The sequence below is a fragment of the Lutra lutra genome, chromosome 10 (assembly GCF_902655055.1).
Source record: "Lutra lutra chromosome 10, mLutLut1.2, whole genome shotgun sequence".
Classification (NCBI taxonomy): Eukaryota; Metazoa; Chordata; class Mammalia; order Carnivora; family Mustelidae; genus Lutra; species Lutra lutra.
Genome location: NC_062287.1, coordinates 3,801,734 through 3,873,822, shown reverse-complemented (window position 1 = coordinate 3,873,822; position 72,089 = coordinate 3,801,734).

Below are 72,089 nucleotides of genomic sequence, written 5' to 3'. Positions count from 1 at the left end.
AGAGGGTCTCTACCTCAAGAGGCCTCTCACTTGTTCAAGTGTCAAGTATGGCCACCTAGAGCCAAAAAAAAAAAAAAAAAAGGAGGAAAATGCCCAAGACTAATTTTACTATGTTAATAAAGCCTATATATCCTGAAAGGAAAGTTAAGAAGTTGACAGAAAGACAGAGAACAATGTAATGGATTAGACCTTAGCCTTCGGAGCAAAACCTGAGTTGGATTTGAATACTTGTTCTGTCTTAGATTAGATGTGGCTTAGACTAACTACTCTCAAGCTTTGTTGCCAGTGTACCAAAAACAAAGAGAAATATCTATTTGACTTGGTCATTGCATGGTCAAATTAAGACTGTTATGGAAACCAAGTCTAAAATATGGGGGACACATTAATCAGAATTAGAAGAAAAATCCCACTTTATTTTCCTCCTATGGTTGATAATTTCTATATAAACTCTCCCCTAGTTGTTTTGTGTAGTCAATCTCCTGGTCTAGGCTTCTCTCCACAAAGATGGATAGGTCCTATCAGAAACAAGGAGTTAATCCAAAACCAATTTTGCAGTATATACTCTTATAAAACTTTAATGGAAACATTTAGAGGAATTTAAGCACTGTCTCATAGATGTGTCTCACAGGTAGATCTAAAAAGAAAAACAGTAACTAGGAAAAAATACATAACTAGTGTTGGTTTGATCATCAAACTCAGGGAACAAATAACTATAAAGAAAAGTCAAACTGGAGAATATACCTGAAATGCTAGGATTTCATGCAGAAAAAGATGAGCTAGGATCAATTCTGTTTAGAGTATGATGCTATATAAAAACACACTTAAATGTTTTCAAATCTTTTTAAAAATTATTTTGAGAGAGAGTGAGAAGAGGGAGAGAAACGACTCCCATCTGAGTGTGGAGGTTGTCACAGGGCTCGGTCTCAAGACCCTGAGATTGTGACCTGAGCCAAAACCGAGAGTCAGTCGCTTAACCAACTGAACCACCCAGGTGTCCCTATTTTCAAATCTCTCAAGGCTCACATGAAAGTAAAAATCTGGGGAAGATGGTCCTCACAAGGACACGTTATATTTTTAGGCTGCTATTATCCAGCTATATAGCCCACCTAACTTGAGGCAACTTTGACCCATTAAAAAATTTTTTTTCCTAAAATATATCTAAAAACCTTAATGAGCACCTACAGGCTTGCACTGGCAATGATAAGGCTCAGATCTTTGCTCTTGCACTTGATTTTAAAATCCCAGTATTTAAAAATAATGAAGCCAGTGGAATTCATGGTCTAGGATAAAAGTCAAACTTCAGATCTGGAAGAATTCTATATTTAGTTTTTTTGAAGTAAAGATTTGAAGACTGTAGATCTCATGTGCTATCTTTGGTCTCCTTCCGGAATCTATTTCAACAAATCATTTAACATAAGTTATTATGTAACCTAGAACAGTAACCTTTTGTGGATTTGGACTAACTGGGCTGTCAATTAAATTCTGCTATGCAACTGATAGTCTAGCCATCAGTAGGGAGCTGGCTCTTTTTGACTACAAACACAAAACCCATTGACAAATATGACAGGTCACCTTTAAACAAACCTATCTTAAAATGTTTTAAAAGGTTGGGTTCTTTGTTTCTGTAAATGAGAGTATCTGATGTTTATTTTTTTTAAAGGATTTTATTTTTATTTATTTGTCAGAGAGAGAGAAGAGAGAGAGCAAGCACAGGCAGGCCGAGTGGCAGCAGAGGCAGAGAGAGAAGCAGGCTCCCTGCCGAGCAAGAAGCCCGATGTGGGACTTGATCCTAGGACACTGGGATCATGACCCGAGCTGAAGGCAGCCGCTTAACCAACTGAGCCACCCAGGCGTCCCTGATCTTTACTTTAGAAGCAGAGTTATGGAAAGAATAGGAAAGCCCATCCCTGGATGATTCAAATTTCGTCCATGAAACATGAGGTTAACTGGCAAACTGGCTTTGAGTAGGTCCCTTTGCTTGCTTACATTCTTCACGTTTCAGTGATGTGTCTATAAGAAAATATGAAATTCCATCTGGTTCCAAATTATATTATTATTTAAGATATTAAGAATCCTAACTATTTCATCTATCCATCTCTGAAGGATGTTTGCTTATCCATTCTTTAACAAACATGCTTACAGTTACTACATATCTAACAAACATTTGTTGAACCTAATATGCACTACGCACATAGTTACTACATATTTACCAATGCATGATCCAAAGTAAAAGTCTCTGCTGCCCTGAAACTGACATTCTTACTTGGCGGGGGGATAAAGTCAGAGTGTGTTAAGCAGAGAAATTCAAAACAAGGAAGCAAAAATAATGAGTTGAATTGAGTAAGGTGTGACAATTCAAACAGCAACCCTCACTAAAAAGGTGACATTTAACCAAATATATGAAGGCTATAAGGAAGAGAGACACGTGGATACTTGAAGGCAGAACACACTAAGGAAAGTCAACTGGAAGTGAAAACAACCTCAGACAAGAGCAAGTATGTTCGTGTTCCAGGAAAAGCTGGGAGCCGGTATGAGTGGGATGAGAGAAGACATGAGTAGAACATGAGGTTAGAGAGAAAAGGGGGAGATGAGCCATTAAAGCCTTGCAGGTCATTGTGCAGATGCCGTCTTTTGCTCTGAGATGGAAAACTACTGGGGTACTTTGGGCAGAAGATGTAAAATGATCTGCCTCTCCCTCTCTGCTGTGTTGAGATAGAGGGAAGATCAATTAGAGGAAGATTTCTAATAGTCCAAGGAGGAATAATGCTGGGACCAAAACTGTAGCAGTAGTCAGAGCTAAGCGATCAGATTCTGGATATATTATCAAAACACTGGCAACAAGATTTGCTATTGGATCGGAATTGGACATAGAAGAGAAATCCTTTTTATGGATGATGTCAAAACGTTTGGCTTCAGGAACTGGAAGGGTGCTCATGCACTGACCGGAATGAGGCTCTGCCGGCCCTGCCGCTCAGACACAAGGCAAGTCAATAGTTCTCTCCATTGTTTACTATAAGCTGGCGTAAGAATACTTACCTTATATGAAGTTTTTTATGATTATTAGTGCTAATATAAAGTTCTTCAAATATTACCCAACACAAAGGCCCAATGTAAATGTTTGCTACTGCTGTTGTCATTATATTGAGAAAACCCAAGGGGACCAGATCTGAGGAACGAAGTTCAAGATTTAGATCTGGGACGTGCTAAACTTGAGACAAGGTATTTATTAGCAATCCAAGTAGAGACGTTGAGGAGTCGGATTTATTATACCTTCACGTATGGATGAATCAAGAGATTCAGTCTCCATGTTATCAATGTATAGGAGGTGCTTAAAGCCCAGTACTAGAGGAGATCACCAAGAAAGGGTGGGGTTCTGAAGAGACAGCCCTAGAACATTCAACACAATGGGGAAGGAGCGGTAAGAAGGTCCTAGAAGCCAAATCAATTGTTTCAAGGATGAGGGAGCAAAGGACTCAATCAAATGCTTCTGGTTCATTAAGTACAAAAAAGACTGAGAATTTATTGCTGGATTCAGCCATGTGGAGGTCATCTAGAGCTTTTTGGTAAAGTGATAAGGGTGAAGACCTCAGAGGGGTCCCTGGGGAGAAAAAGAAAAACTGGAGACAATGAATAAAACCAAGTCTTCCCAAAGGTTTTGCTGTGAAAGGCAATGAAGAACTATGTCAGCAACTGAAACAAAATGAAATCAATAAACATTCTGTTAATGTGCAGGAAATAGCAGCACGTTTGTGTGCTGACAGGAATGACCCAACAGAGAGGTCAGAGGAAAAGTAATTATAGCCAGCCCAGCCCTGCAAGTGGGGAGCAGAGAAAGCTGATCCAAGAAAAGCTACAGTGTGATTTGGGACCCTCCACACTGGGAGTTCCCATGCCCCTGGAAATGCAAATTTGAGTGAGGATTTTCCCACCACCACAAGAACTCATTACTTCTGCCTTCTAAGTAATAGGAAAAATATCATAATTATCATTCATCTAGTGTATTATTCTCTGGGTTAGAACAAAAAATCCAACAGAGAATGGAGGTCTTGGCCCCCAGGACGTCTCACTCCAAAGTGTCCAAGCCCCTACCTCCCTTCTATAGGAATACCACCCCTTCTTTGGCAGAAATCAGGAACAGTCCCTACCAAGTGCCAGGGACTTTATAGGATTACTAATTCAACCCACAGAGTACTAATGAGAGAATTATAATTCTATTTTGGAGAAGAGGGAGAAGAGAATTATAATTCTATTTTGGAGAAGAATTCTACTCAGGAGATTTGAACTGAGATCTAATAGACCACTGAGCCTGAGCCTTTCCCACACAAACCCCCTGCTTTACCATCTATCCCATTCTGTTCCACAGCAGTCTTGCTGAAGGCCACACAGCAGGTATAGAAGGGGAACTGAATCAGAGACTCGCTCACTCCCCACCACTCCATCCCTAAAGTAAATGATGTGCACACAGAGTTCCTTGAATGAAAAGGGCGATCGCTAATATAGATTGATGTGTTTATGTAAAACTGGGGACCCAATTTTACTGTGTAATTAGTCAGCGAACACTAATAAATGTGAATTTCACAGCACCTTCAAAAAGCTATTTGCATGCCTTACTGGCATCACAGAAACTTCAGAGCCCAGTTGTAATGTGAAAGCCATCACTGCACCTTGGAGCTGTACAACATTTTGAAAGGAAAACTCACAAAGTGCAGATCTGGAGCTGGTGTCAAGTTTGACATCAGCCTGGGTGTATGAGAATCCAACAAGAAAGTCACATACTCGGAGAACATAGGAACCAGGGGCCTGGATTCTTTCTGACGGTAGCACTAGATCTCTCACTAGATTCCAGAGCTCTCCTTAAGAAGAACATACAGCTGCATCCATCAATTAACACCTATCTGATCCCCTACTATATGCCATGTGCTATTCTAGATGGGACACATCCATGTTCTGCCCTTTGTGTAAACTCAGTCAATAGTACCTATCAGATTTCAGTTTCTCTTTCTATAACATGAAGACCATAGGACTGGACTGAAAGGGTGTGAAAGAATGCCAGCATGGGCTGTCTGAGACTCCTTTTCTAATTCTCACATCAGTGAACAGAGGGTAAGCACACAGAAGTTCCTCCTTATTTACCACTTGCCATAGACCGCTGAGCCCTGGACACAGAAGAGTGACTCAGTAAATTATTTCCTCTCTCATCTACCATTTCCATGTGATGTTGGAATGATCATAATACCCACTTCTAAGCATTGGTGAGGCTTAAAACACATGAATAATGTAAACCACCCAGTTTAAAGTCTAGCATCTTCAATTAATTGTTCTTAAAGTGCTTTGAACTCTTCAAATTAAGGCTATGTTAAATATCTATTACTCTTAAATTCTCTATTTCCAGTTTCATAGTCCGCCATGTTCTAATGAAGCCAAGGGAAGCAGATTTCTCATTCACACCTAACCTCTTAGGAAATCCCAGAACCCATTCATCGGCCCCAGTAACAAAACAATGTGCATTAAGCCCTCAGTAACATTTTTTTCTTTCTTAAATGGGTTATCAGGGAGCTCAATACATTTATATTGTCCATTGTATCTCAAATGGTCTAATTCAGATTTGTCATGCAAAAAAGTCCTAGAACATAATGCAAAAAGAAAAAACAAAATATTAAACACTTTCTCAGCTTTGATTGTCTCACCATAAGGCAAAGTTTGAATTTTAAGAAATAGATCTGCTCAACCTATGTGTCCTTATACTGTGAGTTTTAAGAGATATATATTCTCAATCTATGCGTTCTTATACTTTATTTTGAGGGAGGTTGAGTTCTGTCAAGACAATATCAGTTCTTTAAATGGCAGATTTCAGGGTATTTACCTGTTTCATCTTTCAAGAAGGGCAAAATACTATCATCTCTATTTTTGCTACTATGTAAACTGAAATTCAAGGAAATGACGCAACCTGCTCACAGCCACAAAACCAGTTTATTGCTGAGTCGAGATTCAAACCTGAATAAGTCTAACGCTCACTAGTCTTCTCACTACACCTAGTCAATGACTTCTGAAGACTTTTGAAGATCTCATCACCTCAGTCACCATGTCCATGGTAGGTCTTACCTAGCAGCATTACTTTTTAAATGATTTCATTAAGCATTGCTCCTCTCTTATTAGGCAGGATACTAGGACTGCACAATGTCCACCAATGGACATCACTGCAGAAATGCATTTGCACTTAGAATTGGGACGAGTGTTTTGAAGAACTCCATGATGCTGTGGAAACACAATGAGGATGTTTCATCTAGTCAGGGCAGTGAGGCCAGAAATGCTTCCAGAAGGAGTGACAATGAAGCTGAAATTTGAAAAGTAAGTGGCAATGACCCAGGCAAAAGGAAAGTCTTCCCAGCAGAGGAAAGAACACAGGACAGTGGAAGCAGCATAGAAGAGTGTGTCACAAAGAATTTCAAGGGAAAACAGAAACAAAAAATAGGGAAGCCAGAACGGAACCAAGATGGGGACGGTATAGCGTGAGACGAGACAGCCCACAATACGCATTTTCAGCACCGTCCTAGGAAAGTACATTTACCTTCTTCTCCTGCTATAACACGTGTTGACAGAGCACTCGTCGTCTACCAGGCACGATATAGTAAGTGCCGGGGGAGCCCGGGAACAGATAATGGTCTCTCCATGAGGGGACTTCAAGTCTCCACCAGAACACAACAGGCAGGTAATCAAGACTCAGTTCTGTGACAGAGAAATGCAGGTTGCTAGAGGCAGGCCTAGAAAGGACACCTGACCCAAACTGGGAGATCAGGAGTGCACCCGCCAGGACCTGGAAGTGGAGGAGTGTCAGCCAGGTGAAGGGGGCGCGGGTGCATTAGAAGTCAAGGTAACAGATTAGGAGAAGATCCAAAGTAGAAAGCGAGGATGATTGAACTACAGAGTGGAAGAGAAGTTTCGAGAGGAGGCTGGGGATTTCTGCAGGAGTGTAGACCTTGTAAGCCATGTCAGAGAATGCGTGATTTGCCCTAAGTCACGGGACGTTTTAGCAAAGAAGGAATCAGATTGCCTTAAGTGCTGTAAAGTTCTCTCTGGCTGCAGAAATGAAAATGGACAGAATGGGACAGCACAGAAGGTAGGCGCTTACCTGAGCAAGTTACTGCTCTCATCTAAACAAGAAATGATGGTTATTTCAACGATAGCAGTGATGATGGGGACCGAGAGTCACTGATGGCTGGGCACTCTGTCTGCAAGGGAGGTTCAACAGGGTGTGGTTTACATCAACTGCCCTTTTCTCAGCACATTTCCTGCCATCCTCAGCCCCTTCCCACAGAAATAATTTCTCTCGTAGCCTCTGCCGAAGAGACCATCCTATTCTGTTCTCCGTGATCCCACCACCAGCAGGCCCAGGTGACTGGAGAAGAGGCATCTTAGGAGATGGCAATGGAGTATGTGGCCCAAGGCTGGAATAAAGTCTGCCTTTAAGAAATTCATGTTGCAGAGGCGCCTGGATGGCTCAGAGGGTTAAAGCCTCTGCCTTCAGCTCAGGTCATGATCCCAGGGTCCTGGGATTGAGGCCCGCATCGGGCTGTCTGCTCAGCAGGGAGCCGGCTTCCCCTTCTCTCTCTCTGCCTGCCTCTCTGCCTACTTGTGTCTGTCAAATAAATAAATAAAACTTTAAAAAAAAAAAAGAAATTCATGTTGATGCTCATCGAATAAAAGTTAAGAAATACAAAGGCTATATGGTAAGTAGCAAAGTAAAATGTAAGATGATGAGGAAGCCAAGACACATTGTGTGGATGTGACATTAAGTTGGAGTCTTGGAATAAAAAGCCATGTATCCCTTAAGCCCCCTGGGACCCAGAACGACCCTCAGACTCCTGTTCTTCTCAGTCTGTCTGGCTCTTTCTCAACTCCCATGCCTGTATATTCGTATACAGTAATAACCTGAGTTAGTCTCAATCCTTAAAACTCAATGAATCTTAACCAGTACCATCTACCTTCAATCTTTTAAGATGTATCATATATCAAACATCCTCAAGAGTACTGAGAATCGTGTTTTTATTTCAAAAATCATTCCCAGAGTGTGAGCTCTGTTTAACTGATAGTTATCTTCAAGCACACACAGTAAGATGAAATTTAAGGACAGTGACAGGGTATGCTGTATTTTCAATGATAAATACAGAAGGTTAAAGGCATGTAGACCAAATTTACTTTAAAATAATGTTTTTGTTTGTTTTTACACACTGAAAATACTACAGAAGAAGCCTTCTCTGGATGAAAAAGACAGCAAGTCATTTTAGAGAAGAACTTTTTTCAAATTGAAGTTCAATGTACACATCCCCAAGGCTCCCTGTACCACGATGGTTGCACTAACAGCAACCAAGAACCAGGTCATCAGCTCTGCAGGACCCAGAGTCCCAGGGAGCCATTTGGCAAACATGGGCAGGCTGCAGATCTTACTGCATATTGTGGGAGGGACAGTCATGAAAAACCTCAAGATCAGCATTTAGGTTCAGAATACTTCCACTGAAGTCTCTACTCCACCCATTGTAAATTTCCACGTTAGTATCTGTGAAGGGGAAATACTAATCCTCAGAATATCTGTATGAAGTATTTCTAACAGTTACCATGCAGAAAAGCATCATGTGAATTGGACATCCCTACATGTTCTTAATATTTGTGATAAGAAGAGTTTTCTTACAGAATAAGGAGAACTAGTGGCAAAATTCATTTAGGAGTTAAGAATGCCGACTTGGGGATCCTAGAGACCTAACTTTGAGACGGCCCTTTTTAATCACTCACCATTTAATATTGAACAAGTTACTACCAAGCTTCAGTCCTAGTAGCTCTAAAAGGGGGTAAAAGAGCACTTAAGCTCATAAGTTGATGTGATTTTCAGTTACATCGCACAAGATCATGAGTATAAAGCATTGAGCTCCAGGATTCACACTTCTTATATGCCCCCAATGTAATAGTAGCGGACACTGCTGTAAGTGGTATTTCCAATAGTATTTAGAAAAAGAGCATCATCCCAGATCCAGAAATATCTGGAATTACCTATTCCTAAGAAGTAACTGAGCATGGGAAACCTTGACTATGAAATCAGTTTTAACGTCAACTAGCAAGTGGTTTCATTCAGGTAGCTCAAGAGTTTTTTCTGCTAACTTATCATGCTAATAGCAAAAGGAAATTAAATGTAGCCAGCTTCTCCAGCCACAAATACAGAGTTGTCCTTTAAGGACAATGGAGGACTTGCAGACCACAATGACAAAATCCATGTTCTTAACACCAATGTTCATTTTGTTGTCTCAAGTCTTCAAGTTTAGCCTACAGAGAAGGCAGGTATCTGGCAGGAAGAAAACAGGTTGTCATAAATGACCACTTCTGTCCTCTGGAGTTGTCATTTTGACTCCTAGTTAAAGTATCCTTTCCTTTATCTAGTCATTTAACCAATATTTACTGACCTAGGATTAAACATGAGGTATTTAACAGTAAGCAAGGTACCTCTGGGCCCTATCTTTGATAGCTCACAGCCCACTGAATGCCCAGATGAGATAAACAGCAATTATAATCTCGCATAATAGTTATCATAGGAAAAATAGGCTTTGCAAGTACCTAGAAAAGAAGTCCTCCCAGATTCACAAGGAAGCATTTCTATGATATCAGTACACTGAACTGGTCTCTTCTCCCCTATTAAATTTTAATTCTTAGGGGCGCCTGGGTGGCTCAGTGGGTTAAGCCGCTGCCTTCGGCTCAGGTCATGATCCCAGGTCCTGGGTTCAAGCCCCACATCGGGCTTTCTGCTCAGCAGGGAGCCTGCTTCCTCCTCTCTCTCTGCCTGCCTCTCTGCCTACTTGTGATTTCTCTCTGTCAAATAAATAAATAAAAAATCTTTAGAAAAAAAAATTTTAATTCTTAATTAAAGAATCAGGATTACTCGTCTCTGCATTCTCCATACCTATTACTTTACACAGGTGCTTGCCTGGCGTGTGTCCAGAGGACTGGGTCACTCGACATCTAGTCCAACCTCCTTGTACTATCCTTCAAGGCTGGAAAGCTTAAACAACATTCCCCAGATTCACTTGTCTGCCTGGATATGGATATGATTTTTTTTTTTTTTTTTTTTTTTTTTTGCTTGTTACTGGCACAGCCTAAGAGTTGTTTTAGAAATGAGTTAAAGGGAGGCAGCTGCAGGCCGTGAACCATCCCTTAGTGCTGTGAATTTTAGCGGGCGCGTGGGGCTGGCGCCACCAACTCCAGCAGCGACTGGCTGGATTATGGCCGAGGAGGAAGAACCTGGGGCCAGCAGTTTGCAAAGCAGCTTCCTGATCTCCCGGTGTGGGAGCTGTGACAGGACCTGAGGCAATTCTGGTGGGACAGCTCCGCAACCTCACTCCCATTCTGGAAGTTCTTCCCAGAGGCTCAGCGGAAGGGCTGCTCCTCCAGTATTCCGAGCAACGTTACCCCTAACTAATGCCCTGTATGAAGTCCCTTCCTGCTCAAACTGGCTGGGACCGTTTCTGTTATCTCTAACCAAACCTTACTGCCATTTTCGAACCAAATGGAGTTTGTCAGAAAGAGAGACCAGACTCCACAGTCAATCAAGCACTAGAAAGTAAGAGGAAGACAGACACCACGTGTACCGATATTAAGAATGAGCGCCCTGTGGCCAGACTGGACGGCTTAAATCACGCTGCTTCCGATGGTGGGGGAACACAGCATTTGTCAGTCATCCGGAGACACTCAAGGCCCATCATGTGGTTCTGTTGCATGCTTAGAGGTAGCCTTCGACAAAGCAGACAATCGAGCCTAACACATTTAAGAATGTGTTGTGGTCACCACAAAGGTCTCGAAAAAAGGAAGTCAAGGAGAAGGCCCAGGTCAATGCGTCTTTGACACAGGAGAGAAGATGGGAATCTGACTAGCAGACAAGACCAGCTTCCTTCAAAAAAGCACGACTGTGGAGTACTGAACACGGACACTCACCAAGTAGGTGCCCTACCTAATTCCTCAGGCTCTGCTCACAGAGTCTTTGAGTTTTAGAAGACCTAGCCGGGTGCTGGCCATGCGGTGATCACTTTGCACACACACATTCATGCTCTTCTCTGACCCTCCTTCTAAATCCATTTTATAGACAAAAGGCTACAGCTCATGAAGGTAATGACAGACCCTGTGTCTTGTAGCCAGTGGTTTGCAAAGCCAGGATTCTCCGGCTCTGTAACTCTGTGTACAAATTCCTGAAAGACAAGGCTCATTCCGCCGCCTGCTACGAAGTTCCTTCCAGGGTGAGAACGCACTGGCCAACTGCCATTATTATTCAGGTCCTCCGGCCAGTCACAGTTTCTGTAAAATAATTCTATCAGGTTATAAAAAGCCTTGCGAGTGGAGATAACCTGATTTTTCAGGCCCCATCTACTCCCTCAAATCCAACTCATCAGTCAGGTAAACTGAAGGAACTGACCACCTCAAGCCCAGCTCAGAAAGCGGCCATCCCTGCAGTCCCAGCCCGGACAGCGCCCCTCTATATCCCTTCTATTGGAAGGCTGCAGCCCCCTTTCTCATTCTCCTCCCTCTGTCCTCAGGAGGCTGCTGTGGTGAATGCAGAAGGCTCTTGGGGTTCACTGTGACACAGATTTCTAAGCTATTTTGGTTAGAGGCTTGTCCCGTGTTGTCCTCGCACGAAAGATTTTTCCGAAGGTTGCATAATTCCACAGCTCAGTCTTATCCTGACTAGCCCCTAAAGTGCAGGTTGCAGCAACAGAGAGGAAGCTTAGCAGCTGTTGTGACAGAATTCCAGGGTCAACAAGAAGGCATCTCTGACTCTCATAACAGTAGGTCTCCATCCCTTAATGAGGTCTCAACATTCACAGATTTGTTCCTTTAAGCTGTGGCTTCCTGCATTTCCCGCATGTCAAATACCCCTAGGAATCCAGTCTATCAAGCTTTGTCCGTCATTTACACCCTGCTGGGTCTGCACTTATCATGTCCTCCACCTGCAGTAAGTTTTTAAAAAGTCAGACCACGGGGAGGGGAGGAAGGGGGGTGGGGGGATGGTCTCTGCCTTTCTGAAACCCAGCTTTGGGAGAGGGAAGGTCAAATGCAAGGTTTACAGTCACTCCCTCCAGGGTGTCCCCACCTCCCACCCTCAGTTCTGTAGGCCATCTGAATAATCTTTTTGTTTTTTGGTAAACTAAAGACTTCACATGGAGCTTGTATTGCCTGCTCAGTACTAGACAACAATGTAGAAATTCAACTTCGTGAAATCCCAATGCCAGCTCTACCTCTTACTAGCTTTGTCAACTGATATTCCTACATCACTTAGTTCTCCATCATCTTGCACCTGCCATCACCCTCTGCATTGTCGCTCAGCGATAAGCTCCCTAAGGGAAGGGATCGTACTCACCACTGTGTCCCAAGCCCCTGCAACTGGGACTGCCAGAGTCTGTGCTCAATGAGCATTTGTTGGAAAAAATATATATATATTTTTAAAGCAACAATGACCTTCCAGTTCTTTTCCAGTTACCCTCATTCCCATTCTTGGAACCCTCTCTCCCTTGATACTGCCGTTCCCAGGCCTTTCTGGTGAGGTGGGGGTGACGGGACAGTGGCGGTACACGGATCAGGAGTTGAGACTCCAGAGTCAAACCGTGCTCTGACTCGAGGTCTTTTACTAGTTGTGAGATCCAGACACAAGCTGAACTCCCTGGTCGGATTTCTTCGTGAAAAGTATGTGGTTCTGACGGTATGTCCTCACCAGACTAGGAAGACTGTGTGAAATAATCACGGTCAAAGCACCTGGTGACTTAACCGGTTAAGCACTTGACTCCCCGGTTTAGCTCAGATCATGGTCTCGGGGTCACGGAGGGAGCCCCGGCTCGGCTCCGTGCTCAGCGCACAGTGTGCCCGAGATTACTCCCTCCCCTGCACGTGCGCTCTGGAACACACGAGTTCTTAAAATCAGGTAATGCTGCACAGCATCATATACTTGATACACAATACATAATTACGTGTTAACACTGTTTGGTTTCTACTTCTGTTCCTCCTTGTCTACCAGTCACTTAAATATTTACTGAGAAAACTCCGTACTCCTCAGAGTTCCCTGTCTTGTTCTTAATTCTACTCTCTGTAAATTCCCATCTACTTTGTAGCCCCAATCAACCATTCTAGCTGATTTGATGCTGGAGCTTACACCCCTGGTCCACGTCTCATTTCTGAATCCTAAACCCCTAACGGCACGGGCGGCTGTGAGACCACCCGCAGACTCGTGCACGCACTGCCAGGCTTCCTCTCCCGTCCTCCCTTGTAGTTCTGCACAGCAAGGGCGGTGAACTCGGTCAATGAAACAGAGCACAGGTGGACTCAAGGCACCCAGAGGACTGGCCCATCAGATGCTTTCCATGGGTGCTTCCATTCCTTCTCTCCTCCCACGGCTGGCCGAGGCAGACCCTCTAGGAACGAATATGGTAACGGGACTGAAGAAGCCAGGAAGGCAGCCCAGCAGCCAGGGATATCTGCACTGGTCTCTGCATAAGCAAGAAAGCAACTTTTCATGGGTTGAGAGATCCAGTTTTGGGGAGATTTTTTATTAGAGCACCCAGCGTTCCTAACCCCGAAGAACATACGCTTTACCTACTTGCCTGGTACACGTGGTCATTAAGCTGCTCCCCCTGCAGTTTGCACGTGGCACAGGTAAAAGGCCAGTCATACCTGCTGAAAGGCTGACAACACCTCCCTGGACAAATGATCCCAGTGGGAGGGTCTTCCCGGGCCGCCCACACTCGCCGCACCGAACAGCACAGCATGGCTGGGTCCACCACAGTGCCGGGTCCGCCTTCGTAGCTCAACAACAACTGCCAGCGTCCCAAGAGGGACTAAGTTTCTCACGAGCAATGTCCCATTAGACCAGACTGCAAGGCAAATTAACGATTTATAAAGTGCGGGAAGAACTGCCAAGTCAACGGCTATTTGAAACTCCCTCACCAGCACTCGCTGTTAGGAATACTACACGTAACTCAGAAATACCCCAAGATACATCTTGAATTAAAGCAACAGGAATTTCTTTAGGGATTTGGGAAGGTGGCTAATGCTGACCTCTGGTAGTCTGATTTACATCATCTAGTAACGTTAATATAGATTTTCCCTCCCTCATTCTCCCCTGTATCCCACCAATACTTTATTCTTTGTTGAAGCTCTTACCTTCCGTCCTTTTCCCAATGCTAACAATATCCTAAACCAGACCCTCCCCATCCAATCCTCCAACCTAACAACTTCACGTCCCTACCTACACTTTTACTCCATTTTAAATCAATGCTCTACCAATCTAATACTCACTGCTGTTAAAATGCATGTCAAACAGTCTCTCTAGTCTAAAATCCATCAATATTTTTCATTAGTATAAAATTCAAAGACCATATGTGACTTTTAAGCTCTTTCATGAACTGCCTCCTGCCTACCTCTCCAACCTCATTTACTGCCAATTTCCACATGCTGCAGCCACGCTAAAATCTTGGCAATTCTCCCTGAATGGGCCAGGCTCTTTCCTACTGTACAAGCAGTGTCCTTTCCACATAACAACGTTCTCCTCCTTTCTTCCTTCCGGACTCCTCCCCACACTGGCTTCGGTACCTCTTAAACATGCTTCCTGGAATCCTACAGGACCATCTGCTATTCACCGGTCACAGATCCTCGGTTGTTTATCAACAATCTCTTAGATCTAGCGTAGCTCCCAGCATACTCTAGTCTCTTGTTTACTGATTTCTCTTCCGCTAAATAGTGGGCTACTTTTCTATTTTCCATCGCGTCACTAACTTGGTGCACTAAGTAGCACCCAGCTGCCTGCTGAATATTTACAGAATGAATCAGTTAATAGGGAACCAAATGGGTCAATCACTTTTGATCAGTAACTCTTCTGGGTACTTCCAATATATTATATCACTATTTAATTTCTACAGCAAAGGTTTTTCTCCCAAAAAAATAGTTTATATTTTCCCCATTTTGTATTTGAAGAAATCATTTTGAGAGTTAATTTTCCCCAAGGTCCACAGCTAGTAAACTGAAAGCCCAGATCTGACTCTGGAAGTACCTTATCCGCTGGACCATTCTTTGTGCAACTGACTGTAGGTTCAAAGGGAGTTCAGAGGAGGGTCAGCTGGCCTGGAACCAGACAAAGCTTCGTGTAAAAAATGAGTTCTTAATTAGAATTGGAAAATGGAACAGGTTTAGATACATTCGTAGTTGAAGACGAAATCTTTCCAAGGAAGAAGGTCTACCCCAAGAAAACCGTCCCCAAATCAATCCACGCATTTGTGAGAGCACGATGTCTTCTTACTTTTTGTTGAAGAACAGGACTTAATCCCAGCCCTCCCTCTATGAAATTAATCTCTGGTTTTAAGTAGAATGTTTGCAATCCTGAAGTTAGAAAAACGATGTAACTGCGGTTGCAGAGAAAATTATAGTATTTTTTATTGCAAAGCAGTAACTTCTAAACTATTCATTTCTAGAGAAAGAGCAGAAAGACTCAAAGCTCACAACAAATCAGTTATTACATCAGCTTTCAGTGACTTTCCAGTTCCAGCCGAGGGAAGATTTTTACCAACATATCATCATATTCATCCATTGTGAGAATTTAAAGCACTAAATTACCCTAGGAAGCTTGGGGATAGAAATAATAAAATGTTTTACAATGTCAGAAACTTGGAATGGGGTTCAATTTTATTCTTAAGCAGTCTGGGGCTCTTACCGGTTTCTAGCGTATTTCTCCTCTATGTACATGGCACTGAACACAGGCCTGAAATAGCTCACTTTTCCCAGCTGCTCATTCCTAAATGCAAAGAGAATGCTGAAAAACAGAGCCACCCCTACCCCTGATTGAGGAGCAGATCCGCCATGGAAGAGTTGAAGGGACACAAGTAGAGGGAGGCCAAGCTCTATGAACATCTAACTGAGAACGTCTGCTTACTGGGATGGCCCTTTTCACAGGCAGCTCGCCCTAGTCTTAGTTAATAAACACGGCTGATGGAAGTAACATACCCAACAGCCCCCAGAGAAATTACTAAGTCAAGGCTAACACTTATTTTGTACTTTGTGCTAAACGTTCGGGGACACTTATCCACCCATCACTCCCTCCTTCCATTTCGATGTTAACTAAGAGCAGATACACTCAAGGAATCAAACAGGTGGGCCAAGGTGCATTTACAGGTATTGGCTGCTATAAAGGCTGAACTGAGCGCACATGGGGCCTCCCTGTCCCCTCCATAAAGCTGGCCTTTCAACGCACAGGACATACAAGTCTCCACCGAATGGCTAGAGGGGGGCCAGAGGAGAAAAGAGCTGACGGGTTAGAAAGGAGACCTGCTTCATCTGCCACCTCAAGGAGTAAGAATAACACACCGTTTTGAGAAAAGGCAGGACTGACGAAGCGAGGACAATGGCTCACCTTGCCCACATCATGAGAGAAGGGCCCTGCCTCCCACCTTGCATGACCTATAAGGTGCCAGTCATTCCTCCCAAGGGAAGGAACAAGTGGAAAGTGAAGTTACTGCTGCACCTCACAGGAGTGCAAGTTCACGAAAAAGAGCAGCAGGAGTCTCGACCACCCATAACCCTTCTCCAGGTGTTTGCTCACGCTCAATTTCCACGGCATGTTTTACGTCTGGCGTATTCCAAGTTCTGTGGAGTGCTGCAAGTGTGCATTGTAAGACTATTTCAGGTGTTAAAATCATGATCCGAAGTTGATCAAAGCAACACAGAAGCCCCATAGCATGGGGAGAGCAACCTCCAAGAACACTTTTTACTGTATTATGTGCACTCATTGTTTCTACATATATAAATTATATGTTTTTCACTATTATATATTGAACTTTCATTATTATAATATACATTCGTATTATATATTAGCTGTTATATTTAATTATATAACATATCCTACAATTACTTTTGAGAATTAAGTGTTTTTCCTCTCAAATATTACAAAAAGTAATTTCACCTTTGAGGTGGCCTTGATTTTTCAGGTGCTTTTCTGCCCAAGGAGATTAGAAACAGGTTTTTTTTATTTGTGCTCCATATAAATCAGCAAATCAGTGTTAAGACATTCACAAAATGTGCAACTGAACCAAACTACTGGAAGGTTAATATGCCTGTATTCTGACCATATAAGGGTTTTTTCAGCAGGTTCCACACCCAGTGCGGGGCTTGAACTCATGACCCTCAGATCGAAAGTCACATGCTTCACTGACTGAGCCAGCCGGGGCTCACTGATGTGTTTGTATTTTTGCTTTACCTACGCCCCCACCGTATCGAGCAGGGTATATGTAGGGGATGAATGAATGCTTGATAAAGAAACACAGAACCTAGAGAAAGATTGGCCTCTTCAGAAAGCCCATGTTGTGTCTTCAAGGATTTGTTGCCATTCTGAAAAATACCATTAAGTACTATGTACATGGAACCATCCCAGCTCATCCCTATTGTTTAGATTTTGTTCCTGAAGTCTCAACTCCTCTGGTCTACATCTTACTCTTTTTCCCCCAGATCCTCTAGCTACCTACCTTACAGATTTTTTTTTTTTTTTTACCATGTGTCCTCTCCTCTTCCAGCTTGACACACAGTACACTTTTTCTGAGAACTACACTTTTATTCATCTCCTTAGGTGGAGTCTTCAAAGGTACCCTCCAAAATAGCACACATATGAATTCTACCAGTTCCTTGGAATCACCTCCATCTCCCTGAGCTTCTCACCAAAAACAGTCTGACCAAGCTTTGTGCCCAGAATAGAAAACGGTCTTCTGTGTCAAAGAAACACTATCTAAAACACGTGTTAGTTCTCTCCTCGGCAAGAGCTACATAACCCAATGTTGGCCAGTTGGCCATTTTGCCAGGAAAGGTCACAGCTGCTTGCCTGTGTTAACTGTTAGGCATCCTGTAATCTTTCTGTACTTTTTAGATTTTTGTGTAATTTGGCTGTCAATGATAACCCATCTTATAATCGTTATCACAATAATCCAAATAAATAACCAGTGTAGACCTCTTAACATTTGCTTTCTTAAGCTGTGTGTGTATATATAGTTTTTGTGGTTGGTGCGGCTTTTCCTATTTTTTAAATAAGTAAGTTGGACTGCTTAAGGTTTAAGCTATTTGACCAAGGTCTGATTAAAATTTGCCTCAAATCCTCACTTCCATGGCTTTCAAAGTCCCAAGTCAATCCTGACAGTTTCTCAGAATTCCTGGGTGTCTCACACTCCCAAAGCCCTGGCAGTTCCTGCGGTCCTGCTCTCTTTTTTGATACGTCTCACGGTGCCCACTCTTCGACCTTACAAAACCAGTCACAGACCTGATCTCACCTTCCTTGATTAGAACAAGGAATGAAACTTGAGAGCTGGAGAAGACACACCTCAAAATGTCCGTTACATTCTTACAGAGCTGACTGGAGAAAGCATCTTTACACCTACAGCCAAACGCATTCACTAATTATCTCCTCTAGAATGCCACGGGTCCATCCACCCAGAAAAGCCACCATCTGTCCCTGACATTCTCTGTGAGTTTACTACATGAAGGAACTGAAAGAATGGGTTCTCAAGAAAACTAAGAAGAGCACCCACTTCTATCTCACCCAGCAGGAAGTCACTCTCCTGCTGCTGGAGAGAGGTGAAGTGTTATTCCGGTGGAAGTCCTTCTTCCTGGAGACATGACACAAGCAAAGTGAAGGTTCTCCCTAAAAGCCAGACATGAAGCTTGACCCATTCTTCAATTTTCATGGACATGAAGCTTGACCCATTCTTCAATTTTCATGGACATGAAGCTTGACCCATTCTTCAATTTTCATGGACATGAAGCTTGACCCATTCTTCAATTTTCATGCACTTAGGTTTTATGAAAATTTGGGTGGGGGGAGGTGGGCACCTGGGGAGCTCAGTTAAGTGCCTGCCTTCTGCTCAAGTCATGATCCCAGAGTCCCAGGATGGAGCCCCACATCGGGCCCCCTGCCCAGCAGACAGCCTGCTTCTCCTGCTTCCTCCAGCTGCTGTCTGCCTTCTTGTGCCCTCTCTCTGTCAAATAAATACAATCTTAAAACAAAACTTGGGGGTAAATAAAAACGGGGTTACATACAACAATACTGCAGCCTAATGTTATATTTTTAAACACTTGTCCTACAAATAAAAATTTAGATGCCGTGTGTGGTTTTAAAAATACAGCAATAAGGATTCCTGCTATATTCCCATCCAACCTTTATTTTCAAGAGTTGGGTGTTATGATGGGTTTAATTGAACAAACTTGCTTTCAGTAAGTTTTGAAGTAGACATAGTAAAATCCAAAGTTACTGCCTTGAACTAATGAGCAAGTGTACTTGGACACTTTACCAACTGGAGGTGAACCAGGTCAAACCCGATGATCCCACGTCATGAAACCCCATGGAAATAGTGGATAGAGCCACGGAAAAGGGGCAGAGGTAAGCCCCAAATCTATACTATACATGTCTGAATTCCTTCAGTTTTGACAAAATTCTTTTAATAGTTCAACATAATATTTGAGATTTTCATTTGGTTTGTTCAATATACAGAAAAAGGGACTTTGTTAAATTTTTATACTGTGGGATTTTCTCAGGCAAGAAAATGACTAGTGCTGTAGTCTGGGGGGAAAAATAATCTAGTGGATTGGTATCTTATCTCCAATGTCATTAATTCACGTATGTGCGTTAATTAAAAAGTTCTTTAAGAATTTTTGTGGCACATGAATCTTCCAACTACCTCTGAGAAGTGAGAGTTACTAATACTCTATCAGGCTTGTGGTCACAAATGTCCACGAAGGGCCTACTGGTGCGAAGAGAAGGAAAAAGGTCCTAAAATGAAAAGCAAAAGTATTATCAATATTCTGAGAGTACGTTTAGTAAGAGAAAATCAGGGACTCTTTGGTCAAAACTCTAGTCATAAATATGAAGTTTAAAAATACATATAGTTGTAAGAACCACAAAAATACTTTAATTGGTTATGGTGGGCCAATAATGAATGCCCTCTACTCCAGAAGAGGTTTACACCCTAATCTGCTGGATGCTTTGAACAGATGCTGCCGAAAGCAAAAAGTATATTCTACGTTCATCAAGGCTGGGTATTCTCCTAACCCGTCTAGGTGAGCCCAGTGCAATTACATGAGCTTTACAAGCACAGAACATGCTCTGGCTGGAGTCGGAGATGCTGTGGAAGGAGGCAGAACCCTGTGGTGGAAAGGGAACTTGGCCAGATCAGACAGAAGAGGAAGTCAGAGGAGAAATTCAAATTGTGAGAAGGACCCAGTCTGCCATAAGTAGTTTGAAGGACCAGGTAACACAGCAAAGGAACACAGGTAACCTCTAGAAACATAAAAGGACTCCCAACCAACAACCAGCAAGAACACGGGACTTCATTCCACCAACCACAACCAATTCATGTTCAGCCAATCATGAAGGTCTGCCAATAACCCAAAGCGGCGTGGAACCGGATCCTACCCAGAACCTCAGACACATGCTCAGTTCAGCACACACTTTGATTTGTTTTAGGAGACTTAAAGCAGAGAATGTAGTCATGTTTTGGGGAATTTAAAAAAAAATCAAATTAAGGAAATAGTGGACTCAATTTAGCTCAGCAGTTTCTTTGTAGTGGGTTTAATAATGTCCCCGCAAAATTCATGTCCACCTTTAACCTCAGAATAGGATATTATTTGGAAATAGGATCTTTGTAAATGTAATGGGAAGGATCCAGATGGAAGCATACTAAATTAGGGTAGTCCCTGAATCCAAGGACAGTGTCCTTCTAAAAGATAGTCAAGGACACACAGAGGCACAGGGTAGACAGCCACGTGACGACACCAGCGAAGACTGGAGTTAACCCACCAGGAACCATCACAAGCTCCAAGAGGCAAGGAAATGCTCAGCCCTAGAGCCTTCGCAGGGAGAATGGTCCTGCCAGCACCTGAATTTCAGACCTCTGACCACCAACAACAGTAAGAACCAATTCCTGATGTTTCAGATCCTCAAGCTTGAGGTCCTTACAACCTTAGGAAACTAACACACCCTTCAGCACAAAAAACTATCCTTACACCCTTTGCTGCCTTCCTTTCCTAGGGCTCTACCCTTCACCACCCAGATACCTGAATACTGGGTGCTGATTCTGCAGTTCTACCTCTCTGTTTCATGCCAATTGCACAAAGAACGAAATTAACACTTGAATCACTGCAATTGATTGTTTTTCCTCCTCTGCTCTTTTTTGCAAGTTGCTGAGAAGGACAGACTTCAGAGGAACTCTCCCTTGTCTTTAAGTGTTTATGGTCCCATGGGGAGTGGTGTTCAGATTCTGTGGGGTTTTCCACTTCACTAATCTGGCAAACCCAGCTGGAGTGGTCCCTGAAAACCCATCCAGATTACAAGGAAGGGGGGCTAGAATTTGTAGGGGGCAGAGTGGCGAGAACAAGGGTTGCTCTGGTCTTGGGACATAGGAGAGGCTCTATCTCCAGATCTTGTCTGACAGCTTCTCATCATTTCTAGGGCTTTATAAAACTTTGTTTTTAAGTTTTTTTCCTCATATGGTTGAATTACCTTTCTGGATTTTCCTGCAGCCTATGGAGTTTCAATACAAACGGCTTTTTTTTTTTTTAATTCATTTTTAAATTTCTTTTCGGTGTTCCAGAATTCATTGTTTTGTGGGCCACACCCAGTGCTCCATGCAGTACGTGCCCTCCATAATATCCACCACCAGGCTCACCCAACCTCCCACCCTCTCCCCTCCCAAACCCTCAGTTTGTTTCTCAGAGTCCACAGACTCTCAGGGTTCATCTTCCCCTCCAATTTCCCCCAACTCTCTTCTCTTTTCCATCTCCCAGTGTCCCCCGTGTTATTCCTTATGCTCCACAAGTAAGTGAAACCATGTGATAGTTGACTTTCTCTGCTTGGCTTATTTCACTCAGCATCATCTCTCCCAGTCCCGTCCATGTTGCTACAAAAGTTGGGGATTCATCCTTTCTGATGGAGGCATAATACTCCATAGTACATATGGACCACATCATCCTTATCCATTTGTCTGTTGAACGGCATTTTGGTTCTTTCCACAGTTTGGCAGCTGTGGCCATTTCTGCTAAGAACATTGGGGTACATATGGCCCTTCTTTTCTCTACATCTGTGTCTTTGAGGTAAATACCCAGCAGTGCAATTATATTTTTTGGGAGTATTATGGTCTCGTGTCTCACATTTAGGTATTTAATCCATTTTGAGTTTATTTTGCAGTATGGTATAAAAAGTAGTCCAGTTTCATTCTTTTGCATATAGCTTTCCAGTTTTCCAAAAAACCATTTGTGGAAAAAATTGTCTCTTCCCTTTGTGTGTTCTTCCCTATTTTGTTGTACATTAATTGACCATATATATAGTTTTTTTTTTAATTTTATTTTTTATAAACATATATTTTTATCCCCAGGGGTACAGGTCTGTGAATCGCCAGGTTTACACACTTCACAGCACTCACCATAGCACATACCCTCCCCAATGTCCATAACCCCACGCCCCCTCTCCCAACCCCCCTTCCCCCATCAACCCTCAGTTTGTTTTGTGAGATTAAGAGTCACTTATGGTTTGTCTCCCTCCCAATCCCATCTTGTTTCATTTACTCTTCTCCTACCCCTTTAACCCCCCATGTTGCATCTCCTCTCCCTCATATCAGGGAGATCATATGATAGTTGTCTTTCTCCGATTGACTTATTTTGCTAAGCATGATACCCTCTAGTTCCATCCACGTCATCGCAAATGGCAAGATTTCATTTCTTTTGATGGCTGCATAGTATTCCATTGTGTATATATACCACATCTTCTTTATCCATTCGTCTGTTGATGGACATCTAGGTTCATTCCATAGTTTGGCTATTGTAGACATTGCTGCTATAAACATTCGGGTGCACGTGCCCCTTCGGATCACTACGTACAAACGGCTCTTTTGCTGAGGCCTGGGTGGCAGAGCACGTTGGGCCTCTGACTCTTGGTTTCCGCCAGGGTGGTAATCTCAGGGTCCTGGGATCAAGCCCCGTGTCAGGCTCTGTGCTCAGCAGGGAGTCTGCTGGAGAGGTTCACTCCCTCCCTCTGCTCCTCCCTGCCCAGCACACATGCACCTCTCTCAAATAGATCAGCCTTTAAAAAAAAAAAAAAAAAAGCTGTTTTCAATTCTTCATTGGGTAAGTCCCTAATCTCCATGTCCTTGGGTTCAGTTGCTGACTATGAGGGTCACCTTTTGGTGATGTGTTAATCCTTTCACCATTTATGCTCCTCCGAGTTCTGTTGGCATCTTTGCATTTTAAGCACTCCCCTCCTTCAGTATTTACTAACTGCTTTTGGGAGAGAGAGACTTTGTCGGCCTTACCAGGACCCTGAGGCTATCTGAAACCTCCTAGGCGTATCAAGCACTTCCCGGTCCTCCCCGGGCAGAATTCTTAAGCTTGTGTGCCTTTGCTGAACGATAAAATGCACCAATCCATATGCTGACAGATCTGCTCTTCTGTTTTCCAGAAAAACAGTCTGAAGCCCAAGGTGTTTGTGTTCTTGCCCTGGTCAGGACTCAGACCGGCTGAGTGCCCAGCCTGCATACCAAGCCCACTCCCACCACTGCTTTCCGGGTTGTGCACAGGGACAGTCACAGAACGGGGAGGATCACTGGCAGGTTCTGGATGGAGTCTGGTACGCAGCTGGTAGGATGTGAATCCCTTTAATGCCTTCTGAGGATCCCATGTGCCCCTCTCCCAGTCCCCTCCTTCCCCCAGTCACATAGCTCATGATGTAGTACTCTGGATGGAAGGCAAGAGAAAGGAGCCTTTTCAGCCTCACCTTGCACAGATGGGGAAGCTAGGGACTCACTCACATGAGTTCTTTCCCCTGTGGGAGAAATCGTGGGCGGCGGAAGAGCTCTCTTGACCCTAAGCTGAGCGGTGTTGGCTAGAGAGAGTGTGGGCAAAGTAAAGCTGGGCCTCTCGTACTCCTGTGCACCCCAACTCCTGTGTTTTGCTCCCATGATGTGCTGGAACTTCTCTGGAAGCCAACCCTACAAGGCTCCCTGGCCCATGGGTGATTATTTAAGACAATGTTTTCCAGGAGCACCCTCACTGCAGCCCAAAATGCCCGGAGCTGGCTTAGACGCCGCCACAGAGTCCACATCTAGGACCAAGGTCTGTGTGCCTATTGTCCAAATGCAAGTCTTGTAAGCAAGACTCCTCCTGTCCTTAGGTGTCCCACAGCTCCCTCAAAGTCCCAGCTGTCTGTGGATGGATGCCAAGTTTTGTGAAGGTTTCAAAAATGATGGCTGTCTTCTGTTACCATGGAGCTGGCACTTTTATAAGTATTTTATATACTTATTTGCAAATATAATCCAGAAATATTTTTAAAGTTACCTTTAATCACCAAATTCCTTAAAGAAATGAAAGTTTAGGAAATTTTAGGAAATCTTTTTCCTATGAAAAAGAAATTAAGGAAAAGGATATCATCAGCTTGGTTGTCGTCTAAAGGCAGAAAACCAATGACCGCTGATGAACCCTGCAGGAAAACCAAGGTGGGAACACCCTCCAGCAGACACCACTGCCTATCAACAGTCATTCTACACCCACACCCTAGATTTTAATATGCACAACCCTCATTTGGTTCCATTCTTCACCCTTCTGTTTGCTCAGAGAATGTGACCACACCCTCCCTCATTTCGGAGGGTAAACCATGGTTTAGTTTTGTATGTATCAGAGTGGTTGCTTTTCCTTTATCATGGGTTCGTCTGTAGATGAACACACAACAATATCCTGGCCACTGGGCTATAATCTGTTGGAGATTTAGGAAGATTTTCCTCACTAACAAAATAATATGGGGAAAGAAACCCACTTTTTCTCATTACCAGATATGTTTGGGCCTTTATGTGAGAACAGAAATTATAATAGCCATCTTGCCGTCATTAGGCATGACATCCCAACAACTCAAGATGGCAGAACAGATTGTACTCGCATACCTGACGACAGACTTGAGTCACCAAATTCACTCTAGAACTCTGCCTTTCAATACATTATGTAAGGATAGCTTTTCCTCACTGTTCATGCAAATTTTAGCTGGACTTTTGTTATTTATGCCATTATAACTAATAGATTCTCTTTATCTGGTTCAGGATATAAATCAAAACAAAAAGCAAAAACATTAAGAGCATTCCCAATTTAGAGGCAACAAAGGGATTCTGGTTGTTGAATATTGCTTCACATTGTTTTATAAGAATTAGCCAACAGAAATAGAAAAATCATCATTTACAGATGAGGTAAGTAGATAATTGAAAAATCTCAAATTCTGACTATGAAACCATTAGAAGTTATACTTAGCTAAATGCTAATGTACACAGATGACAAATAATCGGGATAATTTAAAACAAAATCCTATTTATAACAGCAATTATAACAACTACCCAAATTCCTAGAAATCAACTCAGTATCTGAACCACCGAATTGTAATACAGGTCACAAGATTTGATTAGAAGGATTTATACTTACTCTTTAAGCTTTCAATTCCATATCAACAGTATATACTCCTGATCAAAACACTAAAAACATGTTTAAATGACAAGATTATTCTGAGGTTTAGCTTAAAGAATCAGCAGAGAAGAACATCTGAAAAAATTCTGCAAGTGTCAAGAAGGAAAGGCTACCCTACATCGAAACAGGTGATAATTCTACAGTAATTCCAAGAGCATGGTAGAAGAATAGAGATTGACAAATGATGCAGGGAAAAGTCCATCATGAGACCAAGAGATTTAGGAGTTAGAAGTATTTCATAAAATTATCATTTAAGGAGGATTGGAGTCATCAACGAATGGTTTCTGGTCAAAGAGTACACCATTCTGGAAAACAAAACTGGATCCCTATATCAGCATATAAACATACATCCTATTAAGTAAAAGAATTTGATGTAAATATTAAAAGTAATATTCCTAATTTAAGATCATAGGGTTCATTTGTAACACCTAAGCTCTCCAAAAAACAAGAAAGGTAAAAGTCATTGTTCCCATAAAGGGGTGGTCATTCTAAAAGCCACTGTGGTTAAGAGGGATGAATGTGGACTGTTTCTCAGTGGATCAGGAAGAGAATCAGACCAAGTACTTGGAGGAGAACCTGTTTCCCAGCCGGTCCCCAGGTGACACACAGAGGGAAGCAACTGGGTAAGGCCACTGAAAGTGGATCTGTCACCCATCCATGAAAGGATGTGAGCACAGGAATCACCTTCTCTAGAAATAAAAAGTCACCTTCAAGGATCAGAAACCTCAAGCTAAGAAACACACCCAAGGTTAGTTGGAGTCATGCCTCATGTGTCAGATGCTAAGACCAAGACCAGTGCAGCTCCTTGGCACAGGATTATGACACCTTCCAGTTCAGATAAACTTAAAACTAACCATCACCAAGCAGCAAAGTCAAGTAGCACTATAAAAAAAAATAGTAATAAAAATAAATCAAGGAGTATTTGCCTCACTTTGAAGAACTTGAAACTCCAGAAAATCAGAATAGAGGGTTCAGAAAACTTTAGGATAAGCACTTTTAACGTTTTCTGAATTAAAGTAGTCAATGGGAAGCAAACAGGACAGAAGGGTAATAAAAAAATAGGTAATAAAAATGAGTAGTTGGTTATTTTAAGAGAACCCATTAAACATTTTAGAAAGGAGTCATTTACAATAGAACTTTAACTATCAGTAAAGGGATACAGATCTATTCAATAAAAAGTTAATGGCAAATCCAAGTTGTTAATCAAAATGAGGCAGACTTTCATAAAATTGAATGAAGATTTATTTATTTATTTTAAGGGTGGCAAGACAATTAAGGAATACATTTGAATAGGACCAAATGTTCCAATATAACTAGTGAGATTATCAGGACACAGGATGGTGGTAGTTGGGCAATGTTTAAAGAAAAATACTGAGAATTCCCACCAATGAAGAAGGACAAGTCCTAAATATTGAAGAAGTTTTCAAATAACAAGGAGGACTAATTTTCCAATCTTATATATAGACCCATTATGATGAAACCTTTGAAATGGATAATCATAAAAATAAAAGAGTAAAATCAGATTATCTACAAAGAGGAATTAATATCAGCTTTTTCACTAGGAACTTTGGATATCAAAGACAATGGATAAGTTTATCTTCAAAATTGTGAGCAAAATAACTGACAACATTGAACTCTATATCCATCCAAATAGCCATTCAAGAACAAGGAATAAAGATACATGAAGACCAAAAAATTCAGACAGTTTATCCTCCACAAACCCCAATCATAAAACTACAGAAGAATATATTCAACAAGAAAAATAACCTTAGAAGCAGAATACAAAATATGTGACAAAAGCTGTATAATCTGTGGCTAGTTAGGAATAAGACATGAAATAAATGACAATTTTCACAGGGATAATACCAGGTTGGTATGTAATTTTTAAAATTCACTAACACAGAAATTTTGGAGAGCTAGCTCAAAGAAAACTAATAGCCAACTGAAGATCTTGTGTTGCTCAGAATAAAAATAAACTTAAGACATTTTTAGGAAACATTTTTTTAAAAGATTTTTTATTTACTTATTTGACAGACAGAGATCACAAGTAGGCAGAGAGACAGGCAGAGAGGGAAGAGGAAGCAGGTTCCGTGCTGAGCAGAGAGCCCGATGCAGGGCTCGATCCCAGGACCCTGGGATCATGACCTGAGCCAAAGGCAGAGGCTTTAACCCACTGAGCCACCCAGGCGCCCCAGGAAACATTTTTAAATGCATTTTTTTTTTAACTAAGCCCTAACTTCCAAACTATTAAGGGAAAAATTAAGCACGTATTTTTTTAAAATACTGGAAGGAGAGAGTGAGCACGAGCGAGGGAGAGTGTGAGCGCCTAGGCATGATCAGTGGGGAGCAGCAGAGGGAGAGGGAGAAGCAGGCTCTCCGCTGAGCAGGACTGGATCCCAGGACCCTGGGATCATGACCTGAGCTAAAGGCAGACACTTAACCGACTGAGCCACCCAGGTGTCCTGAAGCACCTAACTTTTTTTGTTGTTGTTGAAAGTTCAAGCAGTCTGACAAAAGACAGGAAGAGAGTAAAAGAAATATCACAAGTCATGAAATAGGATGATATAAGGTCAAATTTATCCTTAGACAACGTATTTTAAAGCGTTAAATGCACCCTAAAAATGAAGTATTCTGGGCCACATGAGTGATTCAGTTGGATAAATGTCCAACTCTTGATTTCAGCTCATGTCATGATCTAGGAGTTCTGAGATCAAATCGTGAATTGGGCTCTGCACACAGTGGGGCACTTCCTTCAGATTCTCTCTCCCTCTCCCTCTGCCCCTGCTATCCCGGTCATGCACACACCTGTGCACACATGCTCTCTCCATCATGCAAAACAAAATACAAAAAAAAAAAAAAAAGAGGAACACTCAAAATCAAAAAAAGTTTAAATTAAATACATGGAAAATGTTAAACTAGGTAAATACCAACTAAATTAATGTAATTTAGATCATAATTGAAGATTTACCTCTTTGAAACTGATAAAAACATGACACATGTAATTAATAACAGGACAGAAAACATAAATGGCCTCCAATAGTGAATCTACTTGCTTTGAAGCAAGCAAAATCATTAATACTGACCGAGGACTACATTTCAAAGGAAATCTCAATAAATCACGATTTTTAACAGCATTCACTTATCATGGTACAATTATCAATAAACCTCAAAAAAATAAACCTCCAAAGCCTACAAATTTACAAAACAAAGTAATTCTATCTTGATTGTGGATTTATAAACGACATCAGAAGAGAAAATTGCAAAGATTTTGTACAGAATGACAACCCAATTAGCATCTATGAAATGCCTTCAGGTACAGCTCAAGTGGTACCTATAGCCTTCGACATACTAGAAAGCAAGAAAGACTGAAAACAAGTTATGTTTTCTATTCAATGAGAAGGACAAGTTCACATGAACGGGAACAATTTTTTTTTTTAACTAGCAATAATAAAAGCCACAAATAATTTAAAAAACAAAAGCAATGCAGATGATCAGCAAACAAAACACTGATTCTTTAAAATATGAAATAAAACAAATCTCTGGGAAGAAATATCAAGGGAAAAAAGACAGTATTAAGATGGGAAAACGGAAAGTGACTAAAAAAAACTTTTACATTCCCCCCACTCAAAATGCTATAAATAAGTTAATGTTAATATGAAAAACTTGAAAACTGTAAAAATCTGAACAGATCAATAACCATTAAAATATGTAAATATATAAAATATAATTAAAAATGGACAGACAACCTGAATAGACATTTTTCCAAAAGGGACATACAGATGGTTGACAGATACATGAAAGGATGTTCAGCATCCCTGAGCAGGGATGCTGATCAAAACCACAGCGAGGTATCATCTCACACTTGTCGGAATGGCTAGTAGCAAGCCAAGAAATGAGGTGTCGGCAAGTATGTGGTGAAAGGGACAATCTCGTGCACTGTGAGTGGGAATGCAAACTGGGGCAGCCACTGTAGAGAACAGTCTGGAGGCTCCTCAAAAAATTAAAAATAGAAATACCTTATGATCTACAAATTCCATGACTGGAACTTTACCCAAATAAAACCAAAGCACCAATTTGAAAAGATGCATGCCCCTCTCTATCAATTAGAGCATTACTTAAAATAGCAGACATACAGGCGCAAACCCAGTGTCCATTCACTGATGAATGGATCACGACATAGTATGTATGAATACACACACACACACAGAGAATGGAGTATTACTTGGTCATATAAAACAGTGGGACCTTGCCATGAGCAACCACATCAATGGACCTAGAGTATATTACACTAAGTGAAGCAGGTCAGACAGATCAAAGACAAATACCATAGGATTTCACTTTGTATGCAATTTAAAAATCAAAACAAAAAAAATAGACTTTTAGATACAGAGAACTAGTGGTTATCAGAAGGCACATGGGTGGAGAGGAGTAGGAAAATAAAGGGGATTAAGAGGTGCGAACCTCCAGTTAGAAATGAAGTCCCAGAGATGAACAGCACAGCATTGGGAATATAGCCAATAATACGAAAAACATCGTGCAGTAATAGTGACTGCCTATCATGGTAAGCATTGAGTAATGTGTAGAATTTAATCAATGTTGTTCACCTGAAACTAACATTGTATGTTATTGGGGGGGAAAAAAACCCCAAACCTCAATGTGTTATTTAAACAGAACCATTATTTAGCACAGAAGTTCCCAGACTGCACTTGCCTGACACAAACCTCTTTACTTATAGATCAAAAGCAAGTTCATGTCCACCTCTCCACCCGTTATGGGGACCTACCAGAATCTGGAATATGGCAAGGGAGAAGAGAGAAATGGTCCATTACAGAGACAGAAATCCATCTGTAGAGGGCTATGATGAAAGTGGAGGAATCCTCTACCTCCCAGGAAAAAAAACCCAGGCCAAGCCTTTAACAGCCAGAGTCCTGGTCTGTCCACATAGATAACATCTTAAAATAGGAGCACACTCAGATTTCACGATCAGCAGTTTTAAGACATAAGGAAGAGGAGAAAAGGGAATTCTGGAGTTGGAGGAGAATTTTCTGAATCATATAGGACACTGGACAAAGTCACCGTAGCAATTAGTTGGGCCAGGTTAATGTTATAATACCTGAGCTACCTGCCCCCACCAAGACACCTGAAGTTAATATAATCACAGTCAGAAAGTCAAAAGAAAAGTAAACGAGATTCTCTCTCTCCCTCAAGAAAAGGTACCAGGCCCAGATACTTTAAAAAAATTTCTATCAAACCTACAAACAATCCCTATTTTATGCAAAATGGCCCAACTCATTTTACAGTTCTGGAAAACCACTGATCTCCAAACTAGGTAACTCCAAAAAAAAACATGGTTCACTCTCACTTGTGGGATCAAAAATTATGTTTTCTCAATAAATGAAATTCAGCATTTACCAAAAAACAAAATGTTTTAGGCAAGAGGACCTATCTCAACAACCCAAACTGATTCAACAATTTAAGGAATCAAGTCATTGATCATACTAACAGATTAAATGAAAAAAAAACAAAAACAAAAACAAAAACAAAAAAACCCTAAAATTTTAGGAAAAAGTATTCGAATTACCTCAACCATCAACAGCACACTTTCATGATTAAAAAATAAAACTTGTGGCATACTAAGAACAAAACGAACTTAATTAAATTAGTATCTATCAAAATCTCACAGCAAATGTTGGAAACATTCCCACAAAAGTCAAAAAGAAGATAAAGATACCCCTTATCACTGCTAGCATCCAATACGGCTTTGGAGGGCTTAGCTGACAGCTAAGACAAGAAAAACAAGTGTAACGCTTAGAAAAAACAAAATAATACCTGTAGTGGCTCTTCTTTTTTTGTGTGTGGACATCTTCTCTCTAGCCTATGCGTTGGTTTGAGTCCTACACACAGGGGGCAAGGAGAGACCTAGGAAAGAGGCAAGCCCTTCCAGGTACGGCGGGTGTATAAGCTTGGGAACTCACCAGGCTCGTCCTGAGCTGCGCAAAGACAAGGAAAACACTGCACCCACCCACCAAATCTTTGGAGTTTATACAGAGGCCTTAACAGGCTTCGCACAGGCATTCCGTCCAGGTGGTCTCAATAACGCATCACTCTCTCAAAGCCACCTCCTTGAAAATGGCTCCAGCTGTGGGCGTGGTGAATGGAACAAACATTGGCCAGAGAAAGGAGAGGGATAGAACCTTCAACTGCCCGGGTCCAGCTTACAGGGCAATTAGATATCACGTCCTCTAGAAGACCTCCTCCAACACGACAGTATCAAACCCCACTCTCAATGTGCATAGGACTGTGTTCACAGCCCCAAAGGGGACAGTCCTAGGACCCTATAACCTTAACCATGGTCATGATGCAACATCAGCATGAGTAGTTAGCCAGATCAGCCTTTTTCTGTAATTTTTTGTAAGGCTGGCTCTCTTCTTTACTCACAGAGCTAGAAGGTAATTAATTTGGCTACAAACAACTGCATCCCTTGGATGTAAATTCATTTACAGTAAAAGCAAATGAAGCCAAGCACAAATGAGCAAAGATAAAAGAACAAAAGAAGTATCTTAAAAGCACTGATGTCTGTTAGCCATTTGTATGTCTTCATTGGAGAAGTGTCTGTTCATGTCTTCTGCCCATTTTTTGACATGATTATCTGTTTTGTGTGTGTTGAGTTTGAGGAGTTCTTTATAGATCCTGGGTATCAGCCCTTTGTCTGGATTGTCATTTGTGAATATCTTCTCCCATTCCGTGGGTTGCCTCTTTGTTTTGTTGACTGTTTCCTTTGCCGTGCAGAAGCTTTTGATCTTGATGAAGTCCCCAAAATTCATTTTTGCTTTTGTTTCTTTTGCCTTTGGAAACATATCTTGAAAGAAGTTGCTGTGGCCGATGTTGAAGAGGTTACTGCCTATGTTCTACTCTAGGATTCTGATGGATTCCTGCCTGATGTTGATGTCTTTTATCCATTTCGAGTTTATCTTTGTGTATGGTGTAAGAGAATGGTCCAGTTTCATTCTTCTACACATAGCTGTCCAATTTTCCTAGCATACAAATGGCTAACAGACACATGAAAAAATGTTCATCATCACTAGCCATCAGGGAGATTCAAATCAAAAACACATTGAGATACCACCTTATACCAGTTAGAATGGCCAAAATTAACAAGACTGTAAACAACGTGTGTTGGAGAGGATGTGGAGAAAGGGGAACCCACATACACTGTTGGTGGGAATGCAAATTGGTGCAGCCACTTTGGAAAACAGGAGGAGATTCCTTAAGAAATTAAAAATAGAGCTTCCCGGGGCACCTGGGTGGCTCGGTGGGTTGAGCCGCTGCCTTCGGCTCGGGTCATGATCCCAGGTCCTGGGTTCGAGCCCCACATCGGGCTTTCTGCTCAGCAGGGAGCCTGCTTCCTCCTCTCTCTCTGCCTGCCTCTCTGCCTACTTGTGATTTCTCTCTGTCAAATAAATAAATAAAATCTTTAAAAAAAAAAATAGAGCTTCCCTATGACCCTGCAATTGCACTACTGGGTATTTACTCCAAAGATTCAGATGTAAAGAAGGGCCATCTGTGCCCCAGTGTTCATAGCAGCAATGGCCACAGTCACCAAAGTGTGGAAAGAACCAAGATGCCCTTCAACAGATGAATGGATAAGGAAGATGTGGTCCATACACACTATGGAGCATTATGCCTCCATCAGAAAGGATGAATACCCAACTTTTGTAGCAACATGGACGGGACTGGAAGAGATGATGCTGAGTGAAGTAAGTCAAGCAGAGAGAGTCAATTATCATATGGTTTCGCTTATTTGTGGAGCATAGGAATAACACGGAGGACATGGGGAGATGGAGAGGAGAAGGGAGTTGGGGGAAATCTGAGGGGGACCCGAACCATGAGAGACTGTGGACTCTGAGAAAAAATCTGAGGGTTTTGGAGGGGCGGGAGGTGGGAGGTTGGGTAAGCCTGGGGTGGGTATTATGGAGGGAACGTATTGTATGGAACACTGGGTGTGGTGCATAAACAATGAATTCTGGAATACTGAAAAGAAATTTAAAAAATAAATAAAAGTTTTGGGCGCCTGGGTGGCTCAGTGGGTTAAGCCGCTGCCTTCGGCTCAGGTCATGATCTCAGGGTCCTGGGATCGAGGCCCGCATCGGGCTCTCTGCTCAGCAGGGAGCCTGCTTCCCTCTCTCTCTTTCTCTGCCTGCCTCTCCATCTGCTTGTGATCTCTCTCTGTCAAATAAATAAATAAAATCTTTAAAAAAAAAATAAAATAAATAAATAAAAGTTTTAAAAAATAAAATTACTTAGGCTAACTGATAACAAACACACACAAAAATAAATGTGTTTTGGAATATTAAAAAAAAAAAAAAGCACTGATGTCCTGGTTCTGGTCCTTCTGAGCAAGGGATCAAGTGGCTCCAGAAAAATACTTACTCTTCCCATTCTACAGACCTTTCATTCCTTCTCTGCATCACCTTTTGTCACTGGAAACCGGGAAATGGCAGGAAAACCTGTATGAATTCTAATCCAGGCATGTTTCCACAGGTTTACCTAGTTCTTAGATCTCTCTTTCAATGGTGCACACTTCTCCAATATCTTTTCATAAAGTCCTGAATAATGCTTTGTGGTTTTCTATATTTAGGCAAAAAAACATGCGAATATATTTTTAGAGATTTCCTATGAGGGTTGTGATGTTGGGACTCAGGGAAGCAAAAGGTCTGACATCTAATGATTATCATTTACTATAAACGGTATGCTAAGTAATTTAGATATACGGTCTCATTTTCACAACGGTACTGCATGGTAAACATTACAATCTCCATCTTACCCATGAGTAAACTGAGCTTCAAAAATATTAAATAAATTTCCTGATGTCATTTAACTACTTAGTATGGAGAAATCTCAAACCCTAGGAAATTTGGTTTCAAGGTCAATAATCTTTCCAATATACCGCGGGTTAGAGTGAGCCTGATAGAAATGTAACAAAAATGGAGTTTAGGGGCGCCTGGGTGGCTCAGTGGGTTAAAGCCTCTGCCTTCGGCTCAGGTCATGATCCCAGGGTCCTGGAATCGAGTCCCACATTGAGCTCTCTGCTCAGCAGGGAGCCTGCTTCACCCTCTCTCTCTGCCTGCCTCCTCTCTGCCTACTTGTGATCTGCCTGTCAAATAAATAAAATCCTTTTAAAAAATGGAGTTAAATTAGCAACCACCTTCAATTCATTAGAAAAAAATACCTATGACTCCTTGGGATTTTGGTATTTTTCTTTGGCTTAAAGAGTTAAAAATTTCTCCCAAAAAGTGCAGAAGAGAAAGCAGATGGAGTCTTGTTGAAATTTAACCTGTATTCTGTCCAGCTGGTGCCAGTTTGGTTACTTAATCTGCTTGAGGAAGTTACTCTATTTTTGTCTTTAATCAAGATAAATTCGAGTTCTTTCTGGGCCTCTTTGACACTTCCTCTAGGTCTTTTTTTCTCCTCAAATTCATGAAATGCCCAAATTGCCCAAAGTACTATCATTGATCTTATTTTCTTCTTGATATGTATTTACTACTCAGCAAATTCAGAAGTTCTCATGCCTTCAAACACCATATCCTTACAGGTGTTTACCAAATCATCACTTGCCATGAACGCCCTCAAAACTCAAGTCCCACGTACACAATTGCGACACACACAACCAGACATGACAACAATACCCAGCAAAATCAAATCTAAGCAGTTTTCCCACCAAGCAAGTGTGTGTGTGTGTGTGTGTGTGTGTGTGTGTGTGTGTGTGTGTTGGAGACTTGTTGCCTTTTGATCTGACTCACACCCTCACAGCACTCAGTCAGCGACGTCATTTTCTCTCCTCTCCCATAAAGACGGCTGCTCAATTTTATTCATTTGTTGCCTTGCCTAGTTCTCTCACATTCATTATCTCCGTTCCATTACTAGTTCAAACCTTCATGACTCACTTAGAGAACGTTTCTTTAACTTCCCTAACTTATCTACATATGCCCAGTATCCTGTGTCTCCACTTCCTGTCTTTCAACTCCTGCAATCCATTCATTCAACAAATAATTATTGAGCAGAAACTATGTCTCAGGTACTGGGCCAGGTTCTGGTCATACACAAATGAATAGGATATAAGTAAGCAAACCTACAAGAACCACGTAATTCCGTACTGCAGGTGATGTTCCAAGAGGGCTAAGAGGAGGACTAACTCTTTGGGGGGTTCAGAGGTGGTTTCCCAATAGAAGTGATGTTTGAGCTGAGTCTTCAGAGATACACGTGAATCCAAGGCTACTTCTCTACACGTGCTCAGGGGTAGTTTGGGGCCTTATTTCATAATTCTTTCAGTTGGGTCTATGCCTGTGAATAGATGATTTTCTCTCTCTAGTGGAATATCCATCCCTTCTACTGCCTCTGTATTTCTCGGATTTAAATAGTTTCTGGATACCAATGGGTTTAAGCAATTCTTCATGGAATGAATTTAAGTTGGGGAAGAGTTAATCAAGGGTCATGTCATGCATTTAACTGCTTAGATATCTACTACCACACACAGTTGGGATTTTCTGCCCACTGGGGGAGACTACTCCTTATAAACGTACTTGTTACCTGTTTTACATGTCTCTTTTCATCCTCGTCCCACCATCTCCATTAAGCATTCCTGTAAAACTAATCAAGTTTCCATCAACTAGCTGTTATATGTTATAAAATATTCATTCTTAGTTGCAAAATGTCAATGATTTACTCCGCTAGTTCGTGCTGCTCTGCAGAGACGCTGGTTCTAGTCCATGGTGTCTAGGGGCAAGGGGTAGGAGATGAGCTCTGGTTCTGTGGATAGACGGATGGCAGGGGAATACTGGTGCGTTCCCCCCACAGGGTTTCTAGAAGCAACTGGATGGTCCACTTGAGGATTTCTCTCTGAGGCTTAACATAAAGAAACTGTACATGGGAATAACACTCCTCTATTGACATAATTTTGCATTTCCTGTGAATAAATACCTTGATTTTAGTGTGCAGTTTTTTCCCTCTCTACTCTGAGTTATATTGTTAGGTTCGTATCTTAACTAGACTTTGAAATGTACCAGCCCAAGTCCTTTTCTTCCAATTCCTAGGAAGTATGTAGGAAGAAGAGTCTGCATTGCCTAGACTATGAACTCCTAGGCATGAGGAACCATGATTCTCCTCCACTTGGCCAGAATTTAGTGGTCTCGCACGTATAGTTGCTTAGTGAATACTGGTGGAAGGAACGGGTGCGGACATCCCGCAGCCTGCCAGTGCCTCTCCCATGAAAACTGCTGTCCCGCTGCCCTTCTTCATACTGTCCTCTCTCAGGGCCACTGTAAGAAAAATCTATAGAACAAAATCTAGATTTGTGTCTAGATTGTCAACCTGAGTTAAAATCACCAAGGGTCTTGCGAGCAAACAGATAGGAGGCAGAAACTGCACTTTATTAAATAAAGTCACAGAAACCAATTTTTAAAGAGTTATTTATGAGCCGCCTTCAGCACTAAATATTACTGCTGTTTTAAGGGACTAACTTTTATCTCAAAGCAATATCCCGTGCCTGAAAAAAATAAGACATCCAGTGCTCTGGGGTCAATATTGACGGTGTCATTAGAAAACAAAAAATCCCCATTGCTTTTGGATGCAAATGAGAGAAAGTGAAAAGCATGAACACGGGCTGTGGGAATATTTTCTCATGTTAACATGTGCTGCATCTTTTTTTTTAAATTCAGGCATAATTGACACCTAACATCTTTTTAGTGCCATGTGTGCAACATAATGATTCACTCTGTATAGATGCAAAATGATCACCACGACATGTCTGGTTAACACCCATCCCCACACAGAGTTATAAAATTTTCTTATGATGAGAACTTTTGAGATTTATTCTCTTAGTAACTTTCAAATGTAAAATATAGTATATCTAACTATTGTCACCATACTGTATATCACCATGACTTATTTATTTCATAAGTGGAAATATTTGTACCCTTTGACCCCTTTCACCTATTTCGCTCATCCCCACCCCTACCCTGGCCTCTGGCAACCACCAGTCTGTTCTTTGCAAGCCCAGTTTGAATTTTGGTTTTAGAGCTTTGATTTGTTTGGATTCCACATATAAGTGAGGTCATATAGTACTGTGTCTTTTCCTGTCTGACTTATTTCACTTAGCATAACGCCTTCAAGGTCCTTCCACATTGTCACAAATGGCAGGATTTTCTTTTGATGGCTGAATATTATTCCATTGTGTGTATACATACCACGCATTCACCCATCAATGGACATTTAGGTAATTTCCATTGTAAGTAATGCTACGGTGAACATGAAGGTGCATCTATCTTTTCAAATTGGGGTTTTCATTTTCTTTGCATAAATACCAAGAAGAGGATTAGAACATCATTGAGAAGATGGCAGTGAAAGGTGTTTCTGGACAAGGCTGGTTGTGATGGAATGTGAGTCAGGGCCTCCTTAGAAGTAGAAAAGGCGTAGGGAGAGGGTCGTGGGGTTATGGACATTGGAGAAGGTATGTGCTATAGTGAGTGCTGTGAAGTGTGTAAACCTGGTGATTCACAGACCTGTATCCCTGGGGCTGGTAATACATTATATGTTAATAAAAAAATGATTTTAAAAAAAAGAAGAAGAAGTGGAAAAGGCGGTGTGACAGGAGTAGAAGGTTCTAGACTTCGAAGCCCTCATTGGTGAAAACGACCAGTAGCTGTTATTATGGCAGGTGAATGGGGGTGAGAGTGGGATTACCAGGCAGTGAGGAGTTCAACCTCATGTCTGTTAACTTTATACAAGGATTTACAACTATAACCTAAGCCCTGCCCTGGAGTCGAGTGAATCCCTGAATTTCAGACTTGGAAAGACTATCAATGTCCCAGCTGACCCATATGCCACCCCCTTTCCCATTTTTTTTATCCTTCCAGTTTAATCTCAACTTATAAACCTCCAGTGACAGGAGATCAAATTTCTTACAGGAAAGAATATCCTATTTTGGGGGAGTATCTTTAAATTATAGAGGCAAAAATAATCTTTGACCTTCTAAACTAGGTATTATTTTTTGGTTGATCTGTGTGTTTCCATAGGGTTGTGTAGACATTTCTAAAGAGCTTTCATCTCATTGTGCCACTTTGTTCTGTTCCCTTGACTTTCCTACCAAAAGTTAAAATCACTGAGGGAAATTAGCATCTTACTTATCTTTGTATCTCTGGGCACAGCAGACTAGCTGATAGAGAATGACCACTCAATACGTGTTTCTTAAATTAACTTAAATTGAACTGACACACATCTAACTATTGGTGCTCTTAATTTAAGAATCAAAAACAGTAAGTGTAACCCCTCTTCCACATGATCCCTCCATTAGGGTATGGCTTTGAGAATCTTCCAGAGAAACTGAAACACTATGAAGACTGTTCTCAAGAAGACTCAGAAGACAACCAAAGGTATATATGACATAAGAAGACCAAACAATGATGATTCATCACACCTTCCAACGCACGAAGAATGCTTTAGACCTCTACAATAACTGGTAGAGGAGAGAAGAGGATGAGCCTGAGCATAATGCCAAACATTCTTCATCTTACTGCTGAGAGACAAGAAATAAATGTTTAAAAGGTTACAATAAGTGTCTCCTTTCCTCTTACCAGAGTAGAACAGAGGCTGTGTTTATGTGGGTAAACACATAAAGCAAGCAATGAGGACTCCTTTAGCAACACAGCTGGGCCTAGCCACGTTGCTCAGCCAATCAGCAAATGGACTTTCTGGCATAACTTGGTTGACAAGAATGACCACAGAGGTCGATCGACCTCCAGAAGCAGCAGCCAGTGGTAGGTGAATCCTGACCACTACTCTCTTGGCAAAGTGAGTAGGAAGAAAGACTTTGACTCTATGACTTGTCTTCTTCAGAGTCAATCTGCATCTTAACTACCACATACTTTGGCCACTTTGGGAAACCTTCTGGGACATGCCTAATCCAAGGCTTACTGATATTCAAAAGGACTGCAGACTCCCTTTTACCATGCACACAGGTCAAGGAAAACATGCCCCAAAAGTACTTTTACTTTTCTCAGAGAAATTCTGTCACTGTAAAAATAAGGGGTGAGTCCCACAGCGTACATAGAGATTCTGTAATTTTACTTGAAACAGTAATTTCTTTAGTGCTGTTTATAGACTATCGATCCAAAAAAAAAAAAAAAAAACTTCTAATGTGCCATCAGTTAGTCATGACATGGTTTTAATATATTTGAGGAAATAACTCCATGCCAGATGAATACAGTTCAAAGATTACATTCATTTTATTCTACAAATGGCTATTTAATCCACTTAACCTGCTTATAGGATCATCCTGTGTTCCAAATGTAGATTTCTCATCAGAGTCCAAATTCTATACTGACTTAAAATCCCCCAATCTTGTCTAATTTCCTGATAAACATTACGATACAGAATGTGAGTTTTGACATAATGCATACCACATCCAGATATTCAGGACATGTTCATGAAACAAAATTAGAAGTGTTCTTCATTTCCTTTTAGAAGCTCCAAAGGGAGCTGATAATGAAGCCACTCAGTCCCAAATGCTTTGTAGTATCTCCTTACTCAGGATATTTCATAGTTCATGTTCTTGTAACTCTATGTCTAAACTGGCTTTTGCTCTACTCAATCTCTCCTTTAAACAAGAGACAAATGGGGCAGAGCCCCATCTCATATTGGATTCATTCTTGCTCCTTAAAATATTGTCCAGAGGACTCCATTTTTCTAAAGGAAAGCTATATTTCTGGTCCAAACTTGGAGCTCAAGGCCAACTGGACATTGCTGATTAGACATCCCACCATACATCAAATTCCACATGTCCTCCTGCTTACAAAACTGAACTTCTCAATTTTGTTCTTTTTATTCTTTAGCTTGCTCCTGCTTCACCTCCCTCATTTACACCATCACAATACTTTCCTGACTGACTTCTGTATCTCCAGTCTACCCTCAATTGCTAATGTCTTATGCATTGAAATCAAAACCTATTTCTGAAACACAGAGCTGATCGCATCCCTTCCTTTTATGAAATCTTCCAATAAGCTCTCATTGTTTACATGAAGAATCAAGAATCATGCAATGTTTCTGTGCTAAAAGCATGCCAGGCATACCTACTCTGTGGTCACTAAGTATTTGTTGAATGTATCTATTACCCCCAAACCCCATAACTCACTGTATCCTGAGAACTGTCTCATGTAGAGTAATGGCCTCCAGAGATGTCTGTGCCCTGATTCCCAGAACTTGTGAATATGTCGCTGGATGACAAGGGGGAATCAAGCCTGCAGATTGAATTAAGGTTGCTAATGAGCTGACCTTAAAATAGGGTCGGTTACCTTGGATCATCTGGGTGGGACCACTGGGTCCTTATAAGTGAAAGAGAAAAGCAAGAGTGTCCGTGTCAGAGTGAGGCAGCCTGAGAAACACTACTGGCCATTGCTGCTTTGAAGATGGAGAGAAGCCAGGAAATGTGGGTTGCAAACACGGGAAAAGAAAAGGAAACATAGCCCGCCGATATCTTGATTATTGCCCGTTGGGGCCATTTTGGACTTCAAACTCTAAGATAATAAAATTACATTGTCTTTAGCTACTAAATGTGTGGCAATCTGTTATAGCAGCAATAGAAAAATATACACCTCCTTATAGAGCACGAAACATATCGTCCTCAAGTGATATGTATGTGCCTCTCATCTTGGACATGGAGGGAGACTCATTCACTGTGGTACACTCAAAACCAAGCTGGTTATACAGAGTAGAATCTTAATAAGGTTCTACTTATTGGATTACATGAATTTGTTTAGGAGGGTTTTTTTTTTCCCTAACATTTTCAGAATTTCTTAAGGATTTGATGTCAACTAAACTTCCACAAATACTGAACATCAATTTCTTACAACCTTTCAAATTGTCAATGTTCTCACTTAGTTGACCATCATATAGTCTATGTATTTTTTTCAAGCTGTTTATTTTATTTTTCTTTATACATTTGCAGACTTTCATGTTTCCCTTCTTCCAGAAAGTCATCATTCCCAAGATGGGAATTACATCCTCGTTGTCTTATTCTAAGGGGCATAAGGCTCTTCACTTAACTCTACCTGTTCTGTCTTTGTTCTACATAATCTTACTCAACTAATTCCAACTCCGTTTTGTTTTGGGTAATTCAGATAGTCTCTGTTGTGGACTTTCCTCCTGCCCATGGCCTTCTCTTGAGAAAGACTGTCTCTCTCTCTCCCCTACCCTAGATTTTTATCTTAACCTTGATTGAGAGCATGTAGGTAAGACACAGTGCAGAGCACACTTGCTTGATCCTGGGATCAGTTCCCCTACAGCCCATAATATTCCCATTGTCCACATCGCCTACTTCCCTTGTGAGTACCCATCTATTTTTCCTATTATCAGACCTCGGTCTGGGCCCTCCACTCTGCCATCTTCTCTGCATCCTCTTGTAAGTTTTCCTTTCTGGCTTTCAAAAATCTCTTCTCCTCTTTCCTAGGGGATTTCAGTTAGAGCCGTCAGAACTTAAAGTTTACCCCCTGCCTGGTTTCTGTCTGGATTTATCTGCTTTGTTAAAGGTTAAAGAGAGAAGTGGACTCAGCTCCCTCCTTGGGACTGAAATGTGAACTCCCTCCATGTTTTCTCTCTTTTCTTACAGTGCCATGAAAAGGGCCACCACCCATGAATGGTGTATCTCTTGGTGGGAGCCATGCATCACTGTTATGCAGGTAAACTGATAAAAGAATCTGATTGATAAGCCTTCTCTATTTGCCTATGATACATATACACCTACACAGACCCTTTTAATCTTGTCCCCCATTTTTCAACTGCTTTGCACCTTTTGAAATAAATACACATCACTCTTACTGGATTTTTCTTCACTTTTTAACTATAGCACCATTCATTTTTCCTTTGTGTCTGCTTTATATGACTTTGTACTTTGTTTCATTGTTTCCTGTTTCAAGAATAATTTTCATAAATTTCAAATGTTGCCACTTCTTTTCTTATTGCGAGAGTGACATCATCTGGAAGTTATAACAGGACTCAGACTACCAACACTAATTTTGATCCTTATTTGTTGCATCTCTTCAGTTTAAAATTAATTTTTGTTAAAGAGATTCTCCACGACCACAGATTCATCAACTGACTGACTGTAATATTTTTTTTCTCCCATTGTTTCCCTTATTTCTTTCTCCCATTTCCACATAAAAATGTAAATTACCTTGGTTTATATGTCTTAACATATATTGGTGGTTTGCCTATTTGGCAGTATGATTTAATGAGATATCAATTTGGTTTCTGTTTTCACTGTCCTGGTGTAAATTCTTCCCCCAATAAAAGACGGTAGCCAAGCGTTAGGATGCGGAGTGTGAGCAGCTTGCGTTTTTGAGGAATGGCTGCAGAGACAGGTGAGGGAAGAGGATTGTAAATTTTATACTACAGAGTATGGCGGTTTGGATCCTCCAGAATGCTGACACCAAAAGAGATTTACAAGTCCAAGTAGATCTTGTAAAGGATGAGGGCGCTTGGGGGTCAACTGGAGAGCTTCAGAATGTGATGCAAGCCTGACATATGTGAGGGGAAGAAGGGGATGATGGATGATTGGACCACACAGCAGCTCACAGTAAGTCTTATCTAGGCCAGTGGGGCAAACCAAAACAAATACTGCCCATTGGAAAAGTCCAGCACAGGGCAGGAAGGGCCCAGCTCTAGTACCCTGCCATGCTCAGTCATTGGCTAGGAGCAGCCTGAGGAGTGTGAGCCCTGGTGCGAACATGGGACTGGCTGGGTTCTGATGGTGTGCCAGCTAAAGGCTATACTCTAACCTTGCATCAAATTCTTGCTTGAAGGGAAATCTGGGAGGCATATTCCCATGGCTGATGCATAGCCCAAAGCAGAAGCTACTGGCCATGCAATGGACAGTCACCACCCAACGTTTTGAAGGTGGAAAGAAGTCTAAGTTGAAAAACGAGCTAACCTGAGAAGGTGCATGAAATTTACTGGAGTCTCTTCCTTGTTATCACCAAATTTCAGGAAGTGGTGACATACAGAACCCAACCCGCATTTAGCACCACATCCTAAGTGGGGGGCGACTATAGCACTGCAGAGAGATTGGACCCCATGCTGACAGATGAGCCACGAGGGTATATAACCTAGAGGCTGCAGCCAACAGCGAGTTCCTCGGACCAGGATATCTCAGTATTCCCACAGCAGGATCTTCCCTCAGAGCTCAAGAACCAAAATCTGTGAGCAAGGTCAGATAGCAGAAGGAGAAACCCAAAGACAGCTGACCTCAACGGACAGACACCATTTCTGCCATACAGTAGAAGCCTGAGTTTATTGTAAGACCTTGTGAAAAGAAGCACTACAGAAGTAATTGGAACTGGATTCACTACAGCCCGGTACGGCAGGAGGGCTCAGAGCAGGTGTGACGGAACTGATGATGCACAGGGAGAGATCAGGGCTGTAGGATGAATATGGCGGGTGTGGTACGTGCGTGACCCCTGGGTGTATGTGTGCCCGGGGATGTAGTCTCAGCAGATCAGAGAGGCCACCTGCTGCTCTGTGGTCTCTGCCCTGGGCTGCCTCCTCCTGCTCTGTTGCCAAGGGACCCACAGTTACCTTCTTCAACCAGGGACAGCCTCTCCTAGACTGCTCCTTTCCCATGCCATTGTTGCTATGCGCATGGTTGCCCATCTCATACAAACCCCTCCTGCCCCATAGGCTTCTGGCAGAATGGGCTTTACTGTGTCATGTGACCACCTGTTCCATAACTGCGTCTTTCAGGAGAACCTTCAGATCTCCTGGAACATCATTTTCTTTTTGTTTTCTTATGTGACAGCCTTCTCCTTTCCAGACTGCACAAATAATCCAGGATGAGAACATTGCAGAACTGAGTAGGTGGCTAATCAGGTACAACTTCGAACTGTGTGTGGACGTGTCATTAAGTTATATTCTCAGGTCTAAAACCCACCCTTTTTTGTGATTCTAGAGCTCAGCCAGCCAAGTTCTTTTCTTTGCCAGTTGGGTCAATGCTAGGCTCTGCCACTAGGGGCCGCTAGAGAGAGAGAGAGACAGAGAGAGAGAGAGAGAGAGAGAGAGAGAGTGTCTAGAAGGAGGAGGGGTAAAAGGGCTTTTCCTTCTTTCACTTTGTGCCTGCCAGTTGAATGGGTCATCATGAGTTGGTTCCTGTAGAAGTCAGGAAAGCAGGGGGTGGCTTTCACACTTCTGCATGAAGAGGACCCCAACAAGCTTCCTCCCTAGAGGGGCAGGTGGTGTGTTTCTGCAACAGCAGCCACACCCTCTGCTGAGAGGTCTCAGCTTTGCAGAATCCTCCCCTCTCTAAGCACCATCTTTATCCATCTCAGCTCTAGGGGCAGTGGCTGCTTTCTGCACTTGCCACCTTTATTACACTTGACAATTCTTTTCCACTTTTTTAAAGTTAACTGTCATTTGCATAGTTAATAATTCTCGACAGCAAGCTTTCCCTGTTCAAGTTTCTGTGAGCCTGACTAACTCATGTCCATCACACACGCTGAGCTCAGCCAGCATATCCAAACTGTGACAAATGTCTTCTTCACTTTGTGTCCTCTCTCTCTCTCTTTTCAATCCAGCTTCCTTTTAAGACCCACTAGTTAGTATGTCTCTGAATTCTAACCTTGGAAAGAGTTCAGTTGCATTGTACCAAGGCAGTACGAATCATGTAAATTAGTATTTCTGTGCAAAATTTTATGTGTCATTAAACAATCTTTTTGTCCTTAAGATTATTTACTTTAGAGAGAGAGCTTGCATGAGTTGGGGGAGGGGCAGAAGGAGAGAGAATCCTCAAGCAGACTCCCCACTGAGCCCAGAGGCAGGGCTCGAACCCAGGACCGTGAGATCACGATCCCAGCCGAAATCAAGAGCAAGATGCTTCACTGAATAAGCCATCCAGGTGTCCCTAAACAATTTTTTATAGGTAAGTAACCTCCTAAGTAAAAAAATATAAAAATAACCAGCTCGAGCCCATGAAAAGGAGAACATTACATTAAGTTCTACAAACACTGAAAAGATAATCAGAGGATATTATTGATGAATTTCTACCAATAAATTTGAAAACGTAGGTTAAATAAATTATCAGAAAAATATATGACTCATAAAAACCAACTCAAGAAACAAAAGTACTTAAATTGTCTTATAACTCTTAAAGAAACTGAGTCAGTAGAAGAACATCTTTGTATAAAAAAATTTCAAATTCAAGTGGCTTCACACTGAATACTTAACCACACTCAAGAAGCAAATACTGTAATCTTGCCAAAATAATTCCAGAGAACAGAAAAGTAGGATCTCTTCCAATTCATTTCTGAGGCTAGCATTTTGAGGCTAGTGGTTTGAGAAGATAACTGTGGGGTAATCAATAGAGAAGACAGATGGTACCCACAATAGAGAGACTGCAGAAGAGGAGTGTCGTGTACGCAGTTTATCTCAGGGGCAAAGAAGAGTGGGTTTTAGACAGTATTATAGGCTTAAACTACCTAAGAACAATGTAACAAAAACCCTTAGCGAGGTGTTAAATCAAAACCAATAAGGTGTAAAATAGATAATACTTAATGGTCATGTAAGAATTATCCTAGAAAAGCATGATTGTGATTTAATATCAAAAATAAATTATTGAAAATTTTCATGTTAACAGATTAAAGAAAAAACACATCATTTTAATAGATGCCCAAAAAGCATTTGATAAAAACCAAAATTAATGAGTAACTTTAAAAAAAAAAAAACCCTAGCAAATGTAAAATGGAAACAACTACCTTTAACTGATCATCTATCAAAAATTTTTGATATATTGAGTATTTTGAAATATTGAGTATTTTCCCTTTCAGAACACAAACAAGTCAAGTGGGCTTATCACTGCCTCTCCTGTTGAACACTGTGCTGGAGCACCTAGCCCAGGAATGCACAAGGAGTTATTTCTCAAAATGTGTGTAATTCTGTGCTGCAAGTGGCATGACCCACTTCCCATGGGGGCTTCCCGCCATTGAGACCCTCAATCCCATGCTGCCTCTAGAACCCAAAAACATCCTCCAGGCATGGTGCTTCCTGGAACCTGACCGAGAGAGAGCAACTGACTATAGGAAACCAAGCGACCACGTGCCTGGAATGGGTTATCACGAATGGGATCCTATCGGACCATCAGGGTCAAAGAGTGGCGCAGACCCACCAGAAATCTATCTTCTTGGGAAGGGGCCCATCTCAAATCAAGCAGGAGCAGCACCACCAGCCCACAGCCCACAGGCACCCATCCATTTCTCTAGCTTATTCCTATGGCTATACAGGGTGCCCCATACAACCGGATGAAGGAGGAACAAAAAGTCTGAGTCAGTTTACAAGTGTGCAGACTTGACAGGCAGGTGTTAGATTCAGGGATAGATTTGAAAGACAGTGGTGAGAAAAAAACTCCTCCCGCTGGGTAGAATTTTCATTGGTATAACTAGTCATCCACTTTATGTGCAAGGAGAAGTGGCCCCAGGTTGGAGTATCCTAACTCGGGAGGAGTAGCAGAGAGCCTGGCCTGCTGGTCAGGGACTTGAAAGGAAAGAGACAAAACAATGACAGACAAGGAGGTCCGGGGTAGACGCATGTGGATGGACATAGAGGACTGAGCAGAAAGTGTGAAGGTCTTGGTATGACATGTAATGGCTTCCAGAAAGCAATGACCATGGAAAAGGCACTAAATGGCCAAGTCGACAAATGTCTCAGCCCAATTACATCATCCAGCTTCTATCACTGGCCACACCAGCAATGGCACAGTGAACAGATGAACAACATCTCCATGGCAACAGAGATGGATATGACACATGGACTCCTGCTTTTGCAATCTTATCGAGTTTCTCCACCTGCCTAAGGTCCAACCCACAAACCACACTTAACCAACACGGGGTCCACGGTAGGCTACCTTTCCTCAAAGAGAACAATGAACCGGTTTGTGGCCACCTAGGGGCCCATCCCATGCTTGCAAAAGCCAGCATGGTATTTCCAAAAGAGAAAACTGAATTTTCATAATTTTTTTTCAGTTACAGGTTGGCCTTTTCTGCCCTCTGGGCTTCAGCCAGTACCACGGTCCTAAGGCTTATGGACTGTTTACCCACTGACACAGCATCCCAAATAACATCTCGTCGGACACGACCCACTTCACAGCAGGAGGAGGTGCGAGAGTGAGCCCATAATCCTCGGATTCCGTGGCCATATCACATAGAGTGCTACCCAGAAACGGTCAGCCACTGTAGGGACCTCCTGCGCAAAGCATAGTGGCCATGTCATTCTGGAGGCAATATTCTGCAAGAACAAGAACCATCTCCCTCATGCAGTATATGCATTGAATCAAAGACCTTCCTGTCATGCTGTGCCTTCAACAGAAAGAGTGCTTGCGCTCAGGAACGAAGGGCTAGAAGCAGCAGCTGCCCCACATCTCTTTGCTTCCTATGGCTCACTGGAAAATTTAAGTTTTTAGGACTGGCTATGTCTTTAAAAAAATAATAAAAGTCCAATTATAGTGGCAAAATTAAATTAGAATAACAAAAATGGCGAAGAATTCATTTAATTTAAAATTATGAAGAAAACAACATTTTTGGCATTTTTGCTGTTGAGCCTCTCTGTTACACTCTATTAGATAAACTTCCTTCAAAAGCAAGACAGAGTCAGCTCATTTATCTTTGTCAGAGTCACTGGTGATTTTCCAAAGATAAAGACAGGCAAACACATTCTTTCTCAGCTAAGTTTTCCTGAGACTCGCTTTCCCAAGGAAGCACCCTGTGAGGCCACTCCAACATACTGAGTTCATTCATCCTGAATGTTTGTGAGTCAGCGACATTTATTCTAGTCTTCCTCACATTTGCTCAAGAGTTGATAGGGACAATACTATGTTTTAGCTAGCTAAGTCTAAGTTATAGAAACAGGAAGCCCCTCCTCCACCGTCTACCCACCCCTCCACTGATGCTCGCGGGCTGTCTCCCACACAGCTGTTGCCTCTGTTGTGCAGCTAGATTGGTCTTTTTAGTTCCCTATCTTAACACACACACTGAAATATCCTCATTCACTAACATATTTTGGAGTAACCACTATTTCTCTCCTGGTGGGTGACTGTGAAACTATATAACAGAGGGGCAAACTGGGGTTCTCTGCCAATTCACCAAGCCTAGATTGGATTTTGCTCACCTCTAAAATGGAGCTGAAAAATCAACAAGCCAGGAAACAACAGTGTTGGTGAGGATGAGGAGAAAGGGGAACCCTCCTACACTCTTGGTGGGAATGCAAGCTGGTGCAGTCACTCTGGAAAAAAGCATGGAGGTTCCTCAAAAAGTTGAAAATAGAGCTGCCCTATGACCCAGCAATCACACTACTGGGTATTTACCCTAAAGATACAAATGTACTGACCCGAAGGGGCATGTGTACTCCAATGTTCGTAGCAGCAATGTCCACAATAGTCAAACTGTGGAAAGAACCTAGATGTCCATCAACAGATGAATGGATAAAGAAGATGTGGTGTATAGATATACAATGGAGTACTATGCAGCCATCAAAAATAATCTTAACAAGTGCAACAAGGTGGATGGAACTAGAGGGCATTATGCTAAGTGAAATAAGTCAATCAGAGAAAGACAATTATCATATGATCTCTTTGATATGAGGAATTTGAGAGGCAATATTCTGCAAAAACAAGAACCATCCCCCACATGCAGTATATGCGTTGAATAAAAGACTTTTCTGTCATTGCCCCAGGTTGGGCAGGGAGTCCTGGGGGTTGGGAGAGAAAAAAATGAAACAAGATGAGACAGGGAGGGAGACAAACCATAAGAGATTCTTACTCTAAAAAAAAAAAAAAAGAGAGAGAGACTCAATCTCAGGAAATAAAATGAAGGTTGCTGGAGGGGATGGGGAGGGAGGGGAAGGGATAGGGTGATTGGGTGATGGACATTGGGGAGGGTATGTGCTATGGTTAGTGCTGTGAAATGTGTAAGCCTGATGATTCACAGATCAGGGCAAATAATACATTATATGTTAATAAAATATATAAATAAATAAATAAATAAATAAATAAATAAATAAAATAAAAAAAAATAAAATAAAATGGAGCTGATACCCCCTACCTTTGGAGTTGGCAGGGGTTTGGAGAGATATATGTAAGGTACTCGTGGAGATTAAATGAGATAGAGCAGAGCTCGGCACAGGATCAGTGGGATATCTTATCGGAAAGCCAGAAGTCCCAGAAACTTTATAATAGTGAATTCCAAGAAAATCACATGCAATGTCCTGCGACCTTACTTCAATTAATGGTTTTTAAAAGTCTTCAATACGGTAGTATTTTCAAATTTGAAAGAATACTACAATAAATGTGCACATATCCTCTGCCTACATTTAAGAATTATCATTTACCACATTTACTTAATCTTTTCTGTTCCTGCTTTGCATTTTCCTTGTCGAAACATTTGAAAATCACTTGCAAACAGCATGAGACCTCATGGACAGTTCAACCTGGACTTCCTCAGGACATCTTCATATGTGACTACAATAACGTTGTCACTCCGAAGAAAATTAACCATCGTTCCATACAATCCTTCTACCATTCTGTCGTCAAAGTAAATATTCCCTTTTTTAATAACATCAAAAAAGGTCCAATTACAGGGGTAAAATTAAACTTGAGTAATAGAAATGGCTAAAAAATTAAGTTGGATTAAAATAATTTAAAGTTAAAATGATACAGAAAAGAACATGTTTGACATTTTTTTCTATGGAGCCTCTCTGTTACACTAGATCAGATAAACCGAGGAGCGTCTCTTTTCTTCAATACACAAACAGATCTATGTAGGGTGCATAAAGTTCATTGATCCTTAAAAAACAAGTAAGAATAACCAACTTCCTTGTGTGACTCTAAATTACAAACTCTCCTTAAATTCTAGGCAACAACCCACATCAGGGCACAAAAGCCAACACTCACAGCTTGCTTTATGCCAAAATTAAGCATTGCACCTTCATAATTATAGACAATATTGTGACAAACTTCTCCAAGTGAAGACGGGAATATAAGTCAAGTCGACAGTATGGAACAAAATGGGGTCTTTCCTCCTGTCCCAGAAGCCCCTGGAGTTAAGCATACAATGACATGCATGCCTGGAAAGGGACAGAGCAAATGGGGGAAAATGGTTAACATTTCGAAAAACGACCCTACCACTCATCCCTATCTTCCTGTCATCACTATGTCCCTTGGGTTTTTAGATACAAGAACCCAGGCTAATTTAAACGTAAAGGCTCTGTGTCCCATGATATGAGAAGCCCACAGAATCCCCAGGAAGGCCGGGAGGACCAGACCTGGAATGTGCAAATATTAGGAATGGCATCCAAAATGCACAACAAAATTGGTCTATCCCGTGAAGATACTGGCTCCACTGGGCACAGGTGCCTCTGCTGTTAGGGCTCCTGGGAGTTGCCGTAGCTTCTCAGGCTCCCTGTCCACGCCAGAACAGCTTCTGAGCAGCCCCTGAGTCTTCGGATCGGAAGTCCTGAGTCCAGGACTCCTGAGTCCGCGCCTCTCCTGAGCAGAGCCCAGCTTCCGGCCTGCCCGCGTCCTGACAACGGGAATGACCGGGAAAGGGTTTTCAGCCGTGGGGTCAGTGCTGCTGCTCTCCGCCATGACCCCAAAGAGAGTCCATCCCCTGAACGGTGTCTCTGACCCAGCTGACACCACCTGCGCCCTAGATCCTGGCCCTGGGCCTCACTTCTCTGACAGAGCGGGGGGATAAGGGCTCACATTTTTCCCGTGAACACAAACAGTGACGCTGTCCCCAGACCTCCGGCCCCCATCGTCTCTGCACGTTCCTCCTTCCCAGGTGGGAGTGAGGCTCTGGTGTGGTCTCGAGAAGACTCTGCAGCTCTGCCCCCGGGGTTCCACCCGCGCTTCTCCAGGGGCTGCCCAGAGGGACCCCATCACACATCCCAGCGGCGCAAGCCAGTGAATGTCTCAGGGGACAGATTCTGACTGATAAGCAACAGAAGCCGGCAAGAATCCAGCTGGCAAACTGCTTGCCACTCTTTTCCGGGAAAAACTGCTCTGAGGGCGTCCTGGAAGGTCGCTCCGGGAACGTCCTGGGGGCTGAGCACCCAGCTGAGTGGTTCTGAGAGGCTCTGGCCGGCTCCATACCACATCTCCCGGGCTGGCTTCCCCCTTCCTGCCTCACGTGCCTGTTCCCGCCGCTCTCGCGCCGCGGCTTCAGGAAAGTGCTCACAGGGCAGCGGGGTCTGGACTCTGCCCCCTACCGCATGGGCTAAGGCGCGTGGCGGGGGGCGGGGGGCGCCAGGGATCCGAACGTCCCGAGGACCATGGCGCCGCAACTCTGAAAGCGGGGCGCATTTTCCAGATGACAGAAGTGGGGTGCAGAGGGATTCAATCACTGCGTGTCAGTGACAAGGTCAGGATTCAAAATCGAGTCAGAGTGAGCGCGGCTCGCGTTTCCGTCTTGGCAAGCGCTCCCGGCCTGCGCGCTCCCTCTGCGGAGGAGGCAGCGACACAGGAAGGTTCCGTAAGGACAGTCTCGAAGGGACGTCTCGGACACCGAGTGGTTTTCCTCACACGCTGGGCACTAGGGCCTCAGAGGAGTCTAGGAGCTTCTCCGACCTCGCCGGCGGGGTGGGCGGGCTGCGGGGTGGGTTTAGCCGAAGGAACAGCACTAGCAGAGGGTTCATAGGGCAAGACACTTAGCAGCTCTTAGGGAAAGATGGCAAGAAAGGAAACAGGATTTAAGAACATGGAAGCACTTCCAGAGAGAGCGCATCCTACAGGGATTTTCCGTTCCCAGCTGGGGCTGAGCCAGACAGAGGTCCAGCTTCTGCCTCTGCCTCTAACTAACCAGAGGCAAACGAGTCTCTTCGCACCTGCATTTGCCCCTCTGCGAAGTGGGGCTGTCTGTGGTCTCAGTCAGCCCATAGCTAAGTGCTTTGTCGATGTAGGCAGAAGAAAAGAAGATGATGCCGTTATTAGAACTAAGGAAGTGTGGTAAGAAGGACCCCAGAATCTTCTGGTGAGCCCTACCCTCTCCGAGAGCCCTATACTCCACTCTGCCCTGAAGACAGAATCCAGAACACTTGGCTCCCTGTCCCCTTGCAGGACAAAGGCATGACACTTGGCTTTCACCTGTCATGAACGCCCATACAGGATGGCAAGTTGTGAGCGAGCAGCCTAAAGAAAGAGGCTTGGAGGGGGCATCATCTCTCTGACACCAGTGACAGGGGACAGTGAAGGCAATGTCCTCATCTATGTCCCACTGGAGGACTCAGGGTCCCAGCCTCCAGGGTTCAAGGAGGAGTGGTGACAGCAGGCCAGTCTGTTACCTTGCTGGTTTTGCAGTGTTTCTGATGCTTGATATCCAAAGCTCGGGTTGACTCCCAGCCTGTTTTTCTTGATCCGTCAGCATAGTCCATGACTGCCTAATATCTTTTTAAAATTTGCTTCTTCCATCCTTCAAGAGCCAGAGTGTACCATCTCTTTGCAACAAACAATCCTTTTGGAGACAGAGGCGCTAATATCTATCACACTCGCGTTCAAGAGATTCTGACATCATTAGCATTTTAATTTTACAGATGAAGAAACCGGAGCTTGGTAAGGTTAAATGACAGGAGATCTAGCAAACCCCCATTCATTTGGCGTAATGAAATACGGTTATGTCACCATAAAATGCCAAGTGTTACACTTAACAATTTCATGGAAAAGCTGCCGTCGCTGTGTAGACTCTTAATCAGCATCATTTACTAGCAAAGAATTGAGAGGAAGGAGGGAAAAAACTATCTTTCAGCAGGTCTGAAGCCCATGGAAAATAGCCAAGGAAATTTTTCAAAGAAAATTCATGTCTTTATGAATTTGCCTCTAGGCGCGGTAAATGCACAAATCAGCAGGCAGAACACATCTCCTCTCACAGGAAAACCAAAATTCTAGTAACAATCGGCCCAGCGGCTCAATTGTCTCTCCCTTCCTTGTCCTTCTCCTGTTATTGCAATGATCTGCACACATCCATGCCCATCTTATTACATTTTGAGATCCTTCAGGCACTTTCTAACTTTCTATTAAGGTATTTCTTATGGAAAGTTCCAAATTTTGCAAGTAAGTGGAGAGAAGTGTATCACTAACGCCTGCCCACCTGTCACCCTCCTCAAACCATTATCCACTCAAGACCAATTGTGCTTTGTCTATTTTCCTACATACTTTCCCCTCCTCCAGATTATTCTGAAACCATTTCTGGACATCAGTATCATTTCCAGCCCAAATATGTCAACACATATCTTTAAAAAACAGTTATCTTTGTAAAATATAATCACAATTCCATTATCCCTGCTAGTAATTAGGTAATTCACTAATTTCAGGAAATGTCCAGGTGGTACTCACATTTCCCTGTTTCAGATACATTTTGTACCGTGTCCTCATTAATGGGGATTGCCACAAAGCCCATAAACCACAGACGGTAGACAGGTCTCTTTCATAAACCATAGAGTTTCTTTCCCTCCTATTCTCTTTCCCTGTAATTTATGTGTTGAAGAAACTGGCTTATCCATCTTGACAAGCCAAGCTTCTGCTAACTCTATCACCATGTTGTCATATAAAACGTTCCCTGACCCCTTGTATTTGCTATAAATTAGGTCTAGAAACTTACCAGAAACAGATTAGAATTTCTGGCAATATGACTTCAAAGGCAATAATGTCTACCTCTATTAGGAGACGTTTATGTTCTGGTCCTCTCTCTCTCTGATATTAGCAGTCATGGATGATCGCAGTTTAGAATCATTACTTTGCTAGGCAATTGGGTTTTTCTGTTACGGCTGCCGTCGCAAAATGCCACAGGCCCAGCGGCTTCAACCACAGAAATGCCTCTTCTCACAGTTCTGGAGGCTGGGAGTCCGGGAGGCAAGGTTGCAGCCAATTTGGTTCCTGGACAGAACTCTCTTTGTGGCTTACAGAAGGTCACCCCCTCTCTGTGTCCTCACGTGGCAGAAAGAACCAGTGAGCTCCAGTGTCTCTTTCTCTTCTTATAGGGGCCCCAGCTCTGTCAGATTAGCATCCTACTCTAGGACCTCATATGTGTGTGTGTGTGGGTGTGTGTGTGTGTGTTTCCAAATATAGTAACACTGGGGATACTGGGGGTAGGGCTTCTACATAAGAATTTGGGGGAGACTGGGGCGCCTGGGTGGCTCAGTGGGTTAAGCCTCTGCCTTCGGCTCAGGTCATGATCTCAGGGTCCTGGGATCGAGCCCCACATAGGGCTCTCTGCTCAGCGGGGAGCCTGCTTCCCCCTCTCCCTCTGCCTGCCTCTCTGCCTACTCGTGATCTCCGTCTGTCGAATAAATAAAAAAAAAAAAAAAGAATTTGGGGGAGACATAACTGAGTTCATAGCAGCACTGTAAAATGGGACCTTCTGACCCAATTATCACTTATTCTGCATTTATTAGCCTAAATACCCCTATAAAGAGAAACACTTTCTCATCGACTATTTGGATACACCGAGGAATACTTTATAATCAGAAAGATGAGGGTTCTTTGCCTCTCTTACTGGTTTCCAAAATATGTGTTTGTGTATTACTCATCTTTGTTTTCCAGTGCTTTTAATATATCTGACATACAGCATTAGCAAATGTTGAGCTGAGTTGAGTTGCTTTCATATTGCCTTAACGGACAATACTAAACTTGTTGAAATCCCAATTTTCTTGAGAACATTTTCTCTCTAAAAATAAGATATTATTATGTTTACTCGCTGGATAAGAGCTTCTTTTACATCCTTTAGAGCAAAGATGTTGCTTAAGGATACATGATAAGACGCTCTGAGGTCTCAATCAGAACGTGGACAATAGATCTCAAGAAATCCCTCCAAAACACAACCCTATAACCCATCTACAGATGTTGACTAGCGCTTTATCTGGTTAAGATGTCATCCAACATGCAGATTTTCTTTGAGATGTAATATTTGCCACTCACATTATAGAGACCAGAGCCCACCCGTCTGCATGCCACGCTGGGACGAAGCAGGAAGGAGTCGGTGAGAACAGAAACAAAGCAAGGACCGCATTTACAAAGGCTCTAGTTTCAATGACAGGAAATTAACTTGGTCAAGAGGCTCCAGGGAAGACAACCAGGAGTCTGGCAGTGACCCCACCGGATCCTAGCTCTGGGCGCGCCAATCTTCCTCCTCAACTTCCAGCCTTTAAACCCAACCACAAGGCACACACACACACACACACACACGCTCAAGCATACACATCTTCCCCACAGTTTCACTGAGGCTGCACAGAGACTCCCTGACAGCCAAAATCAAAGGTAAAGCTAAAGCAGGGGGGAAGGGGACTCCCGAGATCGCTACGTTGTAGCAGTAACTCTATTCCCACCCCAGATTACAAAACCCTTCCCTCTTCTATCTCAGCTTCTGCAAGCAACGAGTCCCTCCTCCAAACAGGTAGGACAATTGAAGTTTATATATAGACATATAAAATTTGTTTTTTTGCTTATTCAGTATATATTATGGATATACACTAGAATGTGTGTATGTGTATGCCCACGTGTATGTATGTATGTGTATATATATATATATATATGTATATATATATATATATGTATAATTTTCTCTTCTTTGCCATTGGATCCCATGATTACTACATTGTAGGTGTACAATAGATATGAATTAAATTAGTGAATCAGCTTCTACAAACAGACCTGAATGAATGTGAGAGCAAGTAAGTGCGGGGATAGAGGAAGAAAACCGTGTTAGGCAATCTGCTTTCAGAATTACTCACCTGAGGTCAGCAATTCCATTTCTTCAAAAAATATTTTGAACAATACGTGGTGAATGAGTGATAGCATCATAAGGCTAAAATGACTCACAGTAGCTAATCTATCCCCTGGATATACAATTATGCAAATGACTCCTATAAAGCACACTGAAATAGGAACATACAAGCAGAGAGTGCCCGGCGGAAAGCAGGATGTCCCACTAAAGATAGCACCAAACAGTCCTGAAGCCTGATCAAATTATTGCTCCTTGTCCTGCTCTATTTTTTTCCCCCCTATTACGAAAGGAAACACAACCTTGGTTTAAGATTTTTTCTAAAAATCATGGAGAGGTGAAGAGCACGATCTGAATATCTATCAAGCATCATTTTGTTGGTCTAGTTTGGTTTCATTTTATTTTATTTGAGGACTATGTGTTTGGGGAGGGGGTAACTTTCCATTCAAAAGGGAGAAGGGAATTTAGAGACTATGCACCTGCCATGGGTCAAACACAATACCAGCTGGCTCCTTTCAAAAGAACGCTGTCAAGATATATAGATATAAAGTAATGATAATTATTTGTAAAATAAAGAAATAGTAACTCAGAGGTCAAGTAGCTTTCTCAAAGTGGAAAAGCCAAAGTCTGAATCTAGGTCTGTGGGCTTCAGAGCCCCAGGGTCTTTCTAGACATGGCTTCGCACCTCCTCTCAGGCACAATGATGCTTTGGCACAAAGACGCCTTATTTCCCGTTAAGGGAGCACACCCATGTGCCCAGAGTTCGTAGTTAGTATCTCCTAAGTGCCCTCAAAGAGCTCAAAGAGTTTGCAGAGACCAAATAAAACAGGTGTGCAGCTTTGCTCTTCGCGAGACTGTCCCTTCTGATAACACATGGGGGGAGCATGAAAACAGGAACAGAAATAATATCATACAATGCAAAACTTGGATATGAGAAAATACAGTAGAACGACATGCACTCAGAAGGAAACCATGAGTGTTCAAACATCACACTGTCTGTCCTTTAAAGGGCCACAGATTTATGGACACGTATTCGGGGTTTTCTGGTCACCTCCCACATCTAAGTGTCTGAGTTCTAAGCCAGTCAACACAGGAACACTAATGCTTCAGCCAAAATCACCACACCAGCCAGCAACCGACAGGGCAATCGGTTTCACTAGCAATGAAATGCCTATAGAAAGAAAGTCATTTTAACTTAATGAGTTTACACCATTTCTGTTTCCAAAAATATCTACCATCACACAATGATCCTTTCAGAATTGTTCTTCCCCGGTGATGGTGCCATTTAATCACAGGGCACCGCGACTCAAGCTGAACTCGGCTTTGTTGGTGTTCAAACAGCATTTGGCTGATAGGCTTTCCCCTACGTTCACGTTCCGTCACTGAATATGGAAATGTAGGTGTCTCTATTTGCAAAACACTCAGTGAGCACTACAAAGTCAAAAGAAATTTTTTTTTTTAAATGTTGCTATTTTCTTTTCTTTTTTTTTTTTTTAATTTATTTGACAGAGATCACAAGTAGGCAGAGAGGCAGGCAGAGAGAAAGAGAGAAAGCAGGCTCCCTGCCGAGCAGAGAGCCCGATGTGGGGCTCGATCCCAGGACCCTGGGATCATGACCTGAGCCGAAGGCAGAGGCTTTAACCCTCTGAGCCACCCAGGTGCCCCTCAAAAGAAATTTTTAATCTTCCTTTTACCGCTAGACAACCTAGAAATGTTCACTCATTCATCCAACAAACGCTCTTCAGGGGGCTTACTGATGTCATTTCTGGCCCTCACCACAACCTGCCACAGTAAGTTCGACAAATTCCACTTGCCCAGAGTCAGGCAGGCACCACGTGGAAAGGTCGAGACTCCACTCACATCTGTCTGAATACCCAACTATCATACTATCATATCAATATAATATCTATATAACTATAATATCTATATTATATATCTATATATCTATATAATATCTATATAACTATAATATCTATAATATCTAATAACTATAATATCAACTATCCTGTCCTACGACAATCTACCTATTATCCGAACATTGTATATGAAATTATTTTCAACTGAAAACAAGAAACTGGGGTGCCTCAGTTTGTGAAGCGTCTGTCTTTGGCTCAGGTCATGATCCTGGGGTCCTGGGATCGAGCCCTGCACCCACCGGGAGCCTGCTTCTCCCTCTCCCTCTGCCTGCCATTCCGGCTGCTTCTGATTTCTCTGTCAAATAAATAAATAAAATCTTTTTAAAAAATAAATAAAAATAAAAACAAGAAACAAAATCAATACCACATCAGTGAAAACACTAAAAAAAGAAAGATTATGGGTATGAGGACCCAAAGTAAATTATAAAATGTAACCTTTTAACCTTATGATCTCTGCTTTCTAGCCCTACTATTCTGTTTTTATGGAAATATCCAGATTATAAGTAGAATGATTATAACCTTGGGCAGGTTTAGGGATTCTTATAGCCCAATAATCTAGAATAATTGCAGGGATTGCACTCGAGAAGACACTATTATTCGTTCATCAAATTCAGGAAACAAGCTTTCTAGCATCATGCAAAAATTATTTTTGGCCTCAGAAATGATTAAAATCTTCACATCATTTTTATCTCCCGCCAATATCCAAGAGAAATGAAGCACTATGACCCATTCTAGTACAATACTAAAACCTGGTATTGGCTGCCAGTTTGTACAGAGCACCAGAGAAGCAATTATAAGGGTGGAGAGGGGCTCGACATATCCTATGAATAACACGCTGATTTCACCTTCAAAGCCAGTATCAACCCACTGACAGTAACGGCCCAGAATGCCAAACTTGGGAGAGGTACCAGCTTTATCAGAGTTCAGGAATCAATTAGCAATTAGGCAGAAGAGTGACTGCTGTCTTACCATGGATAGTGGGTTGAATGGCGTCACCCTAAAAGATCCGTCCACATCCTACTCAGAAGCAACTGCAAATATTACCTTATATGGTAAAAGAATGAAATTACACTAATGTGATTAAATTGAGGATTATAAGAAGCGTCCTCTACCTGGATTATCAGGGTGGGACACCCGTCCTTCGAAGAGTGAGGCAGAAGGAAATTTGATGGAGAAAGACACAACATAACCACGGAGGCAGAGATTGGAGTCAAGGTCAAGGAACGCTGATGGCCACCAGAAGCTGGGAGAAGCCAAGAATGGATTCACCCCGGAGACCCTGGAAGAGCACAACTCTACCGACACCTTGATTTCGGACTTCCGGCCCTCCTCAGTGGGAGAAAAAGCATTTCCAGGGTCTTCAGCCATGCAGTTTGTGGTCATGCGTTAGGGCGGCCACAGGTAAGTAACAGACCACGTGTCTATCATTTCTGTAACTCGAGCTCCGTCATGTTAAAGACGGCAGGAGAGAGGGCACTGGGCCAAACACGGCAGGCACAGGTGTGCTGAGAGGAAGGACGGAGTTTGCAAAGGGAGAAATGGCAGGCTGCAGGCGTCAGCAGAAATTGGTAACTGGGTCACACGTAAGCACAGAAACCAAGAAACTAACCGACGCTGACCCAGCAGCCTGGAGTCGCTAGCTCGGGGAGAAAGCAGGGCACAGAGACGGGGCACGTGGGCTCTGGAGGCACAGGCCTGAGGTCGAACTCACTTTCGCTAGAAGCCTGACCTTGTTCGAGTGCCCAAACTCTGTCTTCCAGTTTCCTCATCTCTAAAGTAAACAAAGTACCTACGTCGCGGGCTGCGGTGGGGCTTAGCTGAGATCATGCATGGAAAGGAAAGACACTCCTTGGGGGAGGTTTGGCTCAGTTCCGCACCACTGCAGTAAAGCGACGGTTCCAATAAAGCACATCAAACGATGTTCTTGGTTTCCCAGTTCATATAAAAGTTATATGTTTATACTATATTGTAGTCCATGAAGTGTGTAATGGTCTATTAAGTATATAAAAACAATGCACATATACCATAATAGAAAATTACTTAATTGCTAAAAGCTGTTAAGCGTCATCTGAGCTTTTAGTAAGTCATGATTTTCTTGCTGGTGGAGGGTCCTGCCTCAGTGCTGGGGGCTGTTGAAGGCTGGGGCAGCCGTGGCAATTTCTCCAAATAAGATAACAATGAAACAGGCCACACGGATCGGTGCTCACCCACGATTTCTCCGTAGCGCGCGATGCTGTTTGACAGCATTTCACCTACGGCCAAGCTTCTTTCAAAACTGGACTCCGTTCTCTCAAACCTGCCGTTGCTTTATCATCGTTGAGTTTGTCAGACTCCCAGTCTTCTCCTGTCGTTTCAACAATCTTCCCCGCACCTTCAGCAGCAGGAGACCCCATCCATGGAACCATGGTCTCTGCTCATCCATAAGAAGCAAATTCTTCCCTGTTCGAGTTTGATCATGACCCGGCCGCCCATCAGCCCCATCGCCAGGTCCCACTTCCGATTCTAGTGCCCTCGCTGTTTCTACCCCATCTGCAGCCGCTTCCTGCCCTGAGCTCCCGAACCTTGTAAAACTGTCAAAAGCACAGTCTCTGAGCAGCACGACACAGGGAAGCGCAATACAATGAGACGGGCCTCTATTCAGAAGACCGTCCGGCACGTGGTTCATATTCCGTCCACTTTAGCATTTATCATCGTTAGTGTCAGTGTCATTGGCATTAGAATTTGTATCATGCTGACAGAAGCATGAGGCAGGAAACCAGACAAGAGATCAAATAATAAATACACAAACCATAGATATAAATCTGCTGTATGTACCACCAGGTTTCTTTAATTCCTTCCTGTTTATCTCATTTCTGCCTCCCAGGGCATTAAAGGGGACAAACAGCTTCTGATCACTTTGGCAAGCCTTCGGAAGAGAAGTTTGTGTGGGCATTTAAAAAAATACCTTTGAATGTCTTCTATCAACCTGGATACTGGCTCTGTGCTCAGCCCTGCTCACAGAGGAAGGGTCACGGTTGACGCCCCCATATGGATTCCCTGCCTCACCCCCTAGACAGCCTCTTTGTTGCCACCTCCTTGTAGGGGTCAGTCGGCCTGCTGCCTCAAAATTATAAAATGTTAAAAGCTACAACCCAACCACTCCTGTTGCTTGAATGCAGAGATGAACACACCCAGGCCTAAGGAAGCACAGGACTTTCCCAAATTCCATACCTAGTTAGAGGTACAGTCAGATTCTCTAAGGATCACAAAATAATGAGGATTCTTCAGGAAGGCACAGGAGTATATTCCTCTCTGGAGGATTCTATTAAGTTCCCTCCTCACCTTCTAGTGGGGAGAAATGACAGTGGCCTCACCTTTATGCTCTGGTGTCCAATCACATCTCAACAAAGCAACACAATGAATCAACCTGAGTGAAAATTGTTTCTAGGACAAACACACCAGCAAATTATTTTAACTTGTACTCCTCTGGTGTAATATTCACAAAATACCTAGGAACGAATTAGGCTGGTTCTGGTACATTTCAGAATCCGTGGACAGCCAGTACTATTCTGTTTGATACTGTATCATTGAAATATATTTGAAATCAAGGCATAAGATGCCTCCAGCTTTGTTCTTTTTTCTCTCTTTGGCCATTCTGGATCTTCCATGCTTCCACATAACTTTTAGGGTTTGTTTTTTTGTTTTTTCTATTTCTGTAAAAGCTGCCATTAGGGTTTTGAGGGGAACAGCAATGAATCTGTAGATCACTTTGTGTAGCAGGAATACTTTAACAATATCAAGTCTTCCAAATGGTGAACGTGAATGTCTTTCCATTTGCTTTTGTCTTACTTAATTTCTACCATCAATGTATTGGCATAAAGACAAACATACAAACCAATGGAACAGAATAAAAGCCCAGAAATAAACCCACACATATACAGTCATCTGATCTTCAATGAGTGCCAAGAACACACAATGGGGAAAAGGACAATGGGGATTCCCTCTCTTCAACAAATGGTGTTGGGAAAACTGCATATCCAGGTACTAGAGATTGAAATTGGACCTAATCATACACCAGACACAACAATCAACTCTTTTTTTTTTTAAAGATTTTATTTATTTATTTGACAGAGAAATCACAAGCAGGCAGAGAGGCAGGCAGAGAGAGAGGAGGAAACAGGCTCCCTGCTGAGCAGAGAGCCCGATGCGGGGCTCGATCCCAGGACTCTGAGATCATGACCTGAGCCGAAGGCAGCGGCTTAACCCACTGAGCCACCCAGGCGCCCCACAACAATCAACTCTTAATGGCTTAAAGATGTGAACACAAAACCGTAACTCTAAAAAGAAAACACAGAGAAGAAAAACACTAGTCTTGGCAATGATATCCTGGATATGACTCCAAAAGCACAGGCAACAAATGAAAATAGACAAGTGGGACTACATCAAACTAATAAGCTTCTGCACAGCAGAGATAATAATCAACAGAGGGAAAAGACAACCCACAGAATGGGAGAAAAGACTAGCAAACCACATGTCTGATAAGGGGCTAATTTCAAAAATATATAAGGAACTCATACAAGTGAATAGCAAAAATAAAATAAAGATAACCCAATTAAGCCATCTAGATAGGAAAGGAAAAAATAAAACTCGTTATTTGTAGATAATCTAATATTACATATAGGAAACTACAAAGACTCTACCAAAAAACTGTTAGGACTAATAAGTTCAATAAAGCTGCAGCGTACAGAGTCAATATGCAAATACTTATTGCATTTTTAACACTAACAATGAACTATCAAGGAGACAAATTAAGAAAAACAATCCCACTTAAACTGCATCAGAAAGAATAAAATTTGTATGGAAACACAAAAGATCCCAAATAGCCAAAGCAATCTTGAGAAAAAAGATGAAGCTGGAGGCATCACACTCCGTGACTTTAAACTACATTACAAAGCTGTAGTAATCCAAACAGACACACAGATGAATGCAACAGCAGAGTCCATAAATAAACCTATGCATATGGGGTCATTTGATTTATGACAACGGAGGTAAGAGTAATTTGTGGGGAAAGGGCTGTCTTTTCAATAACCAGTGTTCAGAAAACTGAACAGCCATATGCGAAAGAATGAGACAGGATCATTGTCTTAACACCAGATATAAAAATTAACTAAAAATGGAATAAAGATTTGAATGTAAGACCAGAAATCATAAAACTCCCAGAAAAAACCATAGGGGGTAAGCTCCATGACATCCCTCTTGGAAGGGTTTTGTTTGTTTGGTTGGTTGGTTTTTATGATCTGACTCTAAGGGCAATGGCAACAAAGGCAAAAATAAATAAATGGGAAAACACCAAACTAAGGAGCTCCTGCACAGTAGGGAAAAAACAATAACAAAATGAAAAGGCAACCTACAGAATAGGAGAAGATATTTGCAGGTGATATATCTGATAAGGGATTAATATAAAAATATATGTATATATAAAGAGCTCATACAACTCAATAACAAAAAGAAGTCTCATTTAAAAATTTTAAAAAGTGGACTCTGAATAGAAATTTTTCTGAAGAAGATAAACAAATGGCTTATGGGCACATGAAGAAACACTTTAACATCACTAATTATCAGGGAAATGCAAATCAGAACCACATCAGGGTATCTTACAACCATCAGAATGGCTCTATCAAGAAGACAATACTGGGTGTTATACACAAAAAATGAATCATGGAAACTACATCAGAAACTAATGGTGAATTGTACGTTTATTATAACAAAATTTTAAAAAAAGACAAGAAATAAAAAGTGGTGGTGAGGATGTAGAAAAAGGAAACCCTTCTGTACTGTGCGTGGGAACCCAGACTGGTGCAGCCACTAAGGAAAGCACCACAGAGGTTCCTCGAAAAATTTAAAATATGTATGATCCAGAAATTTCAATTCTGGGTATTTATCCAAAGAAAATTAAAACACTAATTTGAAGAGATATTTGCAGGGACGCCTGGATGGCTCAGTCAGCGAAGCGTCTGCCTTCGCCTCAGGTCATGATCCCACGGTCCTGGGATGGAGCCCTGCATCGCTCCCTGCTCAGTGGGGAGCCTGCTTCTCCCTCTCCCTCTGCCCTTCCCTCCTACTCATGCTCTCTCTCTCTCTCAAGTAAATAAATAAAATCTTTAAAAAAAAAAAAAAGTAAAGATAGATGCACATTTACATTCATTGCAACATTTGTCATAATAGCCAAGATACGGAAACAACCAGTATCCATCGATGGATGATGGATAAGGAAGATGTGATATATATGTACGATGGAACTAATCAGCCATTAAAAAAGAAAGGAATCTTGCCATTTGCAACAACTTGGATGGGCTAGAGAGGGTTATGCTAAGTGAAATAAGTCAGAGAAATACAAATACCACACGATTTCACTCATATGCAGACTCTAAATAAACAAACAAGAACAAAACTCACAGATGCCAAAAACAGACTGGGGTTCGCCAGAGGGGGTGGTTTGAGGGGATGAGCAACACAGAAGAGGAGGGTCAGGGGATCCTAGCTTCCGGCCGTGTCAGTCACGCGGATGTAACGTAGAGCGTGGCCACCATAGTCGGTGATACTAAATTGCATATTATGTAACTTTATATGGTGGCAGGGGAAACGAGACTTACTGTGATGATTTCACGGTGTATGCAAATCTCGAATCCTTATGTCGCACAGCTGAAAGCAACATTACGTTCTACGTCAATTATACCTTAGAAAGGCAGGAGGGAGCCTTGAGGCCATCTTGTTTGAAACCTATTTTTGGTGGCAACTGAGAAAGAATTCCTGCCACTGCAGAAGACACCTTTCTTGAGGCAATTCTATTTTTAAAATACCTTTAGTCTTTGTTATTTTATACTTTAAAGATAGAAAAAAGAAAGGAGGTATCTTTTGAAAACCACACATATCCTTTCTATTTTAAAAGCCCACTTTAGGGTGCCTGTGGGTGGCTCAGTCAGTTAAGCATCTACCTTCAGCTCCGGTCCTAGTCTCAGGGTCGTGGAATCGAGCCTGCGGCAGGCTCCCTGCTCAGCGGGGACCCTGCTTCTCTCCCTCCCTCGCCCCCTGCCCCCTCAACTTGTGCTCTATCTGTCTCTCTCTCAAATAAACAAATAAAGTGTTTTTAAAAAATTAAAAAAACAAAATTTCATCTTTCCCAGACTAGGGATTCTAATGTTCCAATAAGCAACACTAGAGGACTCTCAAGATTCCTATTGTCCCAGCTGCCCTATATACTTAGGGCAAGTAACTGAGAGTAGAAAACAAGCAAAGGGGGAGAAAAAGAAAGAAAGAAAGGCAACGAAGAAACAAACTCTTAGCTACAGAGCAACTAACGGTGACCAGAAGGGAGGTAGGTGAGGGATGGGGACACAGGTGACGGGGAGGAAGGAGCGCACCTGTGGCCGGGAGCACCGGGTGATGTCTGCAAGTGCTCAATCACTGTGTTGCACCCCTGAAACTGATACTACACTGTGTGCTAACACACTGGGATTTAAATAAAAACTTGAAAAAAACAAAAACAAACAAAAAAACAAAACAAAACAAAACAAGAAGCTAGAGACAAAGGCCCTACCAGTCACTGAAGCTGCTTCTCTCAGGCGGCAGAGGGAATGCTCTCTGCTCTGCGTTTCTTCTCTAGGCTGGACGCTGGGCCGACGCCTTCCTGAAAACCAGACTGAGCACCTCTTTCCTTGTCCCCTGTCCCCTGTCCCCTGGACACACACGCAAATGCACACACGTGGCCAGAGGTGCCCACGTCTCTGGACGTGAGTGCAACTGTCCACTTGAAAACGAGTTGGTTCCAGTTGCACAGAGGGACGAGATGGGAGTTTTCCCTACTCCCTTCTTTCGCTCGTGAGCGCGGCTCTGGACCAGAGAGCCAAGCGCTGCGACTAGCCAGGGGGATACCCAGTCCGATGACCTTCCAAACCGCGCTCGAAGCAGCACGGTGGACTGGCTGCCCCGAGCGGCTGCAGGTGACTCCCGGGCCACGCATCTGCCAGGCTTCTTGCTGCCAGACACGGGGCACTGCCGGGAAACCAATTCCGTCCCATTCCTGCCCAGTGTAGTATCCTCTCAACAGCAAATGTGACTGGGGGACTCGCTGCTGGTCTGACGGAAACTCCCTCAGAACGGCACCACAGAGGCAACCTCTTCCTACGCAGTCTTTTCTTCTCTCTCTCTGTTCATGGGGTTCAGATTTGGTCATGGCCCGAAGCCCCTCTCTGCTCATTCTTCCTCCTTTATCCTTCACAGGATTTCCCCCGGTAAATCTCATGCACACCTAACCCCCTCCGGCTCTCTGCTTCTCTGAAGGATGCGAAGAAGGGACTTTGCAAGCATCACGACTCATCAGCCTCATGTTCTAACGAGGGGTCAGAGCCAGCATGAAAAGATGGAAAGATGTGCTTGCCTGGAAGGAGGACAGAGGAGCGGAGCTGTACACAGTGATTACGGACGTGACATGGCCTCTTCGAGGAACCGGAAAGCTGAAAGGAGTCAGAGGGAAGGAAAAAGGGGGGTTGGGGGGGCCTGGGAAAGAGGAGAAAGGGGGACCCAGGAAAAGGTGGTCCATGGGAAGATCAGACAGGAGCTCAAAAAGGCACGTTACTGTAAAAAGACAGATTTTTCCAAAGGCAGGACATGTAAGTGGGAACACGGTCTTAGGAAATAGCATTTCCAGTGATAGTGATGCTTTCCACCCTAACGTTGTTCTAGAAGGGAGGAAAAGGACACAATAAAACTACAAAGGAGATGGGGTGCCTGGGTGGCTCAGTCGTTGAGTGTCTGCCTTCAGCTCAGGTCATGATCCCAGGGTCCTGCCTGAGATGGAGCCCCGCATCGGGTTCCCTGTTCAGTGGGGAGCCTGCTTCTCCCTCTCCCATTCCCCCTGCTTCTGTTCCCTCTCTCACTGTGTCTCTCTCTATCAAAAAAAAAAAATCTTTAAAAAAAAACACTACAAAGGAGCAAAGATGGTTTCATTTTTAAAGAGAAACAATAGGTAATTTCTCAATGATTCTCAAAGTAAGCGGCATAAAGATTTTTTTTAATTAAAAAAAATTTTTAAATATTTATTTATTTTAGAGACTGAGTGAGTGAGTAGGGGGAGGAGCAGAGGGAAAAGGAGAGAATCTCAAGCAGACGCCCTCTGAGCACAGAGCCCGATGTAGGACTCGATCCCATGACTCTGAGATCATGACCTGAGCTGAAATCGAGAGTTGAACACTTGACCAACTAAGCCAGCCAGGGACCCCAAATGACATAAAGACTTTTTTAAAAAGAGTAAGAGCAGAGGGGAAAGAAAGCGGGATGGGGGGGCGTTGACAGCTGGGTTTGCCACTCACCTTGGGTGAGTAATTTATCTCATCTGCTCCTCAGTGTCCTGGTCTGAGCGTCTTGGTCTGATAACAGGGTTAACAGCAGACCACTGTTAAGCAGTGAGTGGATGACAAGCACAAAGAAGGTAGCATAGAAAGCTAACCTTTACTGAACACAAACTGTTTGCCAGGGCTCATGTGAAAGGCTTTCTACAGAATATTTAAATTAATCAAAAATGATTATTACCCTAAGGGATATGAGGTATGAAAAAGGAGTGATTGTTTTAAGTTACTGAACTAAATCTAGACATTTTCAAAACTAATGAAAATCAATGCATGAGATAGACTATGTCACTGTCCAGAGAAATTTTGAGCTTATTATTCAAAATGCTACCCCATTCGAGAACCCTTCCCACATCAGGTTCCCCCAGAATGCAAATACCTGGGCACCTGGGTGGCTCAGTGGGTTAAAGCCTCTGCCTTCAGCTCAGGTCATGGTCCCAGTGTCCTGGGATCGAGCCCCACATCGGGCTCTCTGCTCAGCAGGGAGCCTGCTTCCTCCTCTCTCTCTGCCTGCCTCTCTACCTATGTGTGATCTCTGTCAAATAAATAAATAAAATCTTAAAAAAAAAAAAGAGTCAGAATGCAAATACCTTGTTACTCCTATTACAATGGCCACCCTTACAGAAAGAACCTGACACATGGAAGATGTTTGTAGACAATAAAATGACTACAGGTTTGACGACTGCACCCTTTATCTTCCTTGGAAATCATTCAAAATCAATGAGGAAAACAAAATCACTATTTTGTGTGTGTGAAAACAGGAAAAAGCTAACACCCTAAATGTCAACATTGGTATAGAAGCTATCAAAAACAGTGAAGACTGAGCAGAAATGTGAGTGGGAAGGAGTCGAGAGAAAAAGCCAAGATGGAAGAGAAAGAACAAGAAAAACAAGTTTCTCAAAGGGAAGGAAGTGAAAGGAGAGAAGCCCACCGGGAAGTAAAGAACCTTCCTGGGATGAGAGAAACAAGACGAGCGTGTGACAGGAGGGTCACGCTCACACAAGTCACAGCGGCTGGGACCCACTGTGTCAGGGACAGACTGGGAGGAAAGGCTTTTCACTGTGGAAAATACATACATGTGTGTATATATATGTATATATATCACAGATCCTATATCCACTGATGGGGAAGTAAATTCCAAACAAACTCACATGCACAAAATCATCAACAATTATTTCAACTAACCTGGAACAGAGTTCTGGCCCCCCTCAGGACACGTTTTAGGGAAACATATAAAAAAGTTCACATAGTTCAAAAATTGATAATCGAAAGGAACCAGGGGTGTCTGGGTGGCTCAGTCAAGTAAGTGTCTGACTCTTGATCTCAGCTCAGATGTCTATCTCAGGGTCATGAGTTCAAGCCCTGTATTGGGCTCCATGCTGGGTATGGACCCTACTTAAAAAAGTCGTGGGGTTGGGGTGGGGACCAGTACAGGATCTATTCAAACCCACCACAAGAAAAGAAGATCAAATTAAGAAGAGGTAAAGAAGACACTAGATAAAGAAAGGACAAAAGGCAGAGAAACATAGTCACAGAGCAGTTGAAAGTTTGACCATATCTTACAAAATAGATTTTTGAATTAACAAAATATTGCCATTTAGAAAGAAGTGGAGTCAAGATTCAAGAGCTAAGATAAAGAAGACGAAAAGCTGAGGGAAAGCAAAGAGAAAGGAAGCAACAGGAGATAAAGCATGAACTGACGAAGCTCAGGACAAAAAAAAAGAAGAAGAAAAAATTAAACCATCACAGAAATGAAGACAAAAGTGGGAGAGACACAATGAAGTATATCAATAATTAAAATGAAGTAGGAGATAAAGAGTGCAGAAAAAATAAAAGCAAGCAAAATAAAACATAAATGCAACAAAATTGTGAAAAAAATTGAAGAGATTCATTTCCACCTAGAATGTAAAGATTGAAGAAGACCCTCATTCTTACGGCAGAAGAGATGAGGAGAAAAGCAGATAAATGGGGGAAAATGTGTGTTTCTTTAAAGTCACCGAAGAGGCTCCGTAGCTTAGGGGTTAGAGCACTGGTCTCGTAAAGTCACTGAAGATCTGTGGGATCAAAGAACTCTAGAAAAATTATAAGGGGCACCTAGAGGGTTCAGTTGGTGAAGCATCTGCGTTCAGCTCAGGTCATAATCCTGGGGTCTTGGAATTGAGTTCCACAGCGGGCTCCCTGCTCAGCGGGAGTCAGCTTCTCTCTCTGCCCCTCCCTCCTACTCTGCTCACTCACTCTCTCAAATAAATAAAATCTTAAGAAATTTTAAAAAATTATAAAAAGGAACCAGCCCTTCTGTAGGTGAGCAGAGATGCAAGTCCCTGTTACCTCTGTGGGGCTGGAAGCACGGAGAAGTGGAAAAGGAGCCCCACGGAAGGCAGCGGACCTGCAGGGAGACAAGCAGAAACCAGCTTAACTCACAAAAGCCATGCGCTGTCTGGTGCGGTGGCGGCAGAAACCCAGGGCTGGTGTTTCCCATAAGCCAATTCTCTTCTATAAGACTCTGCCCAGTAAACAGTGGTATGGGGACGTGTCTGGGTCATACAGACTTGCACTGGTCAGATCCAAAAAAAATATGAAAGAACAATGGTGGAGAATTTCCTGAACAGGATAAAGATGTTAACCTCGCAGTCAAGTTTAGCAAATCTCAAGCAGGATAAATGAAGGATTACAGTCCTAGGTATATCAGCATGACAATTAAAGGTAAAAGGAAAATCTTATAGGCAACCAAGAAAAAAAGAAAAAGACGTCGAAGTCGGCGTTAAGAAAAAACAAAAAAAGAATTATAGCTGACTTCTCATCAATATAATGGAAACCATGAAAGAAGGAAAGGTATCTTTAAAATGTTGATATGAAGGGCCCCTGGGTGTCTCGGTCAATTAAGCATCCGACTCTTGACTTTGGCTCAGGTCATGATCTTGGGGTCATGAGATTGTGCCCTGTGCTGGCCAAAAATTAAGGTGGTTTTGTTTTTCATACCTTATAGCATAAATTTCAAATGGATGAAGTATTATAATGAAACGACACAGCACTGGGATAATCTAGAGAGAAAACGTTTGTTAATCTGAACATGGGGAAGAACTTTGTAATATGACTTTAATACCAAGAGAATAAAGTTTTGAGGTTTGACTCACAAAATTCAAATGTTTATCCTTGGCTGAGACATAAAGCCAAAAGACATCCAAGAAATTAGGGGGAAGTTGCTTTTGTAAATCATATCACAGACAAAAGGGTAGTAATGGTTTAAAAAAAAAAAAAGATGCTACAAATCAGTATGACTAAAAATCTAACTGAGAAAGAGTCAGAGGCCATAAAAGGCCATTAAAGACCATGCACAGAGAAACCCATGACAAGGTGCTCTACTTTATAGATAATATGAATGCAAATTAAAATTTGACAGAAAGATCATTTTTCACCAAAGGTGGTCACTGTCTCTTCATCTAAAAGATCCACGCTCTTTTTGGCAAGGCTTTGGGAACAACCTGTCTCATGACTGCTTATGAAAGTTGGAAGCCGACACATCCTTTCAGATGGCAAATTAGTATGCAAAGAAGTTACAAATAAATGTATCTCGGATCCAGCAATGCCATTTCTACAAAATGTAGCCTATAGAACCAATCAAGCAAGTACCAATTTAGCCAATGAAACATCATTTGTCAAAGCAAATGAACAGAAACCACCCAAACACCTGTCAGTAAGAGAGCCGAGCATTCATCAGCGTCAATCACTGTAAAAGAATACTACAGCCATAAAAATGAGGACGCACTTTATGCCTTGATACAGAAAGTCCTTAACTTGACAACATACGCTGGGAAGCAAAAAAAACTAATAAAGTGCAAAACGGTGTGGATTACAGAACATTAATAAAAAGGGAGAAAAGAAAAATATTTTTCCTCGATTATGCATAAATAACTGGATTGATATCACTGAAAATCTTCCAGAGGGGTGGAGAGCAGGGACAGCACAGATCAAAGATTGGATTGCTTTGGTGAATTCCCTGCAATAAAAATGTTGGCCAGTACAGGTCCTCATCTGCGGCTCTACGGGAGAAGGCTCCACTTCCAAGCTTAGATGGTAATTCGCAGTGTTCTGTTCTTGCAGGCTGCCAGACTGAAGGTCTCTGTGTCTTGCTGGCCAGAGATCACCCCCAGCTGCTTGCCAAGTGGCTCTTTCCACTGGGAAGTACACAAGATGGCAGCTTGCTCTTCAAGGCCAACAAGGAGGAAAGCATCTCCTTCCAGATTGGAGTTCTATTTATCCAATACCCAATATGCAATAACCCTATCTACATAATCCCGTACAGCCTGACCCCTTTGCGGTATTCTCTTAGCTGGAAGCAAGTCACAGGTTCCTTCCCTACCCAAGAAGAAGGGACTACACAAAGGGGAAAATGGTAGGAGGCAGAGGTCCTGGAGGCCTCTTTGGAACCTACTCACCACATTCAGCAGCACAAGAGAAAAACA